The 65,454-nt window shown below is 37.6% G+C and overlaps 1 protein-coding gene across 1 annotated transcript; it reads left to right on the forward strand.

Moving 5' to 3' along the window:
- Nucleotides 1-11,577: 11,577 nt before the first annotated feature.
- Nucleotides 11,578-60,701, forward strand: LOC129200312 (dedicator of cytokinesis protein 3-like; the record flags this gene model as incomplete). The annotated part of the gene is made up of 5 exons (XM_054811635.1): nt 11,578-11,661; nt 21,621-21,661; nt 23,946-24,001; nt 27,527-27,623; nt 60,553-60,701. Coding segments are annotated over 5 exons (427 nt in total), but the record flags the coding sequence as incomplete, so codon positions are not given.
- Nucleotides 60,702-65,454: the final 4,753 nt, after the last annotated feature.

A 65,454-nucleotide genomic window follows, 5' to 3' on the forward strand; every position in this document is an offset into this window, starting at 1 on the left:
GACTGGCCCTTCCTCTGGCAATGACTTGTTGGTATGGGAAGAGCTGGCCTGGGGTGCAGGAAGACCAGCTCTGTGAGCTGATGTGCTTGGGCCTGCTGTCTGCTGACCTTGCAGCTAACCATCCACTTGGAACAGCTTGTGCTGCTGCTGTCGGTAGTACTCCCTCATCGCTCTGTCATGCGCGCAGTAATTTGCAGCCATCCATTCTGCCCACTTGCTGTTTCAGCCTTTCTGAAGACATTGATCTGATCAGAATTATGAACAAAGTTGCTCTGGTGTGTTTTGTTTTAGTGGTTTCTTTTCTTTTCTGGTATTTGCTTATGTCTGTGGTCCAAGTTTTTTTTACCCCAAGGAAGATTGCTTTTGAAGCATTGGTCTTGCAGAAACAGCTTCTTTTTTGTCTCTGGGGAAGTGGAGGTAGAAAATAGACTTCTCTCTATAACTTTCTTCATGACAAGGCCCTAAACTGCAACTTCTGATGTTGTTGGGGTTTTTTTTGGTTTTGTTTTTTTTTTTTTAATTCTGGAGTGACTACATTTCAGGTTGCTGGCACAAGACAGTATTCTTCTTTTAATAACATAAAAAAAAGTTAATTATTTCAACCTGGGTGGAGGATGCAATAAGAGAAAAAGAGGATTTTCCCAATGTTTTAGATGATGTTAATAGCATTAAATAATGTATGCTTGCTCAAGTCAAGATTAGAAGAGATAAAAATTCTTTAGGTGTCATGGGGAAAAAAAGCATCTTCAATTATGTCAGGCAAGTATTTCATTTTTTGGTATTTTAGTAGCAAATAGTTTACCAAAAAGGTCAAAGTTCTTGTGTGGGGATTGAAAGGTTTCTTAGCAGTCTTGTAAGCTGTCATCAGATGTCAACAAAAAGTTCTTGTGTGGCAGACAGTATAGGCTAAAATACAGAGTTTTCAACTAAGATGCAGGAGCTGGTGTACTGATAAATACACTTTTATCAATCTACCCTATCCTTCCCTTCCTCTTCCTCATAGGAAATGTGCAAACTGACCGTAAATGCCAAGACAACTTTAGCATCTTACAAACTTATTTAGCCATTAGATGGGAGGACTAGAAGTCTTATGATGTAGTCAGTGTAAAATGGCATAGGATGTAAAACGCTGTGCCATGGAGCACGTGGTGAGAGAAGGAGGGTCTGCGAGGTCTAGGGTGGTACAACCTGTAGAAGAGTAGGATAAGAAGGGGTCTAGTTTGTGGTTAGCTACTTTTTAGAGAGTTACAGAGAATACAGAGCCAGACGCTTTTCAGAGTTGCACGCTGAACAGGGAAGGAACAGTGGTGGCAAATTCTAGTGAGGGACATTGATTTCCACATGCATGTGGTAAGGCACTGGAGCAGGTTGCCTGGAGAGGTGGTGCAATCTCCATCCTCCAGGATGTTCAAAACTTGCTTGGTTTCTTACTTTGTTTCCTAGTGTTCCACAGTAAAGCATAGCCATTTCTGGCTCACGTTTGCAGTCTGTGGAACACAGCGGTGCAGAACGGCTCCATGCTTCTCTCTGCCAAGTGTGGTATGGGCAGTGTTTTTCTCCTCTTTGCAAGTTAGGTATTGGAAAGAGGGAAAAGGGTTTCAGAAACTGATGCAGCCTTCTTCTCTGCTTAAAAGGGAGAAAAAGAAACTGCTGCATTTACTTCCCACATAGAGGGACTGATGTATGGGTGAGGGATGTCTGTAATGCCAGAGTGGAAGTTGAATGAACTGATAGCTGAGGGAACAGATTTACAGGAAGGGGATGAGTAATTAGGATAGAAGTCTGCAGAGCTAGAAGCTCAAAATCAGTTCCTTAATGGAGCTAAGGTAGTGGACAACGCTATGGGCTTCTGGTCTGTTTCCTTAATTGTACCTCATGTCACCAGGATGTGCAAAACTTATTTTAAACAGCTGATGATTTTTGAGCCTAATCTCTATTTTTGTCTTGGAGGGTAGGGGAAGGATGCTAGCAATAATTCACTTTGCTAGTGAATGATCACCTTTCTTCTCAGGCATCTGTTTCTTTTTTTACATGAATATTTTCATAGTGATGGTATGACTCAGTAGAAAGAGGCGGTGTTGCTAGGCAGCAGTTTGAGCACTTTGCAGAAGCCATGTGATGGCAGTAAGCTGCCTTGTAATAATCCATTGGTGGCAGTATTCCTGGCTGAGGTTCTGTATTGCACAAAGAAAGAAGCATCTCTGACAGGAGCAGATGCTGCCTAGCAACTGCCAGTGCTCCTGGACCAGCCTGAAATACCTTCACTTAATTGTAGTGTAATTTTGGTTATATACAAAACCTTAAGTGTAAGAGATTGCTTTCAATTCTGAAGTATATTTTTCTTCCTCAAGGTTTTGCATAAAAGTTCATAAAGACCATTAATAAGGTCAAAAAATTCTTTAGCCCTCTTCTAAATCATGTCTTTTGTTTAATCCCTCCTCTTCGATTGTAACGTTTGGATGGCTTTTAATCAGCTTTTGATAATCTTTTTTGTGTGTGTGTGTGTATTGCATTAGCGCCTGGCAATTCCAATCGGATTAGACCCCTGTTCCTTGTCATGTCATGTGTACCAGTATACTCTGCAAGAAATGTCCCTTGCTGTGAAAACCTCATGTTTTATTTGGGTAGTTGGGTTTTTAGGGTGTAATTGGATGTGTCCTCTCCTTCATACCTAAATTCTTTATATTGTCCATCTTGCTTAAACAGCAGAATGTTTTGGATGTACCAGACCTGGTTTTCATTCCCTGTTTTCTTTGTAAACATACTTGCTGAATGTGGCCTGAACTTGCAAATGAATTTGCACGTCTCTAATTTCTGGCAAATAATTGAAACCCTCACCCACAATTAATCATTTAAATACTTGAAATAGATAATGTGGTGAAAACATTCTTCTAGGTATTTGTAGAATAAAATGAAAATATTTTCATTTTAATTTCCTTGTGGTTCTGTTCCCTTGTCAAATATTACCAGAGTCTGTGTAATCTATGAAGCTGCCAGGTTTAATCAGGTTGTTCCACAAAAATTTAATCATATTGCCCTTTAATTTTGTTATAAAAATGTGAAGGTTTTTTCCTTCATAAACTGTTTTTTGGTCTTTTAAATTATTAAAGCCACAGTTTTCTCTTTGCAAGAACTACTCCTTTTTGCTGGAAAAAGGTTTTGTAGTTCTGAGAGTGGTTCAGAGTGGAAGGTACGGGGTGGTTTGAAAAGTATTAATTCTCTGCTGCCTGTAGGCGTGATTGTGCAACACAGTTGCCTCACAAAAGGTAAAGCTAAATCTTGACTCTTTGCTGTCTTTTTCTCTCAGTGGCAACTTGTATCAATGTTTTGTTTTCTTGTGCAGTCATATTGTTGTGGCTTAGAGACTTTTCCCTGTCTGCCTTATGTAATTATAAAGAATTAACATCTGTCACCCTTCTTGGAAAATAAATTATTAAGAAAAGGTAGTTTAGAGGATTCTAAAACCATAAACACTGTGGAGTGGAAGAATAGAAATTGATTGTTCGCTCTTTTTATTTTAATACAATTCCCAAGAGGGCATTGGTGATGCAGGATCTGAACAATTAAAAAACGCTTTCTACGTGATGCACAAGTGAAGTGTGGAGTCCTGGGATGATGTGGATGTTAAAAGTTGGTGTGGTTCAAAAACATTTGGGTGGCTCTGTAGAAGAAACACTATAGAGAGCACTGTTAAATAGATCTATAAAATTAATACTAATAAAAACTTCTACTTTAGGAAGTCCCAATCCACAGATGGCTCAAATTGGGGGAAGCTACATCCTTGCCCTATTCTAATACCCTTCCTTCACCTCCTTGTTTCAGCCCCTGTTAGGGCAAAGGTATTTAGAGCCATCTTTGGTCTTGCCTACTACAGTGACTCTAAAGTTATGGTACATGGAGCCTTTGTTATCATCTAGGTATTACAGGGAAGAAAATAAAGTTCATCTTATTCAGCTGTTAAAACTAGCTTATGCTATTTGATACTAGACACTTTCAATAGATGGATTCATATGAAAAAGCATTTTAAGGAAAGATACATCCTCATCATAACACTAATTTATCAGTCTGAAGTAATTACATTGTTTTCTTAAAGATTAATCAATATCAATCAATCTTAGGCTCAGAGATTGACTTATATTCCATGTTAACTAGTAATAGTGGTAACTAGTACTAGTTGAATAGGAAATTAAAACTCTTGCAGTGCTGTATATAAGACTATGTAAGCAGTCATAGTAATTTATTGTGTGTGGTGAGAATTGGGGTAGGAAGAGGTTTTTACTGGGGGGAAGTGGCAAATATCACTTAGATTATCACTTTGTTTAGGAGTCTTACCCAAGTTTGAAAATAAACTATAAAGTTATAAAAACTAGTCTGGAATTCAGAAAACAGCTTTTACCAGTATACTTCTATTCATGTAATTGATAGTTCTACATTAAAAAAGAAATCAAAAACACTTCAGGCAAACAAAGCTTACTGTCACATTGGCAAATTAAGCAAAAACCCCAAAATACCCACCCCCCCCCAAAAAAAACCAAAACAAACCTTTAGAGATGATGGCATGTGCCATATTTGTTGTAAAATTAATTTTGTACTTCTCTATAAGGACTGTGAAATATAGGAGATTGTTATATGTGCTTACCCAAAGTAAACATGAACACCAAATTCTTAGCTGGTGTGATAGAGGTGTGAGTTTAAAATATGGTTATATGTATTACAAAACTTCAGAGCTTTGACATTTGTAGCACAGAACACAATTCAGTATCTGCTCAGTGTGATTATAAATTGGTAGGGTATGGAGCTAAGTAATTTGGGTATAGGGCAACACAACTGCAGCTATGCTTCTCTGCATTATCCTTGCAATCCCTTCTGAAATTAGTTTGGTCGAAGATATACTTAGGGCATGATTAATGCATAACCTGAATAACTGCAAGTTGAGGGTAGTACAAAGCATTTATAAAAATTAAATGGCATACTTTAACGTGAAGTGCTTGTCTTATGTTCTGCTGGTGTAATCTGAAGATATTGCAAGTTATCAGAATTTTAGTAGACAGATAATAATGATGAGTTGAGAACTGGAAAAAACTGTTACAAAGGCCAAGAAGAGTTGTCTTTTGAAGCCACGAGTAAACAGATATGTTGAAAGTTTGCAAAATTATGATTGTTACAGTGGAAGGAGTTTAAGAATTTTTTTGTTTCTTTTGTCACATTACACAACTGAAAAAGACCCAGTGAAACTAAAAAAAAAAAAAAAAAAAAAGGCCTGTTCACAGTTGATAATATGAAATGTTGTAGGTTTTTTCCTCAAAGTTAATCCATAGAGTTCATTAAATCTTGGTCTCACCAACATCTTAGGATAAAGAAAAACAAAAATGTTTTTTAGCATATTGAATATGTTATAGAAGCAATGTTATTTCTATTGTGGAAGAGAAAACATGAGAAATTAATAAATAAAAATTTTAAAAAGCCAAACTTTATGATTAGAGAAACATGATTTGGAGAAGGGGACAATGTAAACATGGAAACCTCTTGAACTGATTTTGTTTCTCAGCCCTCATTTAAATGAATACTTCTAATTTTTGTTGCTATATCTTGGAAGGTGAGGAGGGAAAGGGCAGGAAAAGGGCTCTGTTCCTTTATGAAAATAAACAAATTAGTTATGGGCTGAACTGATATTTGATATTGTAAATAGGACATTACGCAATGTCAAAATATTTTTGTAGGCTTTACTAAAATGTGTAGAAATAGGTTGAAAAAATTAGAAAGTATATGGGAAGGCATATACCTGTGCCAGTTCGTTGTGCTGCAAAGTATTTTTATGTATATGCTGAGAAAAAAATGACATTTCAGGGGAATTAGCACCTAGATGCTGCATGATCTTTATGTGGATGTATTGTGCTGGACAGTACTATGGCATTTTCCTGTTCTTATTTTGGATTTTCCCACTGTTGAAGTAAAAAATGTGACCCATTTCTATTACTATTTTTATCATGTAATTGACATAATCCATTTGGGAAGAAAAATGGTCTGTGGAAGCTTTGCAACCCAGGTGAGACTGGGTGGGGAAGGTGGGACGTAGGAAATTGAATTAGAAGGAATCACAAAAGGAAGATATAATTTAAATTACATCACAGCAAAAATGAAAACAGCTCTGTTATTTAGGTGTGCAACAGAAAGTAATAATGACACACGTTAAATCTAATGTGGCCTTTCTCTAACTGTGAATTGTATCCTCTCTTGGTCTTAATAGTGTTCAGATGAGGTCACAAATCGATAGATAGCAAGGGACAACAGAAGCTCAGGCCGTGAGTCCCTATTAACACTGTGAGAGAGATTCTAACAGCCTAGCCACATACCCATCTCATTCAGCGTCCTGCCCTCGACAGTCACCAGTAGCAGGTGTTTACAGTAGAGTAGCACAGCAAGATAAACGTATGCGATGCTTTCCCAAGACTTCAGTGCTTTCTGGGTCAGGGGCTTGCTGAGCCTGAGGTGGTACACATCAATTAATTTGCTTTTGAACTTGAGTGATTTTTTAAATTTTATTTTTTTTATCACCCGCAGCATCTCGTGAGGAGTTTCACAGTTTATGCACTGTGTGGAAAAGTACTTTATTAAATAAAGTCCTGAACTCTTCTCTGCTGTTTCATTTGAAACACTGTTCTGCTTCTTTGTACTGGAAGGGATGATTAGCAATTGTTCCCTGTTCATCTTCTGCATGCAACTTATCAATCATACTCTCTCCACCCCTTTCAGCTGTCAGTCTTACTGGCACAGTGCTGTCTTGGTTCATAATTAATCATATAAAAGCCCTTATTGCAGTCCTTGGTATCTCACCTCACTTCTTTCTACCTTTCCTTCCACTGTTCGTTCTGTCCTTTTTGACAAAGGATACATTTTTAACAAAGGGGAAAACTGGCACATGGGAGTCCATTGTGAATTTTATACAGTACTGTAGGTAAATGGTGTCTTCCCTTTTTCCCCCAAGATAGTATTCTGCTGTGATGTGGTGGTGGCGTGGCTTGACAGTGGCTGAGCTTTGAGCTTATGACAAAAACTCTGAATAACATTCCAGGGTTTCATTTGATGTGGTAGTAGCGGGGGGCAGACGGTTGTTTCGTATGTGAGATTAGGATTGTTCATCCCTCATGAAACACCATGTAGATGAACTAAATGGTGTACATCTGCCAGTTCTACTTGTGGTACTTAGGTCCATCTGCAACTCTTTATCACCCTGAATAGCTTGAGTGCCTTCACAAACTTTGTCACTTTTCTAAATGATCAGCTTTTCTGGATCATTTAGAAATACTTTAAACAGAAAATGCTCCAACAGAGATCCCGTTAGAGCTTGCTGGTCAATCTGTCTTCACTAAGAAAACTGGCTGCTACTTCTGTTTCATATCTCTTTGTTAGTTATTTATCTGTGCAAATGCCTCTCTGTTTTATCACAGCCAAGCTCAGTTTCTGCAAGAGCTTTTGACAGGGGCTGTTTCAGAATAGATTTTGTAAGACCTACTGCATTGTATCAACTGGATCTTCTTTGTCCATATAGCAGGCAGCTCCTTCAGAGCTACATGAGGAATCAGTAAGCTATGCAAAGATGCATTGACCCTTTCTTAAGATGTCAAGTTTATCTGTGTACCCTTATTCTTTTAAGCAGTTTCTCTTATTGCTGGTGACTTACAATGCATCTGCTTATACTGTGTCAGGGCATGTCCACAGGCAAGGGGAACACTTCTGAATCCATCCTCTCCTGAATCTTTGGCTTTCCAAACTGTTATTCCAATGCCATCTGTTCTTATACGTTATACCCCCCAATTCCTGCTGTCTGCTATGGCTTGAGAATAACTGCCTATGTGAACTAGTTTGTGCCTTTCTCATTAATAAATTACAGGGGTGCAGAGGGAAGGCTTTCTTTTGCTGCGGCCCACTTTGATATAGTTAAAGTACCAGAGTTAAGAACCTCTGACTTGGAGATAATTCCTGAAAGTGGTGTGTGATGCTTTTTCAAAGCATTCCTCTTCGGCAGAATGTTGGGTTTAACTGCTAGCTGAAATTACATTTTGTGAGGGGGAACTATGACCGCCTTATAAACCTGAATGATGGCAAGGGGGTTTAATATCTGAAAATCGATGCTAAATATTTCAGCAGTCTGCCCTGGGATCCAAGAGGGATGGTTCAGATCTGTTAACTGGTGGGTAAAAAGCCTTTGGAGTCATACATCAGACTATAAAATAGCCTCAGGTTTCTGGGATTCTGTCATAACCAGTAGTTATTTTTACCATTCTTTTTTTATTTCAGAGATGTTAAATTGTGTTCTTGTTAAACAGTTTTAACAAGATAGGGTTTGGTGTATTGGGTCAGTTTATTTGGGTTCTTTAATTTTTCCTGACTTTGATTTAGTGTGGCCAGAAAGTCAACTGCTCTTGAGATTTGCCTTCTCTGAAAACATCCATATTGCTATTCACATACCCTGTTGATTATTAAAATTGTCAAACAGAAGAGACTTACTTAACTTATGACTACAAACTTATTGGTGAAGGAATTAGATTTCATGCTGCTGTATTAAGAATGAGGAACATGAGGTGGATGTTATTTTTGTATGAGAACTTATTTTCTATTTGAGAATGATCATCCAGATTGTATCTACAGCTGATTGGATCAGTTCATTTCTGTTCTGTGATTTTTGTTTGTTTATTCTTTTTTGACTGAAGCAGACCTAAGAAAAGAGCTTTGGCTATCTTTATTAATAGAGTACTCTGAATTCTAAAGAGCTGATTACATATTGATGCAGTAGAATCCTTATATCAGATTTTCTTTGTGTGACCAGTAGAATCCTTTTATAAATGGGCAGTTTGCATCTATAAACTAACAGATCTATTAGAATTACTACTTGTAAGCCTAAATATATTAAAGTCATTATTCTTGGCCATATTTTAAAAAAATTATTCTATCAAGACTTGGAAACCCCAGTATTCTATTTTCCTGGTACCTTTCCTTTAGCTTTCATTCCAAGCTCACTTTTTATTGTTACATAATAGGCAAGTATCTGATGACCAAAGAACTAGTAGTTGCATCAAATCCAGTTTCTTTCCCAGTTGCATCCTTTATGCAGTAGTATAATAAGTAAGTGTCATAGGAAGCCAGCTGTTGTTTGCTTATTCAAAACTTCTAATGCAGTGTTAATGTGCAGTCATGTTTTTCAGACTATTACTTGTTGGACTCAGCTGAGTAAGACCAGTCAGTCATTAATCTCTCTACAATTCAAACTACTCTTTTTTTCTACAACCACTAATACTCATGTGTTGCGTGGCTGGTGTCTCTGTGTCATGATAGTCTTGGCACGTTCAGAGAAGTTGAAAATGGCCTGGAAACTGGATTTAATATTATTAGTATTTTATATATATATTAATTTTAAAAAATAATCTTGTATCTAGCGTTACTATCATAAATGAATGTATCTTGTTACTGTATTACCATTTATCCATATTTCTGGTGTTTTCAATAGTAGCTTTTCACTCAGAATTTTTTAAATCCTGTGTTTTTGAGACATACTTGAATTTTTTAGTATTTTTGTTGTTCTGAATGGAAAAGTCATGTTATTTTAATATAGGACTGTATTTTGCAAAAAAACTTGAAAAATGTTTGTACATTCTTGTTTTGGTAAAATTACCTATTACAGAAAATGTTTGTGGGATTTTTTCTATGATGCTATCTGAAATGCTGGAGGGGCAAGGAGAAGCCATTAGAGGTTTGACTGTGGCCTGCCAGCCAAGCGTTTGGCAGTTGTCACTGTTCCTGCACTTTGGGAGAAGCATTAAGTAGTTCTTCTTTGGTTGAAATCCGTATTTATGATTTCTTCATGGGAGAAGAATGAATCCAGAATGCTGACAAGCTTAGCGTTTTTCTTGGATTCTGTTGTCTGCATTACTCCAGTCTGGAGCCAACCGTTATGTTTCTCCTGTCTCTGATGTAAACAAGAATTTAAAACCTCATTTAACCAGCGGTGACTTCTGCTGGTCCATACAAGCTGAGAGAACAGTTCAGGTTTGTTCATGGAATCCCTAATTTTTCCCTCTTTAATTAAACACTGCATTGAGTCTCCCTGTGGAAGAGCAACCATTCGATGCTGGTTGGTTCTCTTCAGATTTTTATTCAAATTCTTTCTCATGTTACTCTGATCTGTGTGGGTGTTTGCCTGGTGTATGTTGATTGTTCTTTCTTACCCTTTCCCTTTATGAAATCCATATATACGGTTGAAACTGTGTTTTATTTTGGTAGAAGGTTTTTCTGTGTTTTTCTGATTATTTATTGAAATTCAAGGTTCAAGAAACATAACTTGTGGTAGATAGTGCAGATGGTAGTCTCAGTTTCCATGGTGTTCTTCCCCTGGACTTCAGACTTTCTGGTTAATTGCTTTAAGTTCTGCACAGAGAGTCTTTAATCAGAAGGGATTCAGTGGCTTTGACATGGAAAGATATTTGGGGAGGAGATGAAATTCAGCTCTGTCATCACATGGGATCATCTCAACCATACCTGGAGTGTTTGCATTTAAAGGGGAGTGTTCCCTTAAATTGGAAAAAAGGAGGATGCCCACTGGAGGTCACTATTTCAACTCATGGAATTCCACTTGTAGTGCTCCAGTGTGTGTGTAGGTGACATACAGGGCGTACTCTGTGACTGAGCATGTACTTAGTTAGAACAAGGTACTTGACTGATTAAATTAATTCTGTGCCTGAGTGAGTTTTTAAATACTGATGAACAGGCATTACAGGATTGAGGGGGGAGGGTGGCACACCTTATTTGCAATTCATCCTTTGTTTTGACATGTCATGTTTCAGGTAACTACCCATGTCCAGGTCCCTATTGTATTTTGATAATATGATTAAAGAATCTTTATACTATGGTAATTTTTTAAAATTTATTTTTAAAATTGAGGTTTGTGTAGTAATTTTTGTAGTTGTGTTCATATTTTGTGAAACGTTAAGATGTGTTCTTATTTTCCCTGGTTAATGAAAACTAAAGACACCTATAAAAATATTTAAGATACATGCCATGTTAGTGCTTATGAAAAGTACATATTCTTATGTATTCTTTTATATATCTACTTAAATATAATAATGTATAGTAATATAGGATTTTTGCAGTGTATTAGTTGCACAGATGGTATTTGAAATAGTTTCAACTTGGAGGAAAGTAATTCCTGCCGTTGACTATAATTTTTGCAGTTGGGACTGCCTGTTCATTGATGAATTGTGTGGTAGAGTAAGAATTGTGAGACAAGGAAATCTTTGTATGCAATACTAATCAGGGGTTGGTGATTAAAGTGATTACAAGCCTTACTTAATTCAGAAATCTTTTTAAAAGCACAACTTTTATATTGCTGCTGAGCATTATTTCTGATAAGGGCCAAAATAAAGATATCTGATGAGGAAGAGTTGACTGACAGGTTTTCTGGGCAGCTATGTAGTAGCTATTTTTATGTAAGGAGTGAGCTAAAGTGCTATGCTTAGAAGAAAAATTCACACAAAGATTCAACTCTCATAGGTCTCTCTCTCTCTCTTTTTCTCCACCCTCTAGTGATATGCAGCTTCCGAGGAGCTGTACCGCAAGGCTTGGTCCTGGAACTAGGTGAAACTGTCCAGATCCTAGAGAAATGTGAAGGTAAGTGTGATGCCCAAGAAGTAATCCCATTTTCTGTGTAAGAATATACAAATATCTTAATCTAGCAGACTTTAATAAGTTGTTTGGAAATCATGATGCATCAAATCAAAGCACTTGAATAAAACCTAATCTGACCCACTTTCTGTAGGAAAGGCTGAGTGCTGTTGGCACTAATCCAGTCTGATAGGGGGTCAGTGTGTTTTAAGTTAACCATCTGTCCAGAAAATCTTGAACCCTGACCTGATTGTTGTATTGTAATTGGGTCTTACAGTGAATTTTCATCATGTAAAGTATATAATCAGTATCTTTTTTTACTATATTTTTCTCAGTGTTACTGTTATGCATTTCAGTTAAGTATATTAGTGTTTATTATTTAGAAACATCTGAACACATGAAAAATATTAGTTATGAAATAAATTAGCAAATCATTTGGGAGCAATACTGGAAAAAATCTAAAGACTATGGGTTGGGGGGGGGTTGCTTTGCATTTAGCTTCATGTGGGTTTTTTTGTACTGAAAGAAAAATGCCATTGTAAATGTTATAACTATAGTTCTTTCTTATGTGGCTGGAGTTGTCTGTGTGTGAATAAATTGAATGTCCTAATCCTCTGCTTTATTCATATGAATAATGTGATTGAAATTGTTATATTTAAAACGGGAATGATTTTTATCCTAATGTTCAGAGTCAGCAAGTGGTGTAAAACATGTCTGTTGAGAAGTAGGTTGACAAGATACAGTATGAGAACATGTTTCACTGTAGTCTGAGGTGGAATGATGTAACGTTAATCCTGAAGTGTTAAAACAAAATCAAAACCAGATCCACAAATTTGAATTCCAAATTAACATTCCACAAAGTTGTAGGTTTGGGTTTGTTCAGTTTACAGTCATTTTTCATCTCCAGTGTTAATATTGCTATGCGAACCTTCTGCGTGCTTGTCAGAAGACTGCTTTTCTTCTTTCATGCCTAGAAGTCTTTTGCTTTTGATGCTTTTTCTTGTACTCAGGTGTTTTGTTTATTTACCTACTGACTTAAAAAAAAGTGACCTCTTGCATGCTAATTTTTCTAGGAAAGTAGTAGCTTCTTCACCCACACTTGTAAAAATTTTCTGTTGAATGAGAGTTTTGCAGTGCAATAGTGATGTTTAATCAATGAAGAAGCATGCTGTAAACAATACCTGTAGTATTATACCTGCAAATGATAATGTTTTTTAAAAAAAAAAACAAAACAAAAAAACAAACGTGGTGTACTGGACTAAGCTTTACTCAAGCACTGAGTGTCGGTTGTAGTCATTCCACCAGGTCTTGCGAATTAGTACATGGTGCAAGCTAAGGAAAAAAATATTACTTTGCATAGGATAGTATAACCCTAAAGGTAAAACAGTGTATGTTGCTGAAAGCAGTCATGATATTTTCAAACCATTTCTGGTAATCAAGGAAACTTTCAAAACTCTGGGAAATTAAAGCACAATCTCAAAGGAGCAGGTTGCTTACAGAAAAGCAAAAGGATTATCCAATGTCTCTTTACAGTGCCATAATAATTAGACTCTGTATATTTCCTTTGCCAGTAGTTTTGAGGATGATTCCTCAAAGGTGATTCATGCCAGTCTTCAAATTGCTGAGAAAGGAGGCCCTCAGGCAAAGTGTATTCCTGGGTGGAAGGAGGTGCTTGTTACAGAGGTGTTTTGGTCTTGGTTTTTTAAGCCCTCTATCCTGTCATTTTGGTTGAGGTGACTTTGCCATAGACATAACATATGTAAAAAGATACATTAATTTTGATGATAATGTCTGTAACTCCATAGTATGAAACTCATCTGAATATTCAGATGGTCTGTGCTACAGCTCTTGCATGTGTGAATTATGCAAAAAAGCACACTAAAAGTGCAAAGTAGGTTCTTAAAAGAAAAAAAGTAGTTGTTAAAGCATTCTTGTCTAAGTGGTTGTTTAACATGGTCTTTGGTTTGCCTTGCAAATTTAGAATGAAACATACCTCATCTACTTCTGCATTGTTTGCTGGGGATTCTTTTGTCCAGACAAACTGGATAAATTCATGTTAACCCATGCAAATAAGGGTCACTACTGTGGGAGTCAACAGAAGATCCATTGCTGTTTCGGCTTCCCTTCTTACAATAGTTTGTGCATAATTCTCTACAGTAGGGACTTTGCTGTCTGGGGTAAAAGGATTCACATGCATGCAAACCTTCATGTGACGTGAAGAATGATTTTGGAGACTCGCTGAAGAATTCAAGGTTGACAAAGACTCAAATACTAGCTATACTTCTGAATGTGCTTATTTTTAATCATAATGACTTATTTAATAACTATTATTATTGCACATAGTGACTCGTGTAAAAAGCAGTTGCTGCATTTAGAGCAATTGAATGAAAGAGTAGGGAATTTTCTGTATCAAGTTCTTGGGTACCTCTGCAGCTAAGTTATATATATATATTTGCAGAGTAAAGGAACAAATATATACACACACACATGTGCACACACGTACATATACATGTATTTCTCTCTTTAAGGCTAATAAATATGAATACCAGTTGATAACACATTTTAAAAAAAAATTTATTATGGTTGTCTATGCATTTTTTAAATAAAATGCAATGAAATACAGTTGTCTTTGTTAAAATAGATCTTGTTCATGTGCTTGAAATTGGAACTTTTGAATTTCAATCAATTTGTGTGCCTACCACTGTGTGTGCTTTCATACTAGGCCACAAATGTCTAAATTGCTGTTTTCTAACCCTGTCTAACTCTGATCAACACCTCCCACTGCCTGGTCCCCCAGTAATTCAATATGGCAGGGTTCAAACCCATGGCCTTAGTCTCTGCCTTTCCTCTGGGGCTACAGAAAGCTCCACCCATGTTTTCATCACTGTATGCTATCTCTAATGCATGTGATGTTACCAGGGTGGTTTTATAGTTACTATTTGCATGAAGGACTCTGAGATCCTTGACTGGTCTCACTTAAAGGTAACAAATACTCTTCAAGATACCAGTTGTATGTATGCTTGTCTTTCACAGCTTTCCCCTCTCAAGCCCTTCCGCTTATAATTTTGCCACTGAGAGAGAACTGAAACAGCAAGTGGTATTCTCTGCCTTACATGCCATGCATTGAGGAGGTGAAATGGTATGGCAATAGTATGCCTCCTATAAATGCTGAAAGACAGAGTTTTGTCAAGTGACAAAGTACAAGCATACTCATTGTTTGAAATACATGTGGCCTGTGCATTCCAAAGAACACCCTATTTTTCAAGTCATTCAGCTATTGCCCTGCCACTGGCAGTAGCTGTGAGTAACTAGTGGCATTCAGAGTAAATTTGTCTGGTTTGCCCATTCATTTTTATTGCTAGGGAGCAGTTTTCTTTAGATTAAAAATACTACAGCTTCAGTGACTTTAATTATTACGTTGAGACTCTTGTATATTCACTGAAGAAAAGAAACACTAGCTGATGCCTGAAGCGCCAGTTAAAAGAATATTATCTTACCCATGCAAATTCTGGTATCCACACAAGTATTTATTTACATGGTTTTTGTGTGTGTGTGCTTGTGTTAATAAAAGGGTTCTTAAGCCACGCATGTAATGTATTTAAAGTTTCCCTCTGTTACTCCAGCAGCAACAGCACGGTCAAATGAAGACTTTCCAGTATTTGAGACACTTATGCAGCAGATATGGCTTGCAATTAGGGTTTTTTCTTAAATTCTTGAAGAATTCAATGTGATTGAGAAGTGATATCTTTGCCATGCTTCCGAGTTGTACCATACAGCTGAGTGAGGAATCACACTTCAGACTGCCATTGCTGTGGGAGCAATGCAGGTTTCCTTCCACTGTCAGGAGCTGTCCTGTGGCTGGCTGGGCCAAGTTGACTCATTCCCAGTAATTTGGGTTTACCCTGAGAAAGATGTCCCCCAGTGAGATATCCCTTTTCCTCTTTGCCTTTTGTGGAGTGTGCCAGTGGAACTGAAGGTTCTGGGATTCACACAGCTGCTGCGGAAGATCTTGCCTGGCTATTCAAAATACTCTTTTGGAGTGCTGGAATGGCTTCTTGATGGCCTTCTATTTGGCTAAGACCAAGATAAAACACATTCTATTTCTTCTGCTTTTGTTGTGGCATCTCTCTGACTGCATTATTAGCATATTCCTGTGGCTCTGCTGGCATGAGGCTGCTCCCTGACATGGTGTTGGCAGGCTGGGTTGGCTATTCATCTGCTGCTCGTCCTGTCCTGGCACTGCTCAGAGCATCAAGTTCAGAACGGAGTGGTCTTGGCATTGAGTGGTTTCGGCATCAACAAGCTTTTGTTAAGCACTGTTACTATCCATTTTCTGGGTCATTTTGAGTACCTTTAGCTCTGCACAAAGGTCCTCTGAAAGCAGCTTACATGCAGACCCAAAGGTAAAAGCAATTGTTTGTCTACTATGCAAAAGATAGCTTTCCTCCAGATTTTGAGGGTTACTCACAATACTGCAAAGTATACTTATTTTTGTAGGACAAAGGAGGTTTGAGTTCTTGTAGCAGATTCTACTAGCAGTGCTTTCTTTAAGAACCAAATTTAGCTTTAGGATTTACCATAAATACTTCTGTAATTTATTTTCTGAATTCTATTTGTCAAGAAATTATATGTTGAATTTGTTTTTTCATGCAGTCTGCAGCCGATGCTACTTTATTCAACCCAGATATTTGAGCTTTTATTTTTCTGAAAAATAGATCAATACCTTCCAGTTAGGACCCTTTTGGTTTTCTGCTACTGAGTGCTCAAAAGGGATGAGCTTTTTCCATGTGACAGACCTCTTGTTGATTAAGTGGAAACCTGAAAAGGGTTATGAGGTGGCTTTTAGAAAGAATATCCTGTTTTGTTCAAGGCACTTTCAAGTAAAGATCAAAAAATATTGGTGGCTCTTCTAATCGCTCAGATTAAGAGATTGAGATGTGCAGGCCTGCCACAGAGCTCCTTTTGCAATTTAACTAGGATTGCACTATTGCTGAGACTTCTGAGTGTGATCCATCTTTGGAAAGACTGTTTTTCAGTCTTTATCTGAGAGTATGCAGGTTTCAGTAATATGGCTTCACATTTCCCACACTGTGAATTGCCATAGGTACAGGTGGTTGTAGGTGAAAGATACATTATTTACCTAAGCATTTTACGTTCTGCCTCTTCAGAGGCCTTGTTGAGTGCTAGGGTTCAGAGGAGCTAAGCAGAAAGCCTAATAGCAGGAAGCTGAAAAAGCCCTAGCAACAAAGGGAAGGACAGGCACACATTCTTGCATATGCTGCTAAGTAATTTAGCTTTTATTACTGGCCTGCTAGTAACCTACAGTGTGAATATATGTATAGACTATGCATTTTGAAGAAAAAGTTCCAAGCAAGTGGTGGTCTTAACATGCAGGGGGAACAGGCATAATGGGGTGCTTTTCCTTTTGTTTTTCTCCAGTTTTATTACCATGGAAGTAATCTTTGAGGGATTATTTGCTGTGTAGGGTGTACAGAGGGCAGAGCTGTAGATCAGCCTCCTCTTCACTTTTCTTAGCTTGGATCAAATATTGTTAGATGGTATTGAAAAAAGCAGATAGAAAGCACTGTGTTTTTTCCTGAGTTTTATGTTTCACCTTAAAAAATGTAATGTTTAGATGCAATGGTAGGTTTAGCTGGCATGGATCACTGTGCAGTGTGGCTGTATTGCTTCAGGTAGTCTGCTTGGTTTATCTACTACACTGTGCAAGAGAGTCCATGTAAAAGCAAAGTTGGAATAGAGCTTTAAGATACAGTGACTTGCCCAGAACACACTGGAATGGATATGATTCATTCCCTTTTCTTCTACAATGCTTGGATTAAACCTTTGTCTTGAGCCTACTGAGAATATAAAGTATGAGGTGTTCAAAATCTGTTAGATTAGGAAAGCATATGTAATTCCTGCATGGAGTTACTGTTTTACTGAGGCATTACGTCTGTCATACTATCAGTTTCTTTAAAACAAACAAAAAGCTTTGCACCTCCATTCATCAATATTTATCAAGTATGTGCCTTTGTCATGACACTTACCCAGAAATACACATTGACGCAACATTAAGATGCAGTCCAAATGGTTGCATTCATCCCCAGCTTCTCACAAATGTTCAGACGTAACAGTGCTTTCTTCAGTTGTTATTGTGCTGTGGCATAAGCAGTAGGCTCATCCTGTGCTTGTCTTCCTGAGTGATCAAAGAAAAAAGTTTCCTTGCAGTGTCATCTGTATCATTGAAGGTATTTTTGCCTATTCTAGGATGTCTTCGTCATTTTATCTACTTCATTTTGACTAGGATACATACTTGAAATTCATCAGGCTTGTTTGGGATATATTTAGCGTTCTCCTTCCTATCCTGAATAGGATGTTGCTTAATGTGGTGTTTCAAATAGACTAATTTTTGATATTCTTATAGCAGATGATGTTATATGGTATGGAATGTCCCTTTGGCTGATTCAGGTCAGCTGTCCCAGCTATGTCTCATCCCAGCTTCTTGCCTACCCCAAGCCTACTCACTGGGGGTGGCACATTGGGAAAAAGAGAAAGCCTTGATGTTGTACAAGCACCAGTCAGCAATAGCCAACACGTTGATCTCTTACCAGCACTTGTCTAGCCACAAATCCAAAACACAGGAGCAGACAGGCTATTGTGGAGAAAGTTAACTCCATCCCAGCCAGATCCAGTACACTGATTCATTTTTTGAAAACCAGTTAGAATTATCTGTCTTGCTTTCCCTAGGTCATCCACTAGGTCAAGCAGTTTGAGAATATTCTTAGCTGTCAGAAAAGGAAATGGGGGGAGGCATTGTGTGCACGAAGCACAGTCTTTCTCTGTAGAGAGTTGTAGGTGTTCTAGCTCTGGTCTTGCCCCTTAACTTCATCTATTCTCAAATTCTTATTAGTTACTGACTAGACAGACAGTTAATCTGTTCAAATTGTAGGATACTCATGATTGTTGTTTCACATTAACTTATTACAGCATTCTTGTCACTTCATAGCCATGTATTCCTGCTTCTTAATTTTAAATCCATCTCTTTCACCATTTCCTTGAAGTCAGTACTGTTTAAAGGCTATGTATCACTAGAAAATGAATGTCATAATGCTAAAGCATTAGCAATTAATTATTTGTAGGACACTAACATCTAAAAGTATTAGTCAATATTGAGGTCTAACCATGTAGTGTATGTTGTGATCACAATTAGCTGAAGCACCTGCCTGGATTTGATGGCTATCATGATTAAATCCTCCAAAATACATGTTTTTTAAAATATATTATTAGATCAATATTAATCTATTTAAGACTAATTCCAGAATAAAGGTTTAGTTCATTTTAGTGAATAGCGTAATGCAGATGCAATTTTCTAAATGTGTTTTTTAAAAAAAAGCATTGTACCTTTTCTCATAGCTTTTCCTTTGAGATACAGAATGAGGTTTTGGTAGTGTTCAGTGTAAGAAAATAAGGAATTACATTTTACTATTTAGTGCTTTCAGGTTCTGGTGAGCTCTTCTTTCTACTGTATCTTGCTTGCATGGAGTTGGAGGAAACTTAAACCAGAGAAGGGTGATTCTAAAAATACTATACGACACTGAAAAAGAAGAGAGAAAAGAAAGGAAAACTTAAGATCTGGAGAGCACAATCTACAAGATTAAGGGGAAATATACCACTTTTCAAATGTATAAAAGTGCCTACAAAAGAGAAGTCAAGAAAATGTTTTCCATAGTCTCCAAAAGAAAAAAATATCCTGGATTCAAATAGCAGCAAAGAAAGTTCAGGTTATAAAGTGCACGTATGTTGTCTGCGCCACTGAAATAGGTTGTCCAGTGAGGATTTGCTATATCTACTTGAAATAAATATTCAAGATTTTCAAGTACTATATATCAAAATGTTACTGCTATGTGCACATCTAAATCATTATTAGACACCTGCTTTATTGGGTTTTGTTCTAACTTTACAGTTCTGTTCACAAACTCAGATAAAACCACTTCTTTCCATATCTACTGAGAAGTTTGCCATTCTGTTTGTCTTAAAGCTTAAAATGTATGTTTATTTCTAAGGTACAGAGTCTGTGAATATAAAAGTTAGCACATGCTGTATTTAATATTGGTAACAATGAATCACAGGATAGATGCATTTATTTTTTTCTGTGGTCTTAAAAATATGTAGCATCTGTTATTCAGAGGCAGGTGTTGCAGGCACAGTTGTGTGGAGTTTTAGAAATTACTCATTTTAAGGATCTGTACATGTTGTTTGTGCATATATATTTATATTAATATGATTGCCATGAAGTTTGATCAACTAAAAAATAAATGGAAACCAAAATGTTATTTTTTAATATAAGCAATAATTTCATGGGAAAATAAATCGTGTTATGTTCTATCTTCATGAGAAATTTGTGTAATAAAGAAGATGGGTTTTAATTTTTTCCATACTGATTTTCAAATTCATTAATTATTTTCTTTTGTATTGACTCAGATTTCCTTAAAATAATTCAAGACTAGCAGGCTGCCTTTAAAACCAAATGAAGGTCCTCTTCCCCACTTCTGAGCCTCTAAATGAGACTTATGTTATAATTCAGCCAAATATGAAGTCCTCTTTCTGAGAGAGACTAAACACAGTTACTTTGTTCTGTTCTTCTCTATTCTCCATGGCAAATTACTGACAAATTTTCCTAGTATTCTTGAACGCTGCAGATACTAAATTTTACCTGTCCTCTGTAGAAAAAAAAAAAAAGTAGGAAGTTGCTGGAAAAATCAGAGCTATTTTTGTGGAAAGTGGATTTAGATTATGTGAAATTGTTGGGCTCGGGCAAGTTTGGGTTGTTGCCTGTCTGAATACCAGGCTGCAGTAGACAGTGACATGCAGGCAGTTGAACTTGCTGCTTGTGTAGTGTCTGCATCTGGCCCACTTTGCCCATAAATTTCTGGTCTCCAGGGAGGGCCAGGCCTCCTCTCAGAACTCACCCCTGGCACTTTTCATTGCCCGTGCTCCTGTGGGGTGTTCCAGGCTCAGGTCATAAGGTTAGCTTTATGTTCTGGGGCTGAAGCATTAGACCCAGATATGAAGAGAGCAGCCTGTTTTTGACAAGTATTCAAGGTAGTTTTGCATGTCTTAGGGAGTTGAAGAGCAGCTCATCTACCATGATCACTGAAGTGCTCCTTTGCCATTGTTAAGCTGGGTGGTGTTTTCAGCACTTTTTTTCCTGTTGAATCTTGCATGGAGTAACATTACTTTCACCTGTGTAAAACAGGAGTAATTGGGTGGCTCTGTTTAACTTGTAGCTGTTGCAGCTTTAGCTTTTGTTCCTGATTTATTGTCCTGTCTGGGGCTATTATCTGATGGGGGATACAAGAATAATAATTGGGTTTGTAAAATTAGATCCTAAAGCCTGTTCTCTAGTCTCACAGACATACATAAGACAAGACATGTGCAAAGGATTTATATTAGTTTAAAAAGTTTTAGAAATGTATGATAACAGCTTTTCCTGCCTTTAAAAGGACAAGTTTTTGAAGTCTGGAGATTTTGTTAAGATAAACACTACGAAGAGACTCATGTACCAGCATGATGATCCTAGAGGTCTTTTCCAACCTTAAAGATTCTATGATTCTATGTAAGAAAAGTTTTTAGTACAGATTCTTGCATGAGTGCTGAATGCATCTTTGCCACAGTGGCTAAAGATTGTGAGTACAGTGACTAAGTATACTAAGCTGCTTTTATTCTTGGTGGGAATAAACAGGTTCTTAATTGTGTCTCATCATTGCAGAGCAAAAGAATATAAAATAAAATAAAAACCAACAAAAACCAAATAAAAAACCCTTGAAAAATTTTACCTACATGAGGCACAGCTGGTTTTTGAGATGATCTCAGTAACTGCATAGTTTTCAGTCGGTTTGCTTCTGTGTAAAGTAAGTAATGCCACAAATTAATATAATGTGTTTTATCTTTTTATCTGGTTTTAGGCTGGTACAGAGGTGTTTCCATTAAGAAGCCTAATGTAAAGGTAAGTGTGAATATATTTTTTTTTAATTTAGTCGGAGATTATCTCTACTTTGCTGTTGCAACATTGTAACTTTTAGTTTTCCTTACCCTTAGGATTTTACTTCTCTAACTTTTTTTCCTGTGGAAGTATTGGATTTCTTTTCTAAATGATACTCATTAGTCACCCAAAGGATCAGCAAACCTTCCTGATACGTAAGATGTAATCTTTCCAACATTTATAAATCTCATCCAATTTGATCGTCTCCACCCTACTCCCCTAAGAAAAGCATAGATGGGTGATCTTGTATTGCTTAATTCAGGATTTTTAAAGAACCCATTTAATAATTTGCATTATTAATCTAAGACAACTTTGAAAAAAGTCTGATGAAAAAGGATATTTTAAGTTTGTTCTTTTTTTCAGGTTTTTACAGTTTAACCACTGCATTTGGTTATTTTCCAGTCACATCCCTGTTTTGCTCTTGGAGAACTTTTTTGACTGTTCTGATATGAATTTTTTGCAAGTGAATATGTATTTTTATATGTTTGGATAGATACTTTTACAAATAGGTGCTTCTTTGTAAGCATCACTTTGTTATCTTTTGGTTTAAATATAGCTTGTATTTAAGAAGAAAAGAGTACCAGATTCCTCATGTTTACCTGTATTATGGAATATAATATTGCCTGTGTTATGTTTTCATGACTATAATACTCTTTAAGTGGAAAAGCCTCTGTTGATTGTGTGTGTGTTGGTACATCTTCTGCTTTTGTATACGTTCCCTTTGATCGGAGAGCCCTACAAACCTTTCTTGGTTTCTTAGGTAACCAGCACAGGATCACAGAAATAAATAGCATTAATTGGAAATGAACCAAACAAGAAACTGAAGTAGCATTTCTTCCCTTTCCAGATTTTTGTGTGGCTGAAAGCATCTACACTTACTTTTTTTCCCCTGATGAAGCCATTCCTATTAGATCAATCTTTTTTCCTTCTGCGATTTCAGTCTTGCCTAGGAAAAGGAAGGAATTTTTCTTAGCACTTTGAATCACCTTTACTTAGTATTTTTTTCTTCCTAAATTGTACTGGTTTAAAGCTCTAAAAATTTAAAGCCCACACTTGATTACTGACATTTTTGTGAGAGGCTGTCAGCTGGTTTTTAACCTGAAGATTACCAGTGCTGATCCTGTATTCCCCATTGAAGTGCAGGCTTACCGTTCTTAGAGACTGACTTGAATTTGCTGTGAGGATTCAGGGCTACGTGTTTTACAGAGATAATGGAACACTATGAAAAGTTAGGTTTAAATTACCTCTTTTCCCCACGTCTCATCACAAAAGAACACAAGGGCACAGGCAAAGTTAGAATCCAGCCATCATGGGAACAGCAAAAGGCAAATAGCTGGAGCTATCCCAAGTGGAAGCTTTTTGTTGCAAAGAGGGAGGAAAAAGGATAGCTCCAGCACATGCAAGTAATAGAATACTTTCTTTCCTTATTGAAAGACTGGCATGGGGGCTAGACACAAAGTTGATGACGGACTTTTTATTTTGATTTTCTTAAACCTATGTCCTTGTCATCTAATGTAATGTATGTAGCACAGAGAGCCCTGGTCTGGAAGGATACTGACGCTATGCTGCAAACTGCACGATAGCCACTTTTCTGGCTGTCCCAGCCAGCTCACATCTCTCCAGTAAATGTTGCTGGTAGTTACTTCTGTTACTCATTCCTTTCTGCTAACTGCAAGCTGTCCTCTGAACTCTTCCTACTTGTCACGCCTCTTTCCTGCTTGCTCATCACCTGTTAGTGGATTATTGGGCTCTCGCAGTCTTTGCAGTAGGAAGACAATTGGCTAAACTTAAATGTTTTCTTTTAAATCAATCTTGTCCCTTCCAAGGCAGCTGTGTAGGATTAGTGACACCTTTTTGTTTGATCCTAGTTGACTTACCCATAATTTTTAGACCAGAGCATATTTCCCATACGTTTCTGAACACTTCAGGAACTTTTGGGAATGAAAAGTAATCAGTTTGAATCTTTGTATGAAATTTTTGTTGAATAGACTTGCAAAACTTCCTTATTAAGAAATTGATCTTTCACGATGGAGGTTTGGTTCAGTGTGCTGTCCTGTTCTAAGATGGATTAAAATGATCAATTGTGACTAATCTGAATGTTGACTTTTGACTGTGGTAGCTTCTTTGAAACAGTGTTAGGGTGGGTTTTTTAAATAGGTATATTGGCAATTATTTGTTGTGGCTTAGCATACAAATGCTAAAAACTACAAATGTATTTTTCTAACTTACAGACTTCTTTCTCTTGCAGGGGATTTTTCCTGCAAACTATATTCACTTGAAAAAGGCAATCGTCAGTAACAGAGGGTAAGTAGTTTTTCTTCTCTTTAAGAAGCTGCAGTGTTTCTCATCTAGAAGGGAATCTAAGAAATAGTTATTAAAATTTATAGAGTGGTTTTAGTTTATTGCATCTTTTGTTGTGTATTAGGGTGTGAAAATTAAATGTAATTCTGCAGAGCTTTGGGGTTTTTTTTATTTTTAATATAGCAAGAATCAGTGCTGTTGGTTACTCCTGTTCACTTTTGCTCATAAAATTTTAATTCTAGAGGTGTCATGTGAAACGCATGCATTTTAAAGAGCTCTACTTCTATTTTTTTATTTCTGCTTCTTCCTCACTGGCAAAATTCTATATATTCCCCTTTGTTATGGAGGCACCAGCATGTAGACAGCCCATCTCGTTTATCAACAGATTTTCACTGAGACCTAGCTCACAGGGTAGCTATGTTACTGGGAAACTTTTCCAAAGGATCCAACCCACTGTACTTCAAGCCAAAGAATGACTGAAGTACACTCTGCTGAAAATATTTTACCTTCGCTGTCTTATAGGCAGCTCATATGTTAAACCTAGAGGTAAGATTAATTTAGTTAATGTGAATAGCAATACTGATGGCAACATAATGTCAGAGATTTTACTGTGTGTAGGCTCTACAACCTGCAAAGTTTCCTGTGAGATTGACTAAGACTCCTGAAATCAATATCCCGTGTCTTCACTGCTGCTTTTACCTGCATTTTCTAGATTAAGGGCACTGTGGGGAGATTTATAAGTGCATCATTTTCAGACCATTACCCAAGGCAACAAATTAAATGTGGAAGATAAAATGTATTAAATGGCATTTAGTGAAGTACCTGTAGAAAAATGTGACTTCTGATAGCCTTGAATTGGAGGTTTATCCTCAAAGGGACTGAGTAAAGATTGTAAGGGCAACTGTAATACTGATGCTTCGTAACTTTGGGGTGTAATAAAATTATACATATTGCATAGAATGACTACTTCTAACATGTACTCTCCTTAGGGGGAAGTTTCCTGTAATCTGTAGTTAATTAGTACTTGATGTTAGTTCAAAATTTGTAAAGGGCAACCAATTCAGGATATATAAGTATCAAAGACTGGTATACCGACTGTACAACAGAACGTAATACAACTCTAAATGAGAGATCATGGTTATTTCATGTTTTGGTAAAAGAAATTCTCCCCCTGTATTGAAGCATATATTCAAAGTGCCAATATGAACACTTGTGAAATGATAGAGCATGGTATATAATGTTCTTATATTTGAGTCATGGACCCAATGTAATGTCATTAGTACGTGGGTATAATGGAAGAAGTGCAGGATTATAGGAAGGCAAAGCATTGTATTTACATGGTTAAATGTAGTCCTGATGTGCATTCTCTTTAAATCCAGCCATACTGTTGAAGACTGATCTTCCAAAATGTTTTATTTTTTCACTGATGCCAAAAGTTTGTAAATCCATTTCCAAAAATAATCTTTAGAACATTTTCCTTCGGTTTTGATCTGCCCCCCCCCCCCCCCCCCCATTAGCTAAAGAGTATTGTGTGATTCCTTTTATCTTTTTGTTTTCTGTGGTTGAACTATTTTGAATCCCTTCCCTGTAATGGCATTTTACAGAGATCTGAAAAGAACTGAATTTTCAGCTAGAGGTGGTTGTGGCATCATTTTTAATGTTGCTAGCATCAAGCAAACTTTTGATGATATATACTAAATGCAGAATTTTAGTTTAATGATTGAAATGATCTTTGAATATGAGCTAAAGAATAGGTGTTGGGATTTTCATCATATTCTTAGTGTCATACTTCAGATCACAAGCATACTCTGTGGAGACTTGTTAAAGCATGAATTGAGATTTCCTAGTCTTACTGTGGCCAAATTTTGAAAAAACCCAAACCAACAAACAAACCTCAAAACCCAACCAAACCCAAACAAAAACATTGCAGCAGTAGAATGCCCAGTGTCGGTCAGTGTTTCAGTTTACCACAACTAAATGTAGGAATGATAAGGTCATTGGCATAATAACAGAAAAAAATTGTGATCTGTCTTGTCTCCTGGTATGTATGTATATGAATCGGTGTTTCCTAGCCCTAGCTTTCAGGGGGCATGAATGCATGCCTAATATGACTATGCCAGGTTTTTAAGATAGTGATGTTTCTAACATATGTATATTTTAGATCTTAATATAAGATTTACTTATGTCATTGATATGAGTTTTTGTAGCTTGGAAATGAAGAATTGAAGCTTTTGTTCGATAAGTTTTCTGCTCCAAGAATACAGAGACACATACAGTGACTTAACTTCATCATCCTCTCCCCCATTGTTTGTTAACTTTGGCTTCAGCCAATGTGGCACAATTATTTCTAGTAAGAATTTTCAAAAGCAAAATATTGCCGTGAAAGTGTGTGTGGGTTTTTTAATGATTAACTGTGTTCTCTTTTAAAAACAAACACACACACACCCCCCCCCTTTTGGAATTAATTACATCTCATTGTTCGCATATTTACTTCTTAGCACTCATTTAACTCTGCACAAAGAACAGAAGAAATAACTTAAACTGATTATGAAACGGGGAGTTTGTAGCTTCCCTTCAGGAGAATTTCAAAATAACTGTATGCGCAGTTGTCCTTCAGGGTGGCTGGATGCGCTGCAGAGGCCGTCTCTCACTTGACAGTACTTTAGAACCTATGGAAAATTGTTCCAGTAGGGTGTGTGTCAGAAATGTGGTGGGGTTTTTTCAGGTTTTGTTTTTTATTTTATTTTATTTTCCATCTATTTTAAAAATTGCCAAAAGAGCAGAAGCTTGAAATAGACCTTATTTTTACAGCGTCTGACATTTTATTTCAATAATAACATTCAACATAAAGGGCAAGCCAAGGCACTAATGGCTCAGATAATAGAATGGTACTACAATACATACATTAGTTATCACATTCTTGCATTTCAGTGTGATGAAAGAAGAGAGAGCTATGCTTCTTCTTTAATGGGTATGGAGGATCTTGACCACAAAGGAACAAGTCCTATTCTTTTGATTAGAGGATAGCTCACTCGGGTTTCATAGCCAATATTGAAACAGTCTTCTGGATAGGAAAGGTTAATAGATGGCACATCTTTTGCATAGTTGATGATATTGGCTAGCATATTAATTGGAGGGGAAAAAGGGTTGGACTGGCTTAGAGAGAAGGGACACAAACTGTGAAGGGCCCCACTTTACAGGCACGTTAATTTAATGTGCTATGATCATGAATAGTGTTTTCATTGACCTTGATTAGAATGAAATTATATATTTTGAACAGGTAAATAGAAAATGCTTCACATAAGCTGATTCTTGTGGAATGCAGTTGAGGAACGGTTGACATGAATCTGGAGTTGCTTAAGTGTTAAAAGCGACAAAATGTTGCTCTTAAGATATTTTCTTTTATGTTGAACAAATTCAAACAAATTCAAGTTCTAGGATTTTACAAATTACTGTGTTGACATTTATTTCTTTTTCTACCTTTTCCAGGGTACCTTTCCTAATTTTTTTCCCCTTATTCTTGTATAGGCAATATGAAACAGTTGTCCCACTTGAAGATTCTGTTGTGACTGAAGTCACAGCAACACTGCAGGAATGGGCTGTGCTCTGGAAACAGCTGTATGTGGTAAGAACAGTACTCTTCTCATTGTACTTTATTTCTCAAATAACTTGGGAGGTATGTTGATTGCATTTCAGTCCATTAGTAAAAAGTCATAATCAATATAAGAATCGTTAGATTCATTATATCTAGTGGGGGGTTCACTAACTGCAGAATCACTGATCATGTGAGGTCAACATGAGCTATGTTGGAAATTTCAGCAGTTTTGAAATTCTGCTTTCAGATCGGAAAGCTTCACTGTTTAAAAAACCCTAATTTTTACGTGTTCTTAAATATGTAAGAAATAGTGTATGTGTTTAGTAGCACAAAATGGAAGATTTTCTGTAAGTCCCATCAAAGACTTCAAAGAATTATTCAGCACAGTCTGTGAGTGTTTTAGCATTGAGTTTGAGAGAGGAAGAACTTAGAGGTCTTTTTGTATGATTGTTCCATCCTCTATTAAAAATAAACACTGAAATGTATTGAGTTTTATCTCATCTATTTTATATAATTTTTGGTTGCTGCCACATAATGTCACCTATCTCTGCTTTCATCTTTGTTGTTCTTACTTTTTTAATGGCCAAATCCCATGGAACAGCAAATAAAAAACTTGCACATTTGACAGTATTTTTTTCCTTTTTCTTTTTTTTTTTTTTTTTCCTCCTCTTGGCTTTTTAGCTTAGTAATTGCAAGCCATAATTGTAGGATTAGGATCAAGAACTGTCGGTGGTACATGCATGAATTGCCTTTCTATCCTTATTTTAGAGAAATTTCTCTACATAAAGCTGCAGCAGCTCTGTTTGCTTATTTAAATCTGAAGTGACAGTAGTTAGTTATCTAATAAATAAAACTGGAAAAGATCCAATTAAATGGGTCTAGTGTATCTCTAGCATAACCAGCCATGTTCCGTATTCCCTTCAAAAAGCAATCAAGTCTATTATGAAATCATTTTTACTTTCGTTGCTCCCACTTTTTCTATGGGGATCATATGCCTCTGAAGAAATTTTCTTGGAAAGTAGCATCCAGTCTAAGGGGAGGCATTGCACAAGGTATATACATCTTTTTTTACACTGCTTTTACACCTAGTACTCCTGCTTTTTCCATTTCAAATACTTACCTCTGGTGTATGCGAATAAAGCAATCTTTTCTGTTTTCCTCCTGTAAGATTTTTCTCTCTCCCCAGTGTCAGATGAAGAAGACAACAGTAATACTGACAATGGTACTGAATTGGAGAAAGGGGAATCATATTACCTACAAATGAGTTACACTTCCTTTGTACTAATCTATTTCTTTTTTATTGTTAAAACTAGTTCCTTGAGGGGGGAGAGAGAGAAAGCTCTAGCTATAAACTTTCACTTAGTAATTTTCTTTCTGGGACTGCTTTCTATTCTAGCTCATTATACTTATTATAACATTGCACACAACATTATTGTATTCTTAAATAACAGGGGAAAGAATTTACTGTTTTCATAGAAGTTTGGAAGGAGATATCTGTTCCCTGACAAGAAGCAACTGGCAGAGCTTTAGAGTAAAAAATACTTTGTTTTGTGGTGGGTTTCTTCAGAAATTATAAAAAAAATTTTAAAAAATCCCACCACAAAAACCCAAACCAAACTCAAATATTTTCTAATATAGAAATAATCAGAGAACTGTTTAGGTTGGAAGGGGCCTCTTGAGATCATCTAGTTCAACTGCCTTCTCAAGTAGGGTCAGCTAAAGTAGGTTGTCCAGGATTGCATCCAGTCAGGTTTTGAGTTTCTTGTGAATGGAGACTCCACAACTCCCCTGGTCAAACACTGACCGTGTTTCTTTATGTTCAGGACTACTGATGTAGTACCATAGCTCTTCTGACATGAAAGAACAATCTGTTGTCATGTTTAGGTGGGTAACAGAAACTTGTCCTGTTTACAAACTGTAAATCTGAAGCCTGAGAAAGTGTACAGAGGTGCACAAATGGATGTGGCAGAGCTGGGATTAAGATTTTATAATTGGTATTTAAGCTAGAAGCTATGCTGTAAGGTCATATCATTTCTTAAAATATATTAAATACTTGCTTGTTGTTGGATCAGCACCAGCAGAAAATTTTTATTATTCCCAAACTGTAATACGAATCATCTAAGAAATCTAATTAATGTTATTTATCATGCTTCTGTGCCTAGTCAGCTTTGTAGAAAAGTTTCTTACTGTAGTGAAAGTTCAAATGCTAGTTGTTACTGCAGATGTTTTCAGTAGGTCAGTACCTATAAATGGTAACAGCAGACAGTTCATTATTTAGTAGTATTGCACTGTAAGATAGCTGCCAAACAAAATGCCAAACAGCATCTCTTAATATCTCTGAACAGGCTGAAATGTTCATCTCATGCTTTTTGGCAAACTTCTTACCTGAATTATGGTTTGAAAGACCAATTTTGTTTCAATTAAAAATTCCAAGAAATTGCTTTAGTAATATCGTTGAGATACATTGTAAGGTTTGTATTTGCCTTTCAGTTAAACAATAGGAACTGGAATGTAATACCTAGGAAGCCTGGAGCGATTAAAATGCTGCCTGAAGAGGGATGTTATGTTGTTTTGAGATAAAATAGCTCAGATGAAAAAAAAAACAGAGGGAGGAGAACAATGAGAAATGGAAGGGCAAAGTGAAGCACAACTTTGAGAGAGACAGCTGTAGAAAATTAGTTCGTGTAAAATATTGGCAATCTTCCTTGGTTCTCTCTGACTATAGAGAGTCCGTGCTATTACCAGGAAGAAACTGTGTGCGTGGAAGCTAGAATAGATTTGAGTTATAAGAGTTGTGCAGTAATTTTAGTTTGTAAGTCTGGGAAATATATATTGGAAAGATTAGCCTGAGATCACTGTACTGCACAGGGCTGTGATGTTCTTGTAATTTTTGCTATCAAGGTGAAAGCAAAGTGATAGTCTTAGTAGAACTAGAAGCTGAGACTGTGGAGGAAAGGCATTTGTTTGTGATGAGTTCTTAAAGGAAGGGCTGTACCTAAAATGAATTTGAAATAGAAAGATGTATGGTGTGTTCTTTGCTTTAATATCATGTTATGCTGTGACTAGTTGGATTCTGATATTATAACCCTTTTAAATGCTAACAAAGCAATAAGAATTTTGAAGATACAGGAAGTTTCTCTCAAATTGGAAAGGGATACAAATAATACTGGTATGGAAGCTATCAGAAAATGTATTCAGGGTTTTTGTTATTTGTATTGGGTATTTTTTTGTAGCAGTAATGATAACCTAGTCAAAAAAATCTATCTAAAGATCACCTTTTTTGTTATTGAGTAATCAGTAATAGAATTTAAATATTTAATTTTTTCAAAGGAGTGAAGATGATATGGCTTTTATGGTTCTGGGATACAAAAAAGGACATTTTTTCCCCTATTCGAATATGTAGTCTGTGTGCAGATAGATATAGTGCCATGACACTGGAAATTAAAAAGTTCTTTGCCTTCTGATTTGCCTGTATCCAGCCTTCTAAGATGAGCACAGAAACAGTAAGATTTAGTAACTACTTTCTGTCAAAAAAGGTCAATGTTCTATTTAATTTGGTTTGGATTTTCCTACTTTTCACTGTCATTGTACAAAATCTTTGGGAGGAAGTTCACAGGAACTGAGTGTTCAAAATCTGTAGTATGCAAACACTGTATACTGATTTGCTTATATTGTGGGTAGAGTTTCTGATAACCATAGCTGACCAGATATGTGTGTGTGTGTGAGAACATATGTGTGAGTGTATGTATACACATACACACTCTGTATTCTGTTTTGCCTGGCTCAAATACTCCATATTGTTATTTAGATTAATTTGGACAAGTTATCTATTTTGTTTTGTGGGAAGCCTAAGAAATTTAAGAGGAGGTTCTACTTATCCTTTCTCAGTATTACAAAGGCTTATAAACAGAAGATGCCAGGGATTCCCTTCCCCAGTATTGTACTTAATATGAATTGGAAGAGGAAAGAAAAATAAGATTATTGCTACCACTATGGGAAGCTGGGCTTGTTCTTGTGACTCCTCCAAAGGGACAAGGAGGAGAGAGCAGAAAAGCAAGAACAAACCTTGGAGAGACTTCTGTAGGCACAGAGGTGGATAAAGATGCAAAATTGCATTTGTTATGGTGAAATGCATGTGTGTGGCTCCAAGGTAGTTGCCCAGAGCAGTGTATGACTTCCACCGAGATGGAAAAATAATACCAATAAGGTAGATAACTTTCCTGCTTACCCTGTATGTGTTGATAAGATTTGTTATTTTTATACTACTACTAAATAAAGGATCTGCAAGTTCTCTGTGAGCTTTAGTTAATTAGGTCAAACAAGACTCCTGTGAGTTGTTAAGTCAGCTAAAGGGATCACTGAAACTCACAGTTGGAGCATAGTAGCTATTTTAACAGTAAAAAAAATTCCTCAGAGTTTAAGATGTGATGTGAGGACTATTTCTGTGGAAATAGCAGATGACTGTAGAGAGACCAAACATAATTGCCCAATTTAGAATTTGGTTAGATCAGTAAAGGTAATTTGCTACTTTTATGCAGAAGGAGAGTGGGGGGAAGTGTGTGGAGTGACTTCTCATTTGGTTTTGGGAACAAGACCTAATGGTGTTGGGAATAGATGGAATTTTTGTCAGCTGGGTCTGAAACAAAGTTCCTATTGGCTCCTTTTAAATTTTCTGAGGATCCTATCAAGTAAAAGAGAGTGGGTAAAAGGACTTGGTGCAATTGCACCATCTGATTTGGGTGTTTTAGGGTGTCCGTATAATTGAAGCATTACTTCAAAACTCATCTTAAAACAAAATGCCATTCACTGAATCACTTATGTAGTTTACTCTTGAATTGGAGTATTTTATGAGACATTTTTACTTAGCTGCCTTTTGCTTCATATCTGATGAAGTATGGAACTGTTGATACATTTTCTAAACTATGTAGACAGAAAAAAGCATGGTATGATTTAAAACAGACATGCTGCATCTGAGGTCTACTTCAGAAGGTCTCCTTTGAAGGAATAGAATGGAAAGTCAAGGCTGTGAGCATATTTCATACACACGTACAGTTCTGTGCAAGCAAACCCCTGGAAAGATGAGGTATTTGTACAGAGGCATATGTACAAAGATGGTATTGCACATATGTGTGGTCCTCTTTCCTTTTTCTGAGTAATTTTCAAGGTTACCTGCAAATAGGAAAATCCTTTAGGGTGATTGTTCAGGCATTGAGACAGACATCTAAAATGAATCTTAAGAGCTTGTTTGGCCCCTGTTGAGAAATTTGCCCCCACAAGAAGCGGGCCCATGTGAACCTCATGAAGTTCAACAAGGCCAAGTGCCAGGTCCTGCACCTGATTTGGTGCAACCCCTGGTATCAATACCAGCTGAGTGATGAAGGGATTGAGAGCAGTACTGAGGAGAAGGACTTGGGTGGTACTAGTGGATGAAAAGCTGGACGTGAGCTGGCAATGTGCGCTCACAGCCCCGAAAGCCAACTGTATCCTGGGCCGCATCAAAAGAAGCGTGACCAGCAGGTTGAGGGAGGTGATTCTGCCCCTCCAACTCCACGCTGGTGAGACCCTACGTGGAGTTCTGCATCCAGCTCTGGGGTCCTTAGCACAGGAGTGACAAGGACCTGTTGGAATGGGTCCAGACGAGGGCCACAAAAATTATCAGAGGGGTGGAACACTTCTGTGAGGAAAGGCTGAAAGAGTTGGGGTTGTTCAGCCTGGAGAAGAGAAGGCTCCAGGGAGACCTTATTGCAGCCTTTCAGTACATAGAGGGGACTCATAAGAAAGAGGGGACAGACTTTTTAGCAGGGCCTTTTGCAATAGGACAAGGGGTGATGGTTTTAAACTAAAAGAGGGTAGATTCAGACTAGGTATGAGGAAGAAACTCTTTACAATCACGGTGATGAAACACTGGCACAGGTTGCCCAGAGAGGTGGTAGATGCCCCATCCCTGGAAACATTCAAGGTCAGATTGGATGGGGCTCTGAGCAACCTGATCTAGCTGATGTTCCTGCTCATTGCAGGGGGGGTCGGACTAGATGACCTTTAAAGGTCCCTTCCAACCCAAACCATTCTATGATAGTAACAAGGAGACAAGTTTTCACTTTATTATCCCTGATCCTATGTTCTAATGTTCAGCGGTATTGTGGATATTTTTATATCTTTCTACAGTTGGAGCGAAGGATGGATCTTCATGGAGTTGTCAGGAACTCAGATATGAGTTTCAGTCAGCTGATAGTCTTGTTCAGGGCTGCACAGAATATAAGGGAAACTAAGAGTAAATATTTCCACTTTCAGTAGCATCTAGTTCTTCAGTTTCTCAAAGGGAACACTAGGCTGGGAAAAACCTGATTGCTTAGCAACCTGATCAGGCTTTCAGCAGATTTGTCATTTGATTACTAGAAAATGCTTGAACTTTTTTCTTGATTGAGTTGTGAAGGGTATGTGCAGAATTATTTGGAGAATGCAGAATGATGAACACTTCAGTGTTGTGTGTAAAGTAAATATTTTTATAATTTGGGATGTTCAGTCATGGAAAGGGAAGCTGGAGATAAATCATACAATCATAGAACAGCCCGGGTTGGAACGGACCTCAAAAGATCATCTGGTCCAGCCTTTCGTGGGAAAGGGAGCCTGGCTGAGATTACCTAGCACCTTGTCCAATTGCATCTTGAAAACATCCAGTGATGGGGACTCTACGACATCCCTGGGGAGGTTGTTCCAGTGAGTGATTGTTCTTAACGTAAAAAATTTCTTTCTTATATTGAGATGAAACCTCTCCTGGGGCAATTAATACCCATTGTCCCTTGTCGTCTCCATGTAGCTCCTTGTGAAGTCAGAAGCTCCATCATCTTTGTAGCCACCCTTTAAGTATAGAATACTGTGATGAGGTCCCCCTGAGCCTTCTCCAGGGAGAAAAGACCTAACTCCTTTAGTCATTCCTCATAGGGCAGTTTCTCCAGCCCTTCGATCATCTTTGTGGACCTCCTTTGGACCCTCTCCACTCTGTCCATGTCTGTCTTGAATTGTGAGGATCAGATTAACAACCACAATACAGAAGTGTCACAATGTGATTTATGTCTACTCATTACCTTAGTTAGAAGGTTTTGTACCTAAAATCATACGCTTTTATGCTGCTTAGGTATGTCGTCGTTGGAAAGTTGAATAAAAGTCCTTCTCATGCTTTGTTGAGACTTGCATTTACATAAATTTATTAGCTATGGTTTCTTGGAGGTCTTTAGAGGATGGCATGACCTCTACATTTCTTCTTTGGTGAAACAGTCCTCATGTAGAGTCTACACTTAATATTTATTAGGTCATTGCCATAAAACACAATCCATTTCAGTACATCTCCCCTTTAGCGCTAACTTGCTGAAGTTCAGTTTAAGTGCTTCATATTTTAAGATTATAAAGGATGCCCATAATTGCTATTTTTCCCTTCCCTGTTTTAAGAGATTTAATGCAGTCAGTCCCTCGTAGTGATTTGTGGAAATGTGCGAGCTTTAAGGAATTAGCAGTAAGTATAAATTTTTAGGAGAGTAAAATAAGATTAGTTTGTAAGCAAGTATCATATCATTAAAATTTGAAAAACTACGATAATTGTTTTGAAAGTTACTTTCTTTGAAGACCACTGAACTCATGGATAGTTTATGGGATTTAAAGAACAGTATAATGAGGAGCAATATATGCAGTACATTTCACCTTTCATTTACTTCCACATACAGACTGATGGTATCATTTAAGATTATTAGGATCAACTAGACAGCTCTTATGTATCTTCAAACAAACAAAAGGTTGACTGTAAAACAAAAAGTATTAATCAGACTGTATGAGAGGAATATATGTTTTGAGTTACCATGGAGATGGATAGATTTTAATAGATTTTAGAAATAGAGAGAATTAAATGTAAGTCACCTTCTGCTGTCCTTGGCAAGTCCCACTGTGACAAACTATGTGCAGGGTGTTTTTATAATTTCTTGCTTTTTAGGAGAATGTTATTTAGTCATTGATATGTGAGGTCATAATATGCTCTTTTATTTTGGTAAATAGAAGACAATAGCTGCTGCCTTGATACTGAAATTCATAGCAAATTGGGAGGGGGGATTTGGAGAGGGGTTTTCTGAGATTAATTTTAAATTTTTGAAGTATTAGCTAGCTCGTAGTTGACAAAGAGCTTTTTCCTTTTAGAGCAATATCCAGGCTACCACACGCTGAAAACAGTGTTACAGTATACGTGCAAAGTACATGTGCAATATTAAAACATGGGAATTTTATTTCATCGAATGCTGGTTTGACGCTAGCTTTGTACAGGCAACCAGCAAGGAAACAGAATAGAATTTACTCAGGGGAAAACAGTAGCTGACCTGCAGATGCTTTCAAACTATTTCTTTTGTACTGTAAACTTACCGAACACTTAATGACATGAGACCAGGGAAAGGTTTTATTCCAAAAATCCAAACGCGAGTTTGAGGGTTTCTTCATCTGTAACTGGAGAGACTCACTGGGTTGTTCTAAATACGATGTTATGACAGAATTGCATTTGAAATAGAGGCAAATGGTACGGTGGTTTGATTTTAGTCTGCCAAAGATGTATTTTGAGGAAACAAGGCAGTTTGTTTTGATTTGGTTTTGGTTTTAAGGAACAGAAAATTAGAGAAGAGGGGAAAGAAAAAGGGGTAGGGGAAACTGGCAATCTGGCTTTTTGCAGTGAGTGAGCAAGCTTGTGTGCATGTATGGAGCTTAGAAGGAAAAAGACTGGTCATCCCTAATGGGTATTTATTGGAACTAAAAAGACAGTTTATTGGATTTCATTTTATAGAAGACAGATTTTTTTAAAAAATATTTTTTTTAATAGAAAAGCAAAGAGCATCTGTCCTTTTGGCAGCCTGTATGGCAGTGTTGTCCGTGTGGTATCAAGAAGTGTCCTTCAGTCTTACCCTGATTTATGTTACTTTCTGTTGTTTCTATCCTTAAGACGTAGAGAGGAAAAAGTAACTAACAACAATTATTATTAATAATTGTAATTATTATATGTGTGTCTCTAACACAATTATATATGTTTCCTAAAGTGAGTGGGTAACAGAAAGTTTCTTGGGTGGGAGGGGTAGAAAATCAGGGTTGAGAATTAGTTTATGCACAGGGTACTAAAATCCTTGTGGCTGGAGTGACAGAGAACAGTCTAGCTGCAGCAGTGGACAGCCAGGACTTGGCCTGCCAAATTTGATTACTTTCTGCATTGTTGCATTTGGCTGGGCAGGAGGTAATGGCTGATTATTGTGTCCTTCTAAACAGGAATAAAAATGCATCTTAATTTAAAAACTCAGTGGTAGGTAAGTCTGAAAAATGGATAGATACTTAATTTTACATGAGGTATTAAGGTGAAATTAAAACATTTAGCAAGATTATTAGAGACCTGTTTCTTCCTTCTTATTCCAACTTCCAGCAACATGATTGTGGATGTACTGTAGAGATAACTGGTAAATAAAAACTGTTCTAAAAGTGTAAGTAGGGTTGCAAAGGCAAGCATTTAAGAGCCAGGGAAAAGCCAGTGTTCTCAGTTTAGTCTGATAAGACCTTTAATTTTGTGGTCACGTATGATATGGTATGTGGTAATGAGGCTGTAAACTCCCGTTCCTCCTCTACATGTTTCAGCTATTCTCCAGTGAATAGTTACTGTGAGAGAGGCTTCCAGAAAGAGGGACTGCCGTTCTTAAAATGAAGAAAATGCCATGCTCCCTCAGAGAGGGTTGTCACCTTCCATCTTCCATGTCGATATTATAGGAGATAGCAGAAGCTAGTCTGTAAAAACAAGATAATGTTATCTCTAGTCTTTCATGTATTTTCACAAAAATGTTGTAGGTTTGAAGCACTTGGATGCTGAATGTTATGTAGAAATCGTTAGGAATGGGGAATATCTGCCTTCATGGTAAGGTTTGAGTAATTTTTAGTAAACTAGGCCCTAAGAACCACACATTGAGCCACAAGTGATAACGAAAATCTGAATGGCTGTTCATTAATTGGCCAAAATAAAGAGAGGTTCTGCATGGGGTCATACAATTAAAAACTATTGTAAAGCATATGTACAGGAGCCAGGGCTAATTTCAGTGATTGTTTATCCTCATTTTCTTGAGTGCTTGATTTTCTATTTGAGTAATTTTCTCATAACATATGTTTTTTGCGAATATTGGAATGAAAAAGGGACATAAATATAAATTTTATCTCTGGAAACCACTCACATAATTCTTTAAACTGATTGCATCTTAGTTTTGAGCTAATAGTGATTCACAGCCTTTGGAGAAATATGTTCTCCTTTCAGAAGTCCTTCTGTCTTTATCCTAAAGTTATATTGTTTAACAGAAGTTATCATACTATGTTTTACACATAAAGATTGCTTAAAATAGAAGAAATACAAAGAAACAAAAATAAAGAAATTGGGAGAGGTTTCTGCGAGAGAACTGTAACAGCTTCTCACATTTGTTTTGTGTTCATCTTTGTATAAATTTCATGGTGGTTTTGTTTTGTTTCATGTTTAATTTAGAAGCAGAGCCCTGTGCTAGTTGATCGTTCATAGATACAGCTTGGGTTTTAGTCATAAATATTGATTAAATATAAAAAAATACTGATTGCAAAGTTTGATTTCAAAGTCTTTAGCTGCTGTCACTATTATCACTGTACTATATAGTAAGAGCTTCTTCAGGTAGTGAAGATAGCTTATGATTGTACATTTACACTTAAAAATAACATACTACCTTTGAGGAAAAAAAAAAATCTATCAGATTATATGAAAAGTTCACTCCAAAAGAGAAATTTATTTAGGGCACCCCAATGGCTTATAAAACAAATACCTGTTTCTTTTTAGAGCCAGTACTCACTGCCAGTAATGGCTCAAGATCCAATGTGTTTAGATGAGATCCAGTATGTAGTACTGGGAAAACTGTTGCTGAAATAATGGAAAACATAAATCATGTGTAGGCTTATATTATTTTCTGATAATAGCCACTGATATACGTATACCTCTTTGTATCAGTGGTTTCCTGTTGATGTGGTCTCTGGTTTGTTTTCCTTCAACACAAATGCATGCTGCTACTGAAAGTTCCAAAGGGCACAGCAGATGCTAAAGGTACGCAAACGCTACTCCACCAAATGCTGCTTCTCACAAGTCTGTGGCCCGGAGTGGCTTCTGTGGCTGTTGCACAAGCAAGTGCAATTTAGGAACCCCTATTCTAGGGGCACCCAATAGCTTTGGGTCCAAAGAAATTTAATTGCTTTTTAAAAACTGTATTTAAAGTCCACTCTTTTTCTCAAAGTCTTATTGTCAGTGAAGATTGCACGCACATGTGACTTGTGTCACAAGGCTTTCTAGAGCTAATATAACTGTATTAATTCTTTCTTTTCACTGTTTTGCTGAGCTGTGTGTGAATTTTGGAATGTCCCTGAGCTGAAAGGACTTTTCATAAATTTGGAAAATCCTGAATCCCAAGTTCTTTATGAAGTTTTTGGAATTTTTTCAGTAAAATGATAGTAGTCTAAATTCAAAGTCCTTTACATAGAAGGGGAAATAGTGGTGTCTGTTATGTTCTTTGCCATTGGAGCATTAGCTGTTTGATCTAGATTAAATTGCAGTTGATGGAGCAGATTTCAATTTATTCTTTCAGATATGTCCTTAGAGGTGGTGGGGAATTTGCAAATGCTTGCTCTGTAGTCTCTGCAAGAGCAGGCATTCAGAAATGAGGCTGAGATTGCATCCTTTCTGAAGGAAAGGGAGACTGTTATTTAATACCTCTCTGGACTTTTCATGCTGATGTAAGCTGGCACGTCTGCTGAAAGAGGCAGTTTGTCTCCTTCCTGTCCCTCCCGCCCTGTGACCCGTTCCCACCCTGTCCTTTTGGGTAGCAGGCAGTTGTGTAGGCAGCGAGCAAGTGGGCTGATGTGCTGTGCCTGCCCGTGCTGTGTCACTCAGTAGCTGATGAGGGGGAGCTGGAGCTTCTCCTTTGTTTAATTCAGTAGTTAATACCTTCTGATAGACCTGTTACGCTGATGCTTATCAATGATGCGGGTTTATATTTATTATATTACTGTAAGTCATTCTTTAAGAGTAATACAAGTTTCTTTAATGAATTAGCTTAAGCTCAGTTTATTGTGTACAAGTGCACGTATTGTCGGTGATTTCTAATACAACAATTAAAGTACTAGTAGTGATCTTAATGCTATTACTTTTCTATACCCTCTATTACTGACAGCATTTAATATTTTCTTTCGAGTCAGGGTAGGCCAATAAAGAGTTAAAGGCAGTCATTTTATTTTGGGAATCCATCTCTATCTTCCTCCTTCATTTATCCTGATAGCCTCAGAACTTGAGGTAATAGTTCATAGAGTCTTTTTGTTCTATGTATGACCTGGCAATCTTAGCCGCTGTCTTGCAGAATGCATACTGAAGAAGCACTGAGTTACCATTTTTAAGGAGTAAGGTAGTAACATTTTTGGTCTTAAAACTTTTGTTTTGACCTGAATAGGTCAAGTTTAATTTGAAGTGCACAGGGCCAGTTACCTTCTACAGTGAGATAAACTTCTGCAGTTCCTCTGCAGGTGAGATTTCTGCCTAGTGAGTATCTAGTGATTGTAAGTGGTTCTACTGGTACTACCAAATGCACTTGTTATTTTCTTATTAGAGGGATGTGCTTGGAAACCTGCTCAGACAGGGTTTAATGAATTTCTAAAATGTAGCATAGAATAACTGTCTCATAATACTAAAAGAAAGTTAACTTATTTGGGGGGAAAACTGGGAAAGAATAGCAGCAGAGGTTTTTTTTTAACCTACCTTTCTATGTGTTTACTAATTAAAAAGAAGCTGTAAAGAAACAGGTGTATGTCAGGTTTTCATGAATGTGTTATTGGAGTTAATGTAATTACTGTAAATAAAAACATTAATTATGGAATATTTGTTAGAATGAAAGAGTAGGAAGAAGAAAAAATATATATATATCTTAACCACTGGGAGGGTTTTGTAACAACCGCATTACTTTAAGGGTACTGTATATAGAATCATAGAATAGAATCATAGAATGGTTTGGGTTGGAAGGGACCTTAAAGCCCATCTAGTTCCAACCCCCCTGCTGCGGGCAGGGACACCCTCCACTAGACCACGTTGCCCAAAGCCTCATCCAGCCTGCACTTAAACACTTCCAGGGATGGGGCCTCCACAGCCTCTCTGGGCAACCTGTTCCAGTGCCTCACCACTCTTAACAGTAAAGAATTTCTTTCTAACATCTAATCTAAATCGACCCTTCTTCGGCTTGAACCCATTCCCCCTTGTCCTGTCACTACACTCCCTGATAAACAGCCCCTCACCATCTTTCCTGTAGGCCCGTTTCAGGTACTGGAAGGCCACAATTAGATCTCCCCGGAGCCGCCTTTTCTCCAGGCTGAACAATCCCAACTCTCTCAGCCTGTCGTCATAGGAGAGGTGCTCCAGCCCTCCGATCAGCTTCGTGGCCTCCTCTGGTCTCGCTCCAACAGCTCCATGTCTCTCCTGTACTGGGGTCCCCAGAGCTGGCCGCAGTACTCCAGGTGGGGTCTCACCAGAGCGGAGTAGAGGGGCAGGGTCACCTCCCTCGACCTGCTGGTCACACCTCTTTTGATGCGGTTGGCTTTCTGGGCTGCAAGCGCACACTGCCAGCTCATGTTGAGCTTCCCATCAATCAATACCCCCAAGTCCTTCTCCTCGGGGCTGCTTTCAATCCATTCTCTGCCCAGCCAGTAGTTGTGCACTTGGCCTTGTTGCACTTCATGCGGTTCGCACGGGCCCACCTCTCCAGCCTGTCAAGGTCCCTCTGGATGGCATCCCTTCCCTCCAGCGTGTTGACCACACCACACAGCTTGGTGTCGTCGGCAAACTTGCTGAGGGTGCACTCGATCCCACTGTCCCTGTCGCCGACAAAGATGTTGAACAGTGCCGGTCCCAGTACCGACCCCTGAGGAACGCCACTCGTCACCGTTCTCCACTTGGACATTGAGCCGTTGACCACAACTCTTTGAGTGCAACCATCCAGCCAATTCCTTATCCACCGAGTGGTCCATCCATCGAATCCATGTCTCTCCCATTTAGAGACAAGGATGTCGTGCGGGACAGTGTCAGATGCCTTGCACCAGTTCAGGTAGATGATGTCAGTTGCCCTTCCCTTATCCATGGACGCTGTAACCCCATCGTAGAAGGCCACCAAGTTTGTCAGGCATGATTTGCCCCTAGTGAAGCCATGTTGGCTGTCACCAATCACCTCCTAATTTTCCGTGTGCCTGAGCATAGTCTCCAGGAGGGTCTGCTTCATAATCTTGCCAGGCACGGAGGTGAGACTGACTGGCCTTTAGTTCCCTGGGTCTTCCTTTTTACCCTTCTTAAAAATGGGGGTTATGTTCCCCCTCTTCCAGTCAGCAGGAACTTCGCCAGACTGCCAGGACTTCTCAAATATGATGGAGAGTGGCCTGGCCACTTCATCCGCCAGTTCCCTCAAGACCCACAGATGTGACTCATCAGGTCCCATGGACTTGTGCACCTTCAGGTTCCTTAGATATTCTCCAACCTGATCTTCTCCTACAGTGGCGGTTCTGCATTCTCCCAGTCCCTGCCTTCTGTGACCTGGGCAGTGTGGCTCAAGCATTTGCCAGTGAAGACTGAGGCAAAGAAGTCATTGAGTACCTCAGCCTTCTCCATATCCTGGGTAACCAGGTCACCTGTTTCATTCTGGAGGGGACCCACATTTTCCCTCGTCCTCCTTTTCTTACTAACATACCTATAGAAGCTTTTCTTCTTGTCCTTGACATCCCTGGCCAGACTAATTTCTATCAGGGCTTTGGCTTTCCTAACCTGCTCCCTGGCTGCTCGGACAGGTTCTCTGTATTCTTCCCAGGCTACCTGCCCTTGCTTCCACCCTCTGCAGGCGACCTTTTTTTGTTTGACTTTGCCCAGGACCTCCTTGTTCATCCATGGGGGCCTCTTGGTGGTTTTGCTTGACTTCCTCTTTGTTGGGATGCATTGCTCCTGAGCTTGGAGGAGGTGACCCTTGAATATTAGCCAGCCGTCTTGGGCTCCTCTTCCTTCCAGGGCTTTGTCCCATGGTATTCTACCAAGCAGATCCCTGAAGAGGCCAAAGTCTGCTCTGCTGAAGTCCAGGGTAGTGAGCTTGCTGCGTGCCCTCCTCGCTGCCCTGAGGATCCTGAATTCCACCATTTTGTGGTCACTGCAGCCAAGGCTGCCCTTGAGCTTGACGTCCCCTACCAGACCCTCCTTATTGGTGACAATAAGGTCCAGCATGGCACCTCTCCTCGTGGGCTCCTCTATCACTTGGAGGAGAAAGTTGTCATCGACACATTCCAGGAACTTCCTGGATTGCTTGTGCTCAGCTGCGTTGTCCCTCCAGCGGGTGTCAGATGTCTATATATAGATATTACTAGTATCTTCATTTAATTTAAATGTATTTAGTGACAAAAACTTTTGATTTTGGAAGTTATTGGTCCATGTGCTGGATCCTTAAGTAGCTGTGGTATATTTTTAATATTTAAAAAATATAAATTAAAAAAAAAAAAGGAAACTCTACTGTCACTTTGAATAAGGAGGTGCACACTACTTAAACCTTGTTTGCTTTTTTAGAAGAAATCATGCCCTGTCACCTTTCTCCTGCTCAGTCAAAAAGACCTGAACAATGTGGCTGATCAGTTCTGAACTGGCACAGCGCTGTGCTCTGAAGACCCACCCTGAGTTTCTCAGAACTCATGTCAGTTATTCAGTGGACCTCAGATCTTAAAACAAACCAACTCCTCACCCTACACATTGGGAAACTTTGATTTGTACTTTTATACAGGGAGCTCAGCTCCCCCATTTCTTCCATCTAACTCTTGTCCCATCATTTGTCCCCTTTTGTCTCATCCTTCTTCAGGATCCCAGTCGGAGCTTCTCATTAACTCAATCTCCCTTTCCCCTGGCTCCTTGTCAGTTACTTCCCAGTCAGTCCCAGTGGTGCATGTACTAGTCTTTATTTTGATGAAACCTTAGTATGTTTTCTTCTATTTCCTGAATTTTATTGGGTACTTCCTGCTTTCCTAAATTACATTGGGTTTTTGTTGTTTGTTTAATTGTTACTCTAACTGTTATGAAAAGGAATAAGTAGAGTGTTGACTTCATTTTTCCTGCAATTAAAAAATTCTCTGGATGATTCATTTAGCTGACAAAAAGTGATATACAGAGATATTTTAGTTATTACTTGAAGAGGCACTAAAGATAGTGAAATGGGGATATCCTGTTGCCTTTCAAAACAGGAAAATATTGCGACCAATCCAGTGCTAAGATGACACAAACCAAAGATAGGTTTTCTGTCAATTTGTGTCTGGCCCTTGTGTCACAGAATGTAAACAGAATGGCAGTTTGTGCTGGGGGAACTAGCAGCATCGCTGACAAGTTTAGATTCAGGAAGAGTATTTTAATGAGCCAGTTAGGCTTGTTGTTGGATTTTGGTGTCATACTCTGAAGTAGCTGCTGAATTTGCTGTCTCGAATCTGACAATAATTGCAGGCATGTCAGCTCACACTGTAATAATGTTGGCTGTCATCATGTAAATCTACATTAGAAACACATCTAAATACAACTATGCTATTTAATACTTATTCCGGCATAGTAGTCTAGAAAAAACATAATTGTGATTTGATATTTCTATTGAAACCAATGGGATTGCTGTGTTAGATAAAGCACAGAATAGCAGTATTGAAATAGTTGCAGAAAGAGGAAAGACAGATGTTAGGCACATTTCCTTACTTAAAAAAAAAAGAATCTCCTCTGTGAAACAATCTAAAATAAATATTTCCTAGTTGTCATTTTTATTTATCCTAGAAAAGCAATACCCTGTTTTAAGATATAATTTTTTAATATGTTAGCTCTTAATTTCACTACCATCTTTCAGGGGGTTTTTTTGTAGGTAGATCTGGGAAATACATAACTGGGTAGCTCATAGGCATTGCCAAAAAAAGCCAGAATTTTCTTACATGTTAGCTGAAACATTTATACATTGTGTGACTCTGATGCAAATAGTAGTACTGAGTGTATTGTTACAAGATGATGCTAAATTTGATAAGCTATGCCTCATGAATTGTCTTTTGTTAGAGGTCCTCAAGTTGGCCTGGCCAGCACCTTCTGATGGGTGTCTCTTTGAATACTCTAAACAATCCCCTTTCCCTCTTTCTTCGCTGCCCTGTCATATTGAATCTCTTTACCAGTTCTAACTCAGTCCAACCAAAGAAATTAATTTTCTTGGAAATAAGTGGCAGTGTAGAGAGAAGAAATGTAATTTTATTACTCCTGCCATAGGAAGGACTGCAATGCAATTTCATCCATATTGTGAAGCAGAAGGTAATTCAGACAGGAACGAGCTTCATAACGTACACTGCTTATTGCATTTATGCATACAGTAGTGTCTGTGCGGCTGTGCAGTGGAAATTATCTGGCTGAATGCTAGCCATCTTTAATTCTGTTGCTGTTTTTCTGGCAGATTAGATTCTTGATGGGGCTCACTGTACAAGTGCCAGTCATAGTGCATGGAAAGGAGACAGTAGGTTCGGACAATGAGGGGTTTTGAGCACACTTTCCTTTTTTCAGCAGCATGTATTTCCAGCGGATTAAACTGGCTGTCCTGCCACAGTGTTACACTGTAATGTAATAAATGAGTGGTTACTAACAAAAAGAGATTTTATGTTATTGGTAATAGTCTAATAGCAAGGTTTATTATATTGTTTATGACAAACTCTTCTATTGTGGAACTTGATTATTGCAGTGCTTATCTCCATCATAGTGTTTTGGCTTAAAAATCAGACAGAACTGGGCAAAGGATCTTCTCATGACTCACAGGGAGTTTTACTGCCATATCATAAGTTAACAAGCACAGAATCATAGAATCCTGTACATAGGAAGGAAACTTTCTGGGGTCTCCAGTACAACCTCCTCCTCAAAGCAGAACCTATTGGAGCAGGTTGTTGAGGATCTTGTCCGGTTGAGTTTTGAGTATGTGTGAAGATCCCACAACCTCTCTGGGCAAAAATCTGTTCTAAATTTTGACCATCCACAAGTGAAAAATGTTCTCCTTTCATCTAGTTGGAATTTCCAGTGTCTGTTGCCTTTATTCTGGTGCACCTTTGAGAAGAATCTGGATCTCTCTTTTCTAAATATTCCCATCTGGCAGTTGTACATGGTAATTGAGTACTCCAGATGTCTCATGACTACTGAATAGAGGGGAGGAATTGCTTCCCCTGACCTGCAAGCTAACCAGGTATCTTGCTAATACAGCCTCGTACAAGGCCAGTCTTTGCTGCAACGACAGCATTGCTGGCTCATAGTCAGCTTCTTCACCAGGTTGTTTTCCGTAAAGCTGCTGCCTGCCCTTGTGGCATAAGGTTATTCTATCCCAGATGAGGAGGACTTTGTATTTGCCTTGGAAGAACTTTGTGAGGTTCTTGTTGGTCTGGTTTTCCAGCCTGTTGAGGAAACTCCTCTGAATAGCAGCCTCCAGTGTGATGACTGCTCCCCCAAGCCTGGTATCATCTGCAAAGTGCCTGAGACTGCACTCTATTCTAGTATCCAGATAGTTAATAAAGATGTTGGTGCACTGAGGGATGCCACTAGGAACCAGCTACAAATTGGTCCATTTACTGTTGATGACCACCGTCTCAGCCTGGCAGTCCAGCCAACTTAAAATCCATTTGTCTAGTCCATATTGCACCAACATGGCTTATAGCACATGTTCTCCAGGAAATGTGCCCTGGCTGTCCCAGACCAATTATCTTTTCTGACCTCAAATGTTAAAACTTCATAGTTGAGTTTCCCTGTTTTCTAGTGCTAGACTTCTCTTCAGAAATTGTCAGCCATGTCAGAGATGGAAACCATGTGCACCCGTAAATCTGATTACAAGTTGCATTGATAAAGTTAAGAATAAATGTAGGACTTCTGCAGGCATTAACTAACCCTCCCTTGACACTAGGATTAAAGAAACAAACAGTGCAGAATTAAATATAGCATTTACTAAATGGTTTAAAAACAGATGAATTGATAACAAAGCAATTGAAAACGCAGAATTGTTATTCAGATGTGCTGCTTGTAATAGGACCTGCAGGGATCTGTTCTTGTCTCTGCTATTCACAATTCTTGTAATAGGAATCAGAAAAAATTGAAATATGCTGATGACGCAGAATTAGAAAGTTAAATAATGATTAGTTTGGAAATTGTACGGTTTCTGTCAGATACTTGGCTCATTTAAACAGCATCTATTCTAATACATCCAAATATAGAAAGGACCTACAGATGGTGTTTTGTGTCCTGAGGTGCAATGACACTTAACGTGATGAAACATTATTATGGCTAACCAATTGAACATCAGCCTCTTCCTTGATTTTGATAGCTAAGAGGATAAGAAGTCTTGCCTTTATAGGCAGGGGGCCATCTTGGGGGGCAGAGGAGGAGAGTAATTGAAAATCTCTCTATAGACTAAATGAGGTGATTGTTGAGCAATTACTACTGATTCTGCTGTGTCCTCTTCAGAATAGATATGGAAAAGCTAGAAAGATTCAGAGATGATCCATGATACTTGATTTGCACAAGGCAAGGATGATAGGAGGGGAGGACCTAGAATAATAGATCTTAAGGTTACCTCTCTTTTCTTGAGGTCAGAAAAGATAATTGGCCTGGGACAGCCAGGGCACATCTCTTGGAGAACACATGCTATATCTATCCATCTAACTCCTTTAAGGCAAGTTAATGTCTAACTATAGTATTTTCAACATGTGCTTGTCTTGCCTGTTATAAAAAAAAATAAATCTGTAACAATATTTTGCAACCTCTCAAAAAGTTCAGTACTTTTTGGCCCATACTGTTAAAGACTTTCTGAAGCCTATGCTGTATCTCCTGATTGTCTTTTCTTACTCTACTTGCCATGGACAAGGAGAAAAGCTTATTCCATTCCTCTTTCCTGCAAATTTTTGATTTAAATTATTTTCCTAATTCTTGTCATTTCTAGGCTAAACAGCCAAACAGTCAAACGCAATCTGTAGAATGTATCATGTCTTCTGGATATTCTCATTATTGCTTTAAAGAATTACCTGTTTATCCACACCTTCTCAATGTATAATAGATAAAAATGTAAATCTAGAGAAGTAAATATATAAAAGTGAGAAGAATATTCCAGCAGAAGACTGATGAATACATAGTGAAGAAATTACTTTGTACGTTTATTCAGACAAACTGCGGAAGTTCAGTGAGGAGTTAGCCTATTTATGACTTATAAATGGGTACACGGAGAAAGGTTTCAGGTAGGTGATTGCTGATTGAGGTAATCTATCAAAAAATCTGTCTCAAATCTGTCAGTTCTGTCAAAAAAGATGTAACAAAGTCCAGTACTTACAAACCAAAGCCATGCAAATTCAGAATAGAAATGAAGCCGCTTTTTAATAATTAGGGTAATTAACATTAAATTAATCATGGAAAGCAGTTGCTTCTTTATTACTGATATCTTTAAAACAAGACTGGATTGTATTTTAAATGATATGTTGCCACATTATCTTAGAGGAAGTATGTTGCAGCAATCTGTGAGCGAGTTTCTATGGCATGTGCCCTGCAGGAAGTCAGACTAGATAATCACAATAATCCTTTATAGTCTTGGAACTGATGAATCTTTAAATCTGTTTAGTCAGGACCAGCTGTGTTGAAAAACAGCAGTACTAAAATACAAAGAAAATGCTAAGAAGTAGTGGATATACTGCACTGATGTGTTTTATGGTTTTTCAGGCAAGAGAATTGTATGTGAAAGTCTAGTAGTTTTTAGGAGTCTTTCTCTAGTGAGGTCTTTCAGAGATGGTATGTTAATTCTTGTAGCCCTTTAAACATATTCTTTGTGGTTTTTGATGACTTTTATCTACTTGGCAAAGACATGCTTTTCAGCTATTTATATATAAACTGTGGAAAAGATTGACATTCAGTACTTTTTTTGGCTTACTTATGTTTCAAACACTGTAGAGAACAGCAGATATTTTGGATATCTTTGAGTGGGAGATCACCAGAAATCGTTCAGATGCTGTGTAAAGGTGTAAGGGTGAGTCAAGAGGTAGTTCTTTTGCTTTTGAGGCTGTACTGATTCGGCAGTTGAGAATCAGCGGTGTGCATGAGGGTACTGCACTGCCACATGTGCTGTGTTTCAGTCAGAAATAATGCTGGCGTAATGCTTGACGGTTATTTATTAACTGGAGCTTTTAACCATTATACCTAAGCTGAGTGTTAGCCTGTGTAATAATATCTTTCTTCCTTTCCTTTTGGCTTTTGTCTGTGGAGCATGCTATTACATTTTAAACACTAGTGAAAACACCTAACTTATATCTCAGAAGGTGACCCTACTTAGAATAGATTAAAAAAAACCCTCAGTATTCCACACTAACGGGAATGCTTTGATATGTGGGTTTTTTTACAGTAATGAGATGCCCTAAGTGGACAAACATGGTTTTGTTCTGATGTTACTGGGATCTTTGTTTAAAATCTGCAGTTTTAACAGCTGCCAGCCACAGGTCCATTACAAATATTTGCGGTGTTATTGTCACATACATGGAACAAACATTTTTAAATTGAAGAGATTTGAATTAATTCTTTATCCTGGGAGTTGTACCTCTTTTCTCGGAGCTTTTCATTTGCAGCTCTGCCTCTCATCTTTTGACTATTTTAATTTTTTATCTACCAAAACCTTCAATATTTTATAGAACAAATAAAAACTGGGATTTGAAAACAGGCTTTATTTATAATTTACATCATACTTGCTGCCTTCTACTTTTTTTGTGCTTTTTGCTTAACTACTAAATTGGAATTCATGTTTTCAGTCCTGCTGTATTACAAGGTGGCTATCAGCTCAGTGCCAGAGTTTATAGCTAGTCTGCTTTACACATTCTTTCGTAGGGTGAAGGAGCTTATCTTTAGTTTGCATTTCAATCAGTTATTTCACCAGTATTCTTCCTGGGGCCATATGTGGTGCTGCATTTACTGTCAAGGCAGAAGAAATGACTTGTTTATGTAAGTCTTTCTTTGATGGATCAGGCTGCTCTTAACAATATTTCTGGCTGTTCTGAAACGCAAACCATCTTGTCACAGAGTATCTGAGTTGATCACACGGTGTATTTCCATTTGCTATTAGCTGTCTGGAAGCATCTTCCGTAAAGCACAGAGATACTCTGCACCTGAGCATAGCCAGCACCGCCTGCGTGGTTCAGAGATGTCGGTATCAGCAGGGTTGTCAAATAAAACAACTGCTGCTTTTACTAGTTTTCGTGTCCTTCACCTGGCAGCCGAGACAGAGGCTCTAATCAAATGGTACTAGTCATTGACACAACTTCCTCTATAGGAAAAATTTTGTTTATCATATATATACATTAAAATCGGAACTTGAACACATGAGAAAGGACAGTTATTTAGCCAGTAGTAATGTTCTAAGTGTGTGGATCCCATGACCTGCCCTTTATTTCTCCTTCTGTCATGCTCCGAAGTAGAAGTATCATAAATGGTTTGCATAAAGAAGAGCTGTGGCTCCTGCATTCATTTTCCTTTTTCATAATAGTAGGGGGAGGCATATGTCTGAGACACAAATGAGCATTGCTGTTAAAAATGTTGATACACCAATATGAGTTTGCATAGATTGAAATAGCTCAAAGAACCATAAAGAATTGTTACTCAGAAAGGAGAAACTACTCATGCATAAGGGATTCCGATTTTCATTTCCTCATAATTTTATAATTAATATCTGGTGTTCGAATAAAAATAATTGCATTATAATGCAGAACAGAAACAAAAAATTTGAAGATCTGAAGAATTTTAAGTCAAATCAATTTGGGATCGGTTTACCTTCCAAATAAAATAATCCTGAACTTTAAAGTAAAATGTAAATAATTTCACTTCCTGGTCTTCATTTTAGAAAAGAAGTTGTGTTATTTTTCTGAACTCTGCCAAGTAATTATTTTATATAGACAAAATTAAGACTTCCAGGATGGATTAGAGTTGTGTTAAACATCTGTGTGAAGTAGTAGAAATGGATTGATTCTCCATTTAAATTGCTAGGTACATGGACTATAATCTTCTGTAAAATATTTTCCTCTGCTGGACAGAGGTCTCTGATTTTGGAGGCTTCTTCAGTTAAGGTTCAATATTAGAACTTTCTAATAATTCAGGGAGATACTCTTGTTTTTGTCTTACCCCCCCCCCCCCCGCCAAAAAAAAAAAAGATTAGGATTAATGTTTTTAACATGTGTAAAGCAGTTGTGATTTTATCAGTAGCGTTGGTTCGATTGTCCTCCCTGACAGAAACATAAATCTTACAAACCTTCATTCATCTTGGTTTTCAATGTGTCAGGTAAATCTGGTGTATTCAGTCCATCCAGCCTATAAAAAGATACGTTGCATTGCCTGTGCTGCCTTTAACTGCACAAGAATATATGCTACATGTAAAACGTGAATGTAAACTTGTACTTCCTCTTAATATCTATCTAAACTGCATGACAATCTTAGTCTAAAGTCAAGATTTTAAGAACAAGTGGGATTTTGTAATTAGTTATGTAATATTTTGTTTCTTATTGTAATTTAAGGAAGTTATGGTGAATACTTATCTATGTAGAAATGTGGGAATTACAGTAAATTTCATTAATGATATTACTAAGTAGTTCTTTGAAGTTAGTAGTTCTAAATATTATACAATAAAACCAGAATTTTCATGTTTGCTGTCTGAAACAAATCTTTGTGACCAACATCATAAACAAAATGACAGATGCTGTCACAGGTTAAGGCATGAGAAACCAATATGCTTTTTTTACTTAGAACTGTTCCTCTGAAGTTGAAATTGTCTCTTTTGGAGGAATAACATTTACTGGAACCTGTCTGAGAAGCATAGCTGAAACTTTTTTTACAGTTGAACAACATTGAAATGTCTTTTTTAAATTTACTTTAGAAGTATGTAGTTGTAAAACTGTTGGAATACGTTCAGCCATTTTCTGTAGGGATTCACAGAAATGTTGCAGGACAAATGGTGGCATCATGCCCAGGATCATTAATTACAAAATGCACTAATCAAACTGGTCTGCAAATAATGGTCTATGTTCTATATTTTATTGGAATAATAGTGTGGGTTTTGCTTGTGGTTTTTTTTTTTCCCATAACATTTTAGGTGCTCCTAATACAATTTTAAAACTGGCTTTTGGCAAAATCTTCTCTAACGCAATGAACTTGTATTGCATGACCTGCATGAACATCTTAACAAAGAATTGTTAGAGACATTTAAGATTACAGTTCTACAGTTAAGCCAGTTCTACAGATTGGGTTGTGATATTTCTTTTGAATTTTTTTCTCTTACTGCTGTGTTTGTCAGGTCCAAAGTAGTTGTACTAATTCTAGACCACTCCACGTATGTGAATGAGAATATGAATTGTGTGCTGTGTGACACTGTATGAGAGAAGCTGGACAAAGGATGAAAGTATCAGGTTATACACTTGAAATCCACTGGATGTGAAGTTTCCTGTTAAGTATGTAAATAACATTGAAAGAGCAGGTGTTTAACTTAAATGCAATGGAAATGCTATGCAGAGAAAATATTTTTCAACTTCAGAATTTGGCACACCAGCGTAAGGTACTGCTAAGGGGAAAATATTTATCTGACAGCACTTGTTACATACTGTAATCAGTTTGAATTTCTTGATAGATATTTATCATGCAAGTTGTAATTTAGACAGCTTGACTATTATTAATTAGTGTGAATGTTAATTATTAATATATCATCTAATAAATATATCATCTTGTTATTCAAAGTGGAAACAAAAGCATTTAACTCTACTTTAAAACTGATGTGAAAGGTAATATAATTTCTCTGTCATGCAGAAAATGACCTTAAAATACTGATTTATGGGGCGGGATTTACTGTGTTGGCAAAAGAACATAGCCATTTAGTCATGGGTAGGAAGCTTTCTTCTGAATGTTATAAGTTCTTTTGCATTTAAATAATGGTAAAAAGCCTACTAAAAGTATGAAATACAGAGGCTTCCACACGTACTCAATACTGCTTCAGTTTCTTTCAGAGCAAAATGTTTTCATTTATTACCTCTCTGACAGGTAAATACTGCCAGTTAGTATTGAATGCAGTGTCTTCCTCAAATTCTCCAGATTTGTATCTCTTTCAGATGGAGGTTATACAGCTTCCTCTTTTCTAATACATCAGAGGCTAAGTGGCTACTGCTGGCACTCAAAGACAGTGGTTCCAGCAGGAGGCATTTTGAATCACTGTGTCGGAGATGGCAGCGCAAGGTTGAAAGTCTTCCTCTTTCAGATTTACCAATATTCCAAGCTTTGTGGGACCAGAACTTCTGGGGGGAAAAAGAAATACACTTGCTGTGGATCAAGATAATCAATTGTCCCTCTGGAAGACTGCATAATTCAGCAAATATATTTTCGGATGTAAAGTATCATTATGACTGTGATTCTTATGTAAATAGGAGACACGAGTCTACAAGGAAAATAGAAGGTGATGATGTGAGCAGGGAAGATTTTATACCAATTTTAGTTCCGCTTATTAAAGCTTATTCACTGCTGGGACCTTGTATTTACAAGCAAGTAAGGGCATGTTGGGGATGTGAAGGTTAAAGACATCCTTAGCTCCACTGACCTTGAGATGGTAGAGCTCTGGATCCTGAGAGGAGAGAGCAGGGCAAAAACCAGGATCACAACCCTGGACTTCAAGCGAAGCAGACTCTGACATCTTCAGAGATCTGCCTGAAATAGTCCCATGGGATAAGGCCCTGGAAGGAAAAGGATCTGAGAAACTTGGCTGTTTCAAGAATCACCTCGTCCAAGCTCAAGCAAGGGTAGTCCAGCCCAGCAAGCAGGAAGTCAAGCAAAGATGCCAGGAGGCTTGCATGGATGAACAAGGAGCTCCTGGCAAGACTCAAACATAAAAAGGAAGTGTACAGAAGGCGGAAGCAGGGACAAGGAATTGGGGAGCAATATAGAGATGTTGTCCAAGCATGCAGAGACCAGGGTTAGGAGAGCCAAAAACCCACCTGGAGCTACATCTGGCAAGGGATGTCAAAGGCAACAGTAAGAGAGGCTTCTTTAAGTGCATAAACAGTAAAAAAAAAACCCCAGGGAAAATTTAGACCAGCTGCTGAGTGAGGCCTGGGCCCTGGAGACACAGACTAAGCAAAGGGTAAGGTGCTGAATGCCTTCTTCACCAGCCTTCAGAAATCCTAGGTCCCAGAGGCCAGGGGAAAGTCTCAAGCAAGGAGGACTTACTCTTGGTGGAAGAGGATCATGCTTGGGAATACTTAAGCAAGATGTACATGAGTCCATTGGCCCTGATGGGATATACCTGGAAGTGCTGATGGAGCTGGAAAATGTCATTGTGAGGCCACTGTCAGTCATCTTTGAGAGATCATGGCAATCGGGGCAGGTGCCTGAGGACTGGAGGAAAGCAAATATCACTCCTGTCCTTACAAAGGGCAAGGAGAACCCAGCAAACTACAGGCTGGTCTGCCTCACCTTGGTCCCTGGGAGGGTGATGGAGTAATTAATCCTGGAAAGCATTTCCAGGCATGTGAAGGACAAGAAGGTGATTGAGAATAGTCAGCATGGACTCTCAAAGGGGAAGTCACACCAACATGATAACCTGCATGGTGTTTGTAGCTATCAAAAGCTGCAGATATTATTTGGTTTGCAACAGATGCAATGTATCACCAAGTTTTTGGACATGTTGGTAGGTAGCTTTGATTTAAATACACCATTTTGGGTTTGGAGCAGATGAAATAATTGTTGTTTTCTGTTTATCATAAAGGATTTTAATCACATGTTTCTGGTAAAGCATGTTAAATACTCTTAAGTAGCGGAGGAAGTTAGCACAAGTTCTGCACAAATGACGTTTCTAGGATATTTCAGAGAAATAGTGGGAATAAAGAGTGGTGAAAAGAGTTTGCATATGTACTGCTAGTATGAGGACACCCATATAAAATCAGCTTCTGTGTAATTTAAGACTTCATATAACAGGTTTCATTCTTTTGAGAATTTTTTTTTTTGGCAACTCAGAGAAAGCCAGAATTCTTGTAGTTTCTACTTGGAATGTTGCCAAGAGTGCCAAGGAGCCTTTTCATGAAGTTACTGATGTAAATTCAACATATCTTTTAGCTCTTAGCTCAAGGATTTCACTATTTGGAAGAAGCATATGGACATAGTACATCCAGAAAAAAGTTACTGTACTACTTAAGTATGGTATACAGTGATTCAGATGTGTCATTTAATCTAATATAAAGGAAAAGCTTGTAGCAACATCTCTGCTTATCTTGTAAAGGCTTTATTTTGTTATTTTGCTCTGCTTTTGCTTTCTTTATTGATGTTCCATCATTCTTTTTACTGCTTATGTTTTCCTTTTGTCATGTGTCAGTATTTTAAACTGTTTTAGACATTTTCATTGGCAAAAGTCTGAAGAATTTACTAGTAACAATGTGAGAGAATCTTTTTCTGGCACTCTAATTTACTTTGCTTTAATACACACTGTAAATTGAAATGCCCTCTGCGAATACAGTAGAGAATCCATTTAAAACAGATTTATATTAGAGTAAATAATTTCTGTTTGAAGCTAGAAGTTATGAATATTCATAGGAGAGAATAAATGCTATTCATGTTAATACATTCTTACTAATAAATAGAGAACTTCAAGATAGAAGAATGGCAATAAACCAAAACTGAGGTGCCCTCCTTTCCGAGTCTGGTACTCCTTTGAAAGATGAATGCTGTTCATTGAATGTTTAGTGGTGTGCTGTCAAAGTGTGAGCTCATCTCCAGGCTCTTGTGAAAACTCCAGGATGGTACCACAACCCTTTGTAGTGTACTTTGTAGTTTTAGTGGGAGAAGTTGTAATTTAGTTAACTTTATTCTTGCTTGATGTTATTTTTCCATATTTGTTTTCTGTGTTTTTTAACTGTTACTAAAATCCATTTTAGTTCTGTAATAAAACAGGACTAGAAATCTAGGCATGCATGTAGAACACAAGAATATGTGCAAGTATTAATTGTGTTCTCAAATTCCTTTGCTTTTCTGTGAGTGCCAGTCTGGATTCCTGCGTACTATCCACATCTCCCACTCAAGTTTTAATTCAGTTCCTTTCCCTATTCCTGAGACATCCTTGTATTGACCTGTTGAATCTGACCTTTATTCATCGGCAAGCACTAGATGAATACTATCTAATTTGATAGGTAGTGTTTAAGGTTTGCATGGTAATAATATTAGAGATTTGTGGTATTAAACTATAAATATTGCACAAATCTATAAACTCCAACAGAGCTTTATTTTATATATATATAATTTGCTTAATTGAAAATCCAGACAAAACTGAAAAGAAAGGAATAAGTTTTGTGTTGTTTCCAGCTTTACTATTTCATGTCTGATGATGCTTGCAGGCTTTAGTATCTAATTTAGATACCGAAATCCATAACAAGGAACCTGGGAAAAGCGACTCACTTGCTTTTATAAGGAAAATAATTTTTTGTGCCCATCTCCCCCATTATAGCCCAAGGCAGTTCTATAGGAAATGTCTTAAGGGACTGCTCTTTAGAGAGGCAAAATCCTGACTTCTTTACAGTAGCGTTAAATGAATTCATGGTAGCAAAATTACTATAAATAGGTCATCTCCCATAATATACCAGTCTTTTATATATTTTCATATTATGTGGTATTTATTTAAAGAATGACAAAGGCAGCCTTAGCATTTTGAAGCCACCATAGGCATGAAACAGGGAGTTTTACTACCCTGAAGCATGAAGCAGCTTCGTGTTTGCGTGAGTGCAGGTTTACGTGCTGTGCCTGCCCGTTTACAAAACCCCAGACAGCTGTGTGGGGCATCATCCCTGTGGGGAGAGGCTGGCTCCACCAGAGACCTGCGGCAGGGCAGAGCTGGGCGTGCCTCTGGGAGAGCAGAAAGGGCGCACAGACATGCAGGCGGCGAGGCTGAGGGAAAAAGAGTGAGAAACAGCCCCAGGAACACCTGGAGCAGCGCGGGAGGAGGTGGGAGCAGGTATCCATGCTGCAGTCTGTGAGGAGAACCGCACAGAGGTTTATCCTGAAGGACTGCAGCCTGTGGGCAGGGCCCACGCTGGAGCAGGGGAGAGGTGCGAGGAGGAAGGAGAAGCAGAGAGGAGCTGCTGTGGGCTGACACCCATGCACAGACACGCACACCTCACACACCCCTGCACACCCCATTTCCCTGTGGCAGGGGAAGGAATGGCGGAGGAGTTGGGAATGGAGGAGTGAGGTTGGGCCTGGGAGGAGGGTGAGTGGGCATGAGGGGTTTTACCTTTTTTTGTCTTTGTTTCTCACCACCTAACTCTGTTTTAAGTGGTAATAAATTACATTAATTTTCCCCCAGACAAGTCTGTTTTGCTGGGATATAGTAATTGATAAGTGATCTCCCACAACTATTTTCATGTCATTTCCCCCACCCTGGCCTGCTGAGGGGAGGGAGGGAGAGAGCAGCTGTGTGGGGGCCTGGCAGCTGGTAAAGGTCAACCCACACACCACCAAAACATCTTCTGGCATTTGATCTCCTCAGAGTTAATATGGAGTCATTAAAAGAAAAAAACATTAACGGCATAATTACACTTTTTCATGTACATGTGAAGATTATCCAAGTGGAACTTGTTGGTAGTAACAAATCGAAGAAACACAGCAAATATATTTGTACCTGGGGATAGTAAAAGGCAACAAGGTGTGCTGGAGGACAGACTTGTGCTGCTAGTAAGAAGTGAGTCCTCAGTTCATTAAGGCTATCCAGGTGCTTTGTCCCTGACACACCTTAATTATTACCATAACAGTTTTTGCATAAATAACTTTTATATCCTGGATGTAAACCATTTCCCAAATATGTTATAAATGTGCAGAGCAGATCATTCTGGATGGACTGATAAAGTGCTCGTTGCTTGGTAGCCTGTGACAACACTAGATGAAAAATGAGAGACTATAGGTTCTATGAAAGTTTACTGTAAAACAGAGTGAACACTTACATATCAGATTGAGTGGCTTTTTTTTATTTAGCTACTAAAAAGATGATAAAGTTTTGGGGTTGTTTATGGTGCTACTCTGACTAAAATTGCTTGAATGGCTCTAAAGTTTAATTTTTTTTCTGAAAATGTGGTATCCAGAATCATCTGTTTCAATTTAAGCAGTTCTCTTTACCTGGGGGTAGGAATCCTGATCAGCTTAGCTTAGTGTTGAATTTTGAAGGGTTTTTTTCTTGAAAGGGAGAAGGCAGAGGAAATTCGTTAAAATAATGTGCATCTCCCTCCTTCTCTCCCAAATGGACCTTATTAGTCACTAGACTTGTAGTGTGAAGAGGGGTGTTATAAATTGTTGATTGACTGTTTCAAACTCTTTACTGCCTTCAAGCCTGGAATTAAGCTACCTTCAACTCTCTTCTGGCTCTCCTTTCTCTCACACAAGTATTTTCCTTCACTTGCATGGGTCTTGCATCTATGGTTCACTTCATAACTGTTTGAGGTCACCGCTACAGTTCCTCTGGCTTTCCATTTTCTGATACCTCTTCTTCCTTTCTTATAGGGGACGCCATATGTTTAGTGCTCTGTCTATCAATACTTGCTCACTCCGTTTAAGGCAGATGATTTTTTTTTTTTTTTTTTGAAGAAGAAGTCTGAGAACTAAAGCTGAGCATACTGTCATGATCATGGAACAAAAGAGGGGTGTTTGACGTTTGAAAGGGGTTTGGGTTTGATGGTTTTGTGGGGTTTTTTTGGATTATTGCATGGGACCTAATGTGACTAGCTTTTACAAAACTGTGTTCCCATTCTGGACTTAAATTCATTGGTAGCCTTGAACCATCGTTGCAAGAGTGAGGGAGTGGTTCTTTCGGAAGGTTTATTTGGGAAGTCTGAATATGGTGATTTTGGAGCTGATTCTCATGATCATTTCATTGCTAACTGTTTTATTGATAGTATATACCTAATTTGCTTATTGGATGGTCCCAAACTGTATTGTCTTCATCTTGTGTTAGAAGAAGTTACAGCCTTTTCCTGTTCACATAAATAGCATATAAAAATGGACATTTCCTATACCTACTGTCTTCTTCAGCTTATGTATGATTTACTTTGGACCACATTTAGTGAAAAAGCCTAAACATAAATCTAGTCACTTTATACTTACCTGCTATGCGTGATTATCTTCCTAGAGTAAGTGCTTTCAGCCCTGGAAATATATGTCTTTCTGTTGGATCTGGTGTCTGTATTGCATTTTTTTCAGGCGAGACCAGAACAAATGTTGATGCATAGTTGAGAGATTGTGCATCTTTTCATCTCAAAATTGTTTGATAAGAACAGCAGATTATTCCATCTGTGCTTAACCTGCTTCAGCAAAACAGATGTGTAATCAGATTCAGACAAATTAACAAATTCCTGATCAAAACAGAGTACATAGAAATCTGTTTTCCTAAGTCATACAAATCTAGTGGTCTTGTAGGAAAACAAACTCAAGTAGATGGAAATTCTTTTTTCATCTCATCTTACCTATTTTTGGTAAGAAAAGTGAAAAATATTTTTTCTAATTATATGTTGCAATAGAAAACAATTATATTTTTATTTATGGGTGTTCCACCATGAGATCTAGTCTTGATAAATGCATGTATCGTTATTTAGGGGGTTTTATAAAACACTCATTTACAAGCAGAAATGTCATCAAGACCAAGCTAGCTTGCAAAGTCTCAGTTTCAGTCTGTCTAGTCAGTGCTTTCCCCAAGTGAGTTTCAGATGTATCAAGCTTTGGATACAGGTAGGAATGGAACTTATTTTTTTAAAAAAATAGCATTTAACTGCAATAGGAGGTGGTTTTTTTTTTTCTCTCTTGGGATCCTCATTTGTTGTGCGTTGGCCACTTTATGCAGTATGAGATATGGCTGTGTAGACAAGAGCTGCCTTGACACACAATTCTCACCTAGCAGCTGTTAGAATAGTTTGGACATGCTTCCTTATCGTACGGGTGCTTATAGGTGGCCTTGGTTTTAACCTCAGAGCTGCTGCTTTGTGGACTTGCCATATAGGTATTTCCTGCAGGGGAAAAAAGCGTTTCCACTTCTGTCTGATTTTTGGAGGATTGACTTTGTTTTGGTTTGGGGTTTTTTTCATTTTTGAAGAATACCGGTTCTTTTGGAAGGGATTGTGGTGTTAGTTGTTTGGATTTGGTTTTGCTGGTGGAGGTGGTGTGGGGTTTTTTACTGACTACAGTAATTTTCCTCTTTTGAAGTAGCTTTGCAGGTGGATTTTGTCATTCATTGCTTTAGTCCCTTTTAGAGTGTAGATAATGAGTATTCATATCCTCCCCACCTAACACCTGGGTAAATTTTAGTAACTGGAATATCAAAAATATTAAAAGTGGTTTTCTGTTGTGGTGACTGTTCAGAGCCATTAAGTTAGCTGCTGACAGAAAACAAACTTTCCCACCTCTCTGTTACTTTAAATCTAAAACTTTGAATTTATTATATGATTGAAATAAGTGAATAATGAATCCTCTTATCTATAGCATTAGGTTCCATCAGAAAATGGACCTCTTAGCAGATTGAGCCTAAACTTTAGAACTAAAAAATTATTCAATTTAAATAGCATCAGTTAACACTACTTTTTGATATAAATATATTAAAACTTGTACAAGCTGGATTAATGTTCCTCTAGGGTAATTAAATGAAAAGTTGGTAACTTATTAATCTCTCTCTTTCTCTCTTTCTTTCTCTTTCTCACACTCTTTCTCTTTCCAAACTTACTAATCTCTCTCTTCTTCCTTCTTTCTCTCCTCCCTTTCTCCCCCTACCTTCTCTTTCTTTCTTTCTTTCTTTATTTCTTTCTCACTCTCTTCCCCTTTCCTACCCAAAATATGCCTTTACAGAAACATAAGGTAGATCTTTTCTACAAACTGCGCCATGTGATGAATGAACTCATTGACCTACGTAGACAGCTGCTGTCAGGTCACTTGACACAGGATCAGGTGCGAGAGGTCAAGAGACACCTCACAGTGAGGCTGGACTGGGGCAATGAGTAAGTACAGGTACCAGCTGGGTACTGTTTGTTCTAATTATTTTTAAATAGCTTTTATTTAAAAAACCAAAAAAGCCAACAACTTTTTTCTTCCAATAGTATTTGTACACAGATAGAACATTTCATTATTTGGAAATCAAATATAATTTTTTATAGTGAGTTTATTGCATAGTTCTACTATTTCTGTAAAACAAGCTGTTTTGCTTATTAGTAGGTCTTTTCTAAGGCTATCTGCACTTTTAAAAGGTCTAGGTCCATTTACTTACTTTGTATCAATATAGCAAATATTAGGCCTGGGAGTATGTGTTCATAGATACTAAAAGCCCATTTGTCAATTGAAGAAGTATCTTAATGGTTGGTGCAGTAACTAGAGAATCTCACTGTCAACAGTGACATTGGAGCTGAGGCTGTAATATTCAGACTTTTTAGATAAAAAAAATGATAATACATATTCTATGTATTTGGCTGTTAACAATGTTTCTCAGAAGTTTAGACTCTCCTTGGTCAGTTCCCTGGTGAATTTGTGGAGAGTTTTTCTTTTTTAGAACCAAAGGTGACTGCAATTCAGATAGAAGCTGCAATTGTAATAAATTGCTATTAGACAAAAACTAGCCGTGCACCAAATTTGGTTTTGTTCTGAGGTATAGTGTATCAGACAGGTAAGTTTTGCATGACATGGATGTGGCCTTTTCAAAGGAAATATCACCCTCCTCAGGCATATAGCGACTGCTTTTCAATGAGGAGTGACATTAGTGCTAATTAACATATGGGGGAAGGAATTCTGTAAGTTGACCAATAAGGAAGAAAGTCAAATGTTTTTCACTTAACATATCTTTGTTATGACTCCATTCTTTAATCACTGATTTCAGGACTCCCTATGGGAGACATATGTGAATACATTCATGAAGATTTAGCTAGCCCCCATGCTACATCTCATTTGTCTGTTGTTGAAAGAAAGTTCTGAAGGACATAAGCTAATAGATTGCGTGAAGTCATTGTTCTGCAGTGCAGAGTTACGGATATTTTCCATTGTCATTCCCAGTAGAGTAAATGGGAACCAAGAGACCATTTTTGAACGTTATGCCTAGACATTTTTGCTCAGAGCGTATGGATAAAATTAGCAACAGGAAGCTGCAAAAATGTTGTAGGAGAAAAAAGATAAGCAGAGTAGACAGCAATGCAGCAATAAAGAGGTTGTTCAATGAAGTGGCTATAGACTTTTTTTAAATAAACATGAAATCATTAAAGATGAACTACCTTAAAACTATAAAGGTCAATCTAATACATGAAAAATATGGAGAAGCCTCAGTGAAATCAGTAAATATAAATATGTTAATGACTAAATTCATCTGTTCAGGATGCTTGTTTAGGAAAAGAAAATTTCTGTGTTTCTTACTACGTAAGAACAGTTACTGTCCTCCCTAGAGAAAAAGGTACATGATCAGAGTGACATGCTTAAACAGAAGAGGCTATCAGTAAAGGAACTGCGTAAAAAGGCATATAATTGAAAAGATATTTAATTTAATCTGTATGTTACACAGTATTTAATTACAAATGTCTGGGAATTTGGAAAGTCTTTCTGCAACATTGCTCTTTTCCATAGAATTTCTGAGAGAGTTCTGTTACTTTCTTTTTTCTCCCCTCTCTGAGTGTTATCATGAAACTCATCACCACACCTTAATCTGTTAAAAAACCTAATGATTTTCATGTACATATTCACATAGAACTGCCCTTCCTCAAATAATATAATAATTGCTTATTCTGTCGTACTTGAGATTTGCAAATAAAATAAATGAAAAATGTTGTTATTAACATGCATTAATATTAACTGAGAAGCTTAAATACATGCCATTTGAGTAGATCTGTATTGTTCAAGATAGTACTGTCTGATAGGAGACATTCTACAACCAAGTAGCTTTCGGGAAACAGGTAATCTTACACATCTAATATGTAGTGTGTATGCTTATTTAGTGTAAAGCTACTTTTATCCTGACTTTGACCATTAGTGCATTGTATTATTTGGGAAGGATTGATGCAAACATGAAATTCACGCTTCCTGTCACCAACGGTCAGGTTTCTTCCGGTTTGTTGAACTGGTATCATTTTCCCTTAAATACACTGGCAGCAGTTCTGGTAATTATTGCTTTTGTTCTCATAGGAGTTGGTGGAAATCAAGGGACAGATACACTCCTTGGATAAGTAGTTACAGATTTTTGTATGAAAGAAGTAATTTAGACTGTTTTCAGAACTCCTGCAGTGAACTTTTTTTATTTTTGTATACTTAGTCTAAATATTAAGAAGTTTTGCTCTGTAGTTTGGTCTGTTAAAAATGTAGGAATATAATTTTTTTTTTTTACAACTATTGCTGCTAACCTTTTGTATTGTTGCCAGTCATTCTCATAATGCAACTCATTTTCATTTACTGTAGCAATTTAATTTTCTGTTACTTAGAGTCTTTTTCCCCAGTACAAAAACATGATCCTGGATGCATCTATTTTGTGATGCTTTGTTACCTCTTCCAGTTTCCCACACTTATGTTTCTATATGCATACAGTAACAGGTATTCCTGCTATCTAGGTTTTTGTGTTTCCCAGTTGCTCAAAAGAGCAGAATTTACTGCTTTCAGATAAGCATCTTAGTGGGTTTAGACTTAGAGTTTTAAGCATCCTTCTGTGTATTTTTGCACAGCTGAAATCTCATATACTATCTTTTTTTCCTGCATATCTTGCTAGGTTTTATTGAGAATGTTACAAATATTTGTGGTTTTAAAAAATGTTTTACTCTAATACAATTTATTAGAATATTGATCTGTTGAAGTCTGAAATGCTATTGGATGTGTCCAATGGTCTGTAAATAACAAGTAAAAAAAATACAGAGCAGGAAACAAACATTATAAAGCTGAAATCTGCTTCATCATCTTATTTTAAATAATCTTCTAAAGTGAAATCTGTGGTTCATCATCTCATTTTAAATCATGCAGCAAGTAAAATTAGAAACTTGATTTTGAGATACTTGTTTAGCGGTTTGTTTTTTTTTTTAAATGAATAGGTATGTTTTTCAACTTTTACTAATGCTTAGAACAGGAAACAAGAATTACACTTTTTTACTAACAAAAACCTGTTTCATTCTAGAGTCTTTTGCATCAAAAACAGATGAAGGAATCTGCCTTACAGAGCTTCTATTTGAAATGTGAATGCTCTACTTCTGCTCCGTGCAAAAAATTAATTGCAGCAGTGTGTGCATACCTTATTGACCAAAAAGGCAGATGAAGATTTCTTCCAAGTAATTTAACTTGGAAACCAGAGGTCATCTTAAGTGATCGTCAGGATTGATTCTTTCAGACTAATACAATATCTGTCAGGAGATTAACAGAAAGCATCCAAGTTTCTGAGCACAGTCACTTTCCCTTTATACTGAGGGAAGATACTTCCTTCCATGTAAATGTGGGATGATACTCTATGTTTAGACTTAGAAACAGAGTAGGGGAGGGGGAGCCACCAGTACTTGGAGATTTTTGACAGATCAAAGCCACAAACAAGATGAGTGTCTAGCTTTATGTTACTTTTTAGTCAAAGATTATTCATTTTCACATAAAATGTTATTAAAATCATTGCATTAAAAGAAGTCTTCCAAATAGTTGCCATAAATTCTGCATGGAAACACCCACAGATAGCCAAAAGTTAAAAATGAATGTTTAAAAAGAAAAACAGGGGAAGAAATGTTAGAAATAAATCTTACACACTGTCATACAAATAAAATGAAGCACTGTTTTATAGTCATGGTCTTTCTCTTACCTCAAAATTGCAGTCAGAAAGCCAGTGGCAGTCACAATGTTAGTACCTACTAGCTACTAACGTGTGTAACACCGTAGAGGGAATAGTGTGATCCAATGAAGTAAGTGTAGTCTTAAACCTCAAAAAGTCCTAAATTTCAGTGCTCACATTCTTAGAAGATTATTTTTTGAGTGACTTACCTTCTTGTCGTATTTTTATTAACATAAAAGGAATAATCATTGCTTCCTGGTAGTGTTGCCACAGTTAGCTTAAAGATCATAACATGAATTTGGACATACATATTAAGTGTACGTATGTGGTTGCACTATCTGGAAATACGTTTGAGGATTACAGAAATTCTTATTACAGTAGCTGTTGCATCAAAGGTGATCAAAGTAGGAGTGAACAATTTAAACAACCATAATGAAATGCCTTTCAGAAGGTTGCGGAAAGAATAGATGCCATTTCTTGTCTAAATCTATAATATTTTTCCTACTGAATATACCTGTAGTAATAATTGAATAGGAATTAAAACTGTAAGGAACTCTCTTGGATGTCAGTCTTTGAGGAAAACCTTATAACCTCTCTCTGTAGCCTGATACTTCCATGCTCAGAAGTATTTGCTACCATTCCCTGTAATCAATTCCTTACTAAGTTTACTTACCTTAATTTTAAGAAATAATTTCCTGTGTAGTATTACATCAGTGCTTTAATAATTTCTGTATAGATTACAGCCTCTGCAGTTTCTTTGAATATAAATATAAAATAACTTAATTCTGTCAAAGTATCAAGTTATATTAGCACACTCTAATTTTCACAAACATGTTTTTCATATATTTCATTTTCCATGGATTTCTGTATTGTATTTTCTTTCAAAGTCTTTTTCTAAAGTCTACATATAGTTTCTGTGAATTGCTGTCAGGATCATTTCCTTTCCCTTTGCAATCTTGATAAATGTATTTGTGTATGAGAAATATGAA

The sequence above is a fragment of the Grus americana genome, unplaced genomic scaffold (genome assembly GCF_028858705.1).
Source record: "Grus americana isolate bGruAme1 unplaced genomic scaffold, bGruAme1.mat H_41, whole genome shotgun sequence".
Lineage (NCBI taxonomy): Eukaryota > Metazoa > Chordata > Aves > Gruiformes > Gruidae > Grus > Grus americana.